The sequence below is a fragment of the Gorilla gorilla genome, chromosome 13 (genome assembly GCF_029281585.2).
Source record: "Gorilla gorilla gorilla isolate KB3781 chromosome 13, NHGRI_mGorGor1-v2.1_pri, whole genome shotgun sequence".
NCBI lineage: Eukaryota > Metazoa > Chordata > Mammalia > Primates > Hominidae > Gorilla > Gorilla gorilla.
Genome location: NC_073237.2, coordinates 122,483,649 through 122,555,737, shown reverse-complemented (window position 1 = coordinate 122,555,737; position 72,089 = coordinate 122,483,649). Strand labels below are relative to the sequence as shown.

Genomic DNA, 72,089 nt, shown 5'->3' with positions numbered 1-72,089 from the left:
TTAGCCGGAGACTCACTCTGTCACCCAGGCTGGAGTGCAGTTGCGCAGTCTCCACTCGCTGCTACCTCCGCCTCTCAGGTTCAAGCGATTCTCCTGCCTCAGCCTCTTGAGTAGCTGGGATTACAGGCATGTGCCATGGCACCTGCCTAATTTTTTTTTATTTTTAGTAGAGATGGGGTTTCACCATGTTGGCCAGGCTGTTCTCGAACTCCTGACCTCAGGTGATCGGCCTGCCTCAGCCTCCCAAACTGCTGGGATTACACGCGTAAGCTACCGCACCTGGCCTCTGCCTCACATTTTTATATGCATAAACCATTGTGCTCACCTTGACCAATACACAGTCTTCTTTTAGATCATTAATTTATTTATAAAGTCATTGAATATGTTCTGAGCAAAGGCAGCGCCAGGCAGTGTTCTAGACACCAGGGCTATAGTGACAACCACAAGGGACACTGCCCCTGCCCTTGCAGAACTTACCTACCGTCTCATAGGGAAGAGACTTGGCCTTGTAACTGCAGTTTTTGGTAAGTGCTTAGAAGTCAAAGTTTTGGGTGCTTGGATGGGGAATGGGTCAAGGAAGGCTTCCTCAAGGAGGCAACTGAAGACTTTATGCTGAGACTTGAAGGATAAGTGGGAGCTGACCAGGCTGAGTTACATATGTGGAACTTATTTCATGCTGAGAAAAGAATTTGGGGTGGAAGTGAGTGCTTGGCCCTGGTTTTCTCTCTTCAAGCCCTCTGCACTAAAAACATTTTTAAAAATGAAAAACATTTCCATAAGTGGAAAGATGAAGGAAGGAAAGAAGGACGAAAGGTAGGAAAGGAAGGAAGGAAGGAAGGAAGAATGAGGGAGAGAAACACAAAACCAACGTCCTTCCTTCTCTAGTTGATGCAGTTCTTGCCACTGGAGTTAACTGTGTGCCTTTGGCTAGGTCACCAGATCCCCCAAGCCTCAGTTTCCTCCTTCAGATAAGAAGTTTATGTTAGCACCCTGTAGGCCTGCCATGAGCATGGAACTGAGAATGGGTCATGGGGTATTTTTTAATGGCTATTTACATTTGTTAATCCAATTTCCATGAAGAACTGTTTGGGAGCTGCAGTCAGAGGGTTAGTGACCTAAGGCTCCCTGAGGCCAGAATTTGAGGGACCCAGGTCCAAGAGGGAGACTGGCACCCTGGGCTCCCCATCCACCCCACCCCACCCCCAGCATTCGCAAGCTTTCTCTGCTCCTGTATATGAATGAGGTGATCTTTCAGCTGCCCTTTGTCTTGGAAAAAAATTAATTCTCATTTGCATTACCTCGTCTAAATGTCACCCACCGATATTTTGTTAGACATTAGCGGCGCTGGCAGGGAGGGCCGCGGGGTAATTGTGTTCTGCCTGGTGCTGGGATTTACATAATTTCAGACAGCAATTAAAGAATCCTGGGGAATTTTTTTCTCTCTCTTCCAACCTCTCCTACAAAGAAAGTGTTCGTTTACATTAAGCGCTCAGCTCCTCACTGTTCATTTGCATAAAATTAAAGGTTTTTGTGTTCCGGAACAGCAGGGTAACATTTAAAATTCTGTTTTAAAAAGCTCACCTTACAATAATAAAATGTTAATATCATTTCATAGGCAATGCAAGGTTGCCAGATGCCTTTCACTTCCAACTCGTATCCACTGCTAACTGCTTTTCCCTCTTTCTCTCTCTCCTCATCCCTCTTTCCTTCTCCCTTTGTCTTCGTCCATCTCTATTCTTCCCACCACATCTCCTCCTTAGCCTCACCCTGTGTTCTTATGTCCTTGCTCTCTCTCTGTTTCTCTTTCTCCTTTATTCTCTTTTTTTTTAGATGGAATCAAAGGTCCTCGACCCCCACCAGCCAGAGACCATGAAACAAAGTCAAGTTTCCATGATTGTCCGTGAATAATGACTCTAAGCTCCCAACTGCCAGGTCCCAGGGGTCCTGTTCCTACAAGGTCCCCACATCACTCCTCACCCAGCCCCGTATCCCATATGTCCTTTCCCCAATCCTGGTTACTCTCACCTCCCCTGTGAAGACCATATGCTGCCCCCATCACCACGGATATCCATGATGCCTCTGGAAGGTCACTCCCCAGCCATTGCTGCAGCTCCCCAAGGTGGCCTGGTCCCCAGTGTTCCTTCTGTTTATTCATTCACTCCCTCATTCTCTCTCATATCAAATAGCATTGAGATAATCATATTAGAAGATCCTGACAGCAAAGGTCCCTGACTAGAACCTCTCTCCTCTAGCTGCCCAGTCCTGGGGCTGAGTCCAGGCCAACCAGACAGGCTCCCTGACCCTATTCCCAGGATAAGTCTCCCTCAGACCCTCTAGGCCTTTCCTGCTATCTGGTCTCCCTCAGTCCACCCCAGTCCATCAGACATAGTTTAAGAACTCGAAACTCCAAGGGGAGAGGCAAAGGACTATCCTTGGTCCTGCTTTCCTGAGAGCATTCAGGAACCCCATGTCAATTTTGTTCACCTGGAGGGGCAATGGCCTTACTTTATTCACCAATAGCCTAACCCTACACATTCATTTCCAGGCACAGATATAAGGCATAGACAGAGAGTCTCGGCCAGAAATATGAAGAAAGAATCAGTTCGTTGATACAAAGAAGAGATTTCCAGCTATCAGGAGAGACAAGAGAGGAATAGAAGTTTTAGGGGCCAGAGTGGAAGGGGCTAGTCCTCATTGATGGTGAGGGGACAGAGTGAGTCCAGAGGAGACAGTCCTATGGGGCAACATGAGGTTTGCCACACTCCATGCATGATCCAGAAATGGGCAAAGGTGGGGGTAGAAACCACAGAAACATGTAATTCTCCCTTTCCTTCCATAGCCCATGGAGTGACAGCTCAAAAATGATTCAGAGATATAGAAAGATAAAGACAGTTTCATTTACTGCAGACCACAGTTTTCAAGCTAATATTCATACTTACAAGTAGATAATATTTTAATGTGAGGCTTTAGGAGATAAAAGGTACTAGTAAAGGGGTTGGGAGGGGGGCGGGTATGTGCAGTCATTCCAGGAAAAAGGATCAGCATGGACAAAGGTTCTGAAGAGGGAAGACATGTAGCTGAACAATGGAAAGAAGGCTTGGCATCCAGTGCACAGAAAGCAAAGGAAAGGGGGTGCAAAGAAACAAGAGCATATGGCTCACACATAGGGAGAAAAGCAATTAAGAGAAACTAAACTGCCCTTGCAGAAGCTCAGACTTGGACTTTCTAGATCAAGGCTTTGAACAAGCTATTTTAGATATCACCAAAGAGCTAAAGGAAACCAGGCAAATAATGTCTCTCCAAACTGAAAATACCAATAAAAAGACAGGAATTTTAAAAAGGCACCAAACAGAAATTCTGGAGTTAAAAAGTACAATAACTGTAATAAAAAATTAAATAGAGGGATCATACCATTTTCGAACAGGCAGAAGGAAGAATCATCAAATTTGAAGATAGGTCCATTGAAGTTATTCAGTCTGAGGAACTGAAAGAAAAAATAATGAAGATAAATGAACAGAACCCAAGAGATCTGTGGGACACCATCAGACATATCAACATATGCATAATAGGAATCCTAGAAGAGGAGAGAGAAAGGGGAATAAAGGACCTTTGAAGAAATAATGGTAATACACTTCCCAAATTTGATGAAAAACATGAATTTACACATTTAAGAAAATCAAAATATCCAAGTAGATAAACTTAAAGAGATCCACACAGACTGTTCAAATGAACTGTTCAAGCCAAAGACAGAGAGAGAATCCTGAAAGCGGCAAGAGAGAAGTGACTAGTCACATACAAGGGACCCTCAATAATATTAATAGCCAGTTTCTCATCGGAAACCATGGAGGTTAGAAAGAAATAGGATGCAATATTTAAAGTTCTGAGAGAAAAAAACTCTCAATCAAAAATTCTGTATTCAGCAAAATTATACTTCAAAAATGAAGGAGAAATCAAGACATCCCAAGATTTAAACAAACAAACAAACAAACGAACAAACAAACAAAAAAGCTGAGAGAGTTCATTGCTGGTAGACCTACCCTACAAGAAATATTAACAGGAGTCCTTTAAGCTGAAATGAAAGGACACTAGACAGTAACCCAAAGCTATACAAAGAAATTAAGAAAACTGGTAAAGACATAGATTTACATAGATAAATATAAAAGCCAGTACCATTGTTTTTTTCTCTGTAACTTCATTTTTCTATAAGATTTAGAAGACAAATGCATTAAATAATAATTATAAATGATTTGTTATGGCCATTATAAATCTTTGTTGATGGGCAAACATTGAAGAAAGATATAATTCATGACAACTATAACATAAAGCAAGGAGATGAAGCTATATTGGAGCAAAGTTTTTACATAATATTGAGAGAAAGTTGATATTAATCCAAGCCAGATTGTTATAAATTACCATGTCAATTATAACCCCCAGGACGAACACTTAGAAAATAATTCAAAAATATACATTAAAAGAAATGACAAGGGAATTAAAATGGTACTTTAGAACATCTCTATCCAACATAAAATAAAGCTGTAATGGCACAAAATGACAGAAGCAAGTGATTCCTTATCAGTAATTACATGAAATATAAATGGATTAAACCCTCCAATTGAACAGCACAATGGCTGAAAAAATGGCCCAATTATGTGTCATGTATAGGAGATTCACTTTAGATTAAAAGATACAAATATATTGAAAGTAGAAGGATGCAAAAAGATATTCTATACAAAAAGTAACCAGAGCTGGAGTGACTATACTAATATGAGACAAAATAGACTTTGAGACAAAAATTCTTACAACACAAGGAAGGACGTTATACAATCATAAAAGGTCCAATCCATGAAAAACGTATTGCAATTATAAACATATATGCATCTAACAACAGAGCCCCAAAATACATAAAGCAAATCAGTATCTGCTTCAGAATTGAAGGGAGAAAATAGATAGCTCACTAGTGGCAGCTGGAAACTTCACTATTTCACTGCCAATAATGTACAGAACAACTAGACAGAAGTTCAGCAAGGAAATAGGGGACCTGAACAATGTTATAAGCCAACTAGGTTTAACAGACATCCGTGGAACACTCCATCCAACAATAGCAGAATACACATTCTTATCAAGTACCCATGGAACAGTCTCCAGGATAAACCATGTTAGGCCACAAAACAAATTTTAATATATTTAAAATATATAAATCATACAAAGTATCTTCTTTAACCACATGGAATGAAATTAGAAACCAATAATAGAATGAAATTTGGAAAATTCACAAATATGTAGAAATTAAACAACATGGTCCTAAATAAACAAGGGGCCAAAGAAGTAATCGCAAGCAAAATCAGAAAACACTTTGAAATGAATGAGAATAAACATACAACATACCAAAGTTTAGGGGATGCAGTAAAAGAAATACTCAGAGGTACATTTATAGCTGCAAACACCTACATTTAAAAAGAAGAAAGACATGAAATTAACAAAATAAGCTTATGCTTTAAGAAAAGAAAAAGAAGAGCAAATTAAACCAAAGCAAGCAGAATGAGAAAAATATTACAGCAGACGTAAATAAAATAGAGAATAGAAAAACAATAGAGAAAATCAGAAGTTAGTCCTTTGAACAGATCAACAAAATTGGCAAATTCTTAGCTAGATTAGTCAAGAAAAAAAGAGAGAAGACTCAAGTTATTAAAATCAGGAATGAAGTGGGATATCATTACTGACCTTGTAGAAATAAAAAGGATTATAAGAGAATACTATGAACAGCTGTATGCCAACAAATTGGATAATCTAGATGAAACAAATTCCTAAAAACACAGAAACTATCAAAATTAACTGAATATGAACTAGAAACCTAAGCAAACCTATGAGAATAAAAGAGATTAAATCAGTAACCAAAAGACTTCTAACAAAGTCCAGGACCAGATGATGGCTTCCCTAATGAATTCTACCAAATGTTTAAAGAGGAATTAACACCAATATTTCTCAAACTTTTCCAAAAAACAGAAAAGAAGCAAACACTTTATAGCTTATCACATGAGATCACTATTACCCTGATCCTAAAGCTAGACAAAGACAACACAAGAAAACCACAGACCAATATCCTTTATGAATATAGATACAAAAATCCTTAATAAAATATTAGCAAATTGACTCCAGCAGCATACTACAAGGATTGTACATCATAACACCAAGTGAGGTTTATCCCTGTAATGCAAGGGTGGTTCAACATGCAAAAATTAATCAACATAATACACCACATTAGCAAGAATGAAAGACCCTATATGATCATCTCAATAGATTAAAAAAAAAATTTAGCGAAATCCAACACCCTTGCATGATAAAAGCACTCAACAACCTAGGAACAGAAGAAAAATTTCTCAACCTGATAAACAGCATTTATGAAAATCACACAACTAACAGCATGCTTAATGGAGAAAAACTGAAACTGTTCTCTCTAAGATCAGGAACAAGAAAGGATGTCCACTCTCACTACTTCCATTCAGCATTGTAGTGGAGGTTCTAGCCAGGGCAATTAGTCAAGAAAGAGAAGTAAAAGGCATCCAGATTAGAAGGAAGAAGTAAAACTATCCTATTTGTAAATGGCAGGTTCTTATATGTAAAACACCCTAAATAATTCTCAAACAAACCAAAAAACTTAAACCAAAACTTAGAACTTAACCAAAAAACTTAAAAAAACAAAAAAACTTAACCAAAACTTAGAACTATAAGCAAATTCTGCAAAGGTGCAGGATACATGATAAATATATACAAACTTATTGTATTTCTATGCACTAGTAGTGAATAATGCGAAAAAATGAAATTAAGAAAACAATTGTATTTGTAGTAGCATCAAAAATAATAAAATACTTAGGAATAAATTAAATCAAGAAAGTGAAGGACTTGTACACTGAAAACTACAAAACACAGCTGAAAAACTGAAGACAATCTTAATACATGGAAAGACATCTCACATTTATGGATCAGAAGACTTAATATTGTTAAGATGACAATGCTCTCAAAAATGATCTACAATTTCAATGCAATCTCTAACAAAATCCCAGCTACCTTATTTTTTTCAGAAGTGGACAAGTGGGTTCTAAAATTCACATGGAATTACAAGGATAGTCAAAACAACCTTTAAAAGGAAAAGCAAAGTTGGAGTACTCACACTTTCCTATTTCAAAACTTATGACAAAGCTACATGAATCAAAATCAGTGTTGTGCTGGCATAAGGACAAACATAGAGATCAATGCACTAGAATTGAATCCAGAAATAAATCCATACATTTATGATCAAATGATTTTTCAACAGGAATACTAAGGCCATTCAATGGGGGAGAGAAAAGCCCCTTCAATAAATGGTATGGGGACAACTGGATATCCATATGCAAAAGAATGAAACTGGATCCCTCTCTCACACCATATACAAAAATTAATTCAAAATGAATTAAAGGCCTTAATGTAAGAGCTAAAACTATAAAACTCTTGGAAGAAAATGTAGGTGTAAACCCTCATGACTTTGTGGATCAGGTAATGGTTTCTTAAATATTACACCAAAAGCATAAAGAAACAAAAGAAAAAACATATTATTTGTACTTCATCAAAATAAAAAACTTCCATGCATCAAAAAATATTATCAAGAAAGTAGATAAAAGCTTACAGAATGGGAGAAAGTACACGCAAACCATACATCTGAAAAAGGATCTTGTACCCAGAATATATGAAGAACTCTCATAACTCAACAACAAAAAGATAAACAATCCAATTTTAAGATGGGCAAAGGACTGAAATAGATACTTCTCCAAAGAAGATATACAAATGCAAATGATCAAAGGCACAGGAAAATATTATTAACATCTTTAGCCATTAGGGAAATGGAAATCAAAACCACAGTGAGATACCACCTCCCATTCACTAGGATGGCTGCTATAATTTTTCATAACAAGTGTTGTCATTATTTGGAAATAAGGAAAATAACATAGGAATAATACAGGAAAATAACTAGTGTTGGCGAGAATGTGGAGTAATTGGAACTCAATATATTGCCAGTAAGAATGTAGAAAGGGGCAGCTCCTGTGGAAAACAATTTGAAATTTTCTCAAAATATTAAATATAGAGTTACCATATGACCCAGCAGTTCCATTCTTAGACGTGTAACAAAGAGAACTAAAAACATGTTTACACACAAGCTTGTATACACATGCTCATAGCTGCAATATTCACAATAATCAAAAGTGGAAACAATCCAAATGCCCATCAACTGATGAATGGATAAACAAATTGTGGTATGCCCAGAAAACAGAATGTTATTCAGCCATAAAGAGGAATGAAGTTCTGATCCATACTACAACGTGGGTGAATCTGGAACACACTGTGGTAAATGGAAGAACCCAGGACCAAAAGGCCACATGTTATGAGATTCCATTTATATGAACTGTCCACAACAGGCAAATCCATAGAGGCAGAAAATAGATTATTAGTTGCCAGAATCTGGGAGGAGGGAAGAATGGGGAGTGATTGCTGAATGGATACTGGGTGATATGGTTTGGCTGTGTCCCCACCCAAATCTCATCTTGAATTGTAGCTCCCATAATTCCTAGTGTCATGGGATGGACCTAACGAGAGGTAATTGAATCATGGGGGTGGGTCTTTCCTGTGCTGTTCTCATGATAGTGAATAAGTTTTACAAGGTCTGACGGTTTTATAAAGAGAAGCTCCCCTGGACAGGCCCTCTTTGCCTGTCACCATGTAAGACGTGCCTTTGTTTCTCCTTCACCTTCTGCCATGATTATAAGGCCTCCCAGCCATGTGGAACTGTGAGTCCATTAAACCTCTTTTTCTTTATAAATTACCCAGTCTCAGGTATTTCTTTATTAGCAGCATGAGAATGGACTAATTAACAATGGGTTTCTTTTTGGGGTGATGAAAATGTTCTGGAATGAGAGAGAGGTGATGACTATATAACATTGTAAATACACTAAAAACCACTGAGTTGTACATTTAGAAATGGTTAATATCTCCATTTTAATTTTTACTTAAAATTTAAGTAAATAAAATAGCTGTAATGGCATTATAGGAATGTAATTCCTCCTCCCATTATTGGGATAAATTTGAATAAGAACTATGGAATAAATAAGAGTATTATAATCCTACAGTTCACGCTCTTGATAAATACACTTTATCTCAGAGAAAGTCCTTGTCTTACGAAATAGACCCTGAATATTTGTAGGCAAAGGGACATCATGTTATTTGCAAATAACTCTCAAAGTATTTAGGAGAAAAAATATATATGCATATATATGCATGTATGTGTGTGTATATATAGACACATGTGTGTACTTATATACACATGCACACACACATACATATATTCATATTTACACATAGATGTACGTTCATATATATGGATATATGCCGAGAGAGAGCAAGAGATAGAGATCACAATGATAAAACCAGTGAGGTAAAATAAGACTTGGTAAATCGGAATAAAAAGTATATAGGTATTCTCTGTACTATTCTTGCAATTTTTCTATAAATGTGAAAATATATTTTAAAATGAAGGCTTAAGATGATAAATAAATGTATAACTCAATCAATAAAGTGACTATCGAGAGGAACATGGGGCCTGGAGAAACATGGAGCTCTGTACCTGGACAGAAAGAAATTTGGATGAAGAGGAGAAGAGAACAAGGTGGGTGAGGCCAGAAGCACTGTGTAAACCTGGGCCGGTGTACTCCTCCATAAAACGGGTACAGTAGCATGTCCATCCTGGAGTTCATGTGAGGATTCAGTAAGATACAGCAGGTACAATGCTAGGCTTAGTGCCTGGCATGTGGTTAAGCGCTCAGTAAATTATTTTAGTGGAACAGTTATGCAAATAAATTTATGACAGTTACAGAACACTTGCACAGTACTTAGACACTCCCAGCACTATTCTAGGTATTATACAGGTATTAATTCCTGTACTTCTCACGAAAACACCCTATGAGGAAGGAGCTACTATATCATCATCCCCATTTGAGGATGAGGAAACTGAGGCACAGAGCAGTTAGCAACGTGTCTAAGTCGTGGAGCCAGGATTTGAGCCCAGGCTGAGTGGCTCCAGCAGCCTCTCTGCAATGTAATGACACTTCTTTAAAGGCCAGTACAACCTTTAAAGAAGTGAAGGGAAGGGCAGGGAAGGATTTTACGACTCCTGGGTGAGGACCACTGGGCAGCAGATAGAGGCTGCTGGGATGAGAACAAAGTGAAACTGTTGGGAAATCCACAGAATTGCAGCCCTGGGTCTTCTGGGCTGCATTTGGAGGAATAGATGGAGGATAGCACCACTATCCTTGAAGGTAACCTCGCACACTAGCAGCGGGTCTCATAGGCAGGCTCCAAGCCAGAGACTTGGCCAACAGGACCCGAAGTGGGGCCTGGAAGTGCCCAGCGCTCTGTAGGATGAATGCCCCACCTGGAGCAGCACAGAGATCCATTACTGGGGGCATGAAGGCTCTTGACCTCGGCCTTGGGCTGGCGTGACTGACCCCCAAAGGCAGGGGTACCAGGGGCTGTGCCTGGTCACTCAGATCTCCTGACCTCAGCCCAGGGCTCTCCCCTTGAAGTCCCCATTGAGACTGGCAAGGCCTGAAGGTGACAGGGAAGCCAGGGGACCCTGCCGAAGCTGTCCTTTCTCTCTGGCACGCTGGCCCCATGGCAAGATGGAGGGGAGACAGGTGCCCCACTCAGGCACCCCAGGAGTTAACAGCTGTGGGGCTGGCTGGGACCTGCCCCTAATCAGTGCCTTGGTGCCTGCTCCTGGGGGTTCCTCCTGCCGTCTGGGTCAGAACAAACAGGCATCTCATTAGCTCCATTAAGCAGTCATTTTAGCTGCATGGTTCTGAGGAGCAAGTGTGTGCTTGGAAGGCACAGGGGTTTATTACATTTGCAGAAATAACACTTACACAGACAAAAGGAGTGAGCAGCCAGGGAGGAGGCCTGAAGGCACAGCGAGGGCGGTGGGCAGCCAAGCCTAGCTCCTCCCCTTCTCTAAGCTTTTGCCCAGGGCATGGCCTCTGCAGGAAAGCTCTTCTCGCTCCCTATTCTAGCCACTCCCTGCCTTTGCTGGCCTGTATGACACAGCTCCTGGTACTCCTGCCCCGAGGGGCCAGCCACACCAGCCCAAGGCCAAGGTCAAGAGCCTTCATGTCCCTAATAATGGGTCAACCGCACCACTCCAGTTGGGGCATTCAGCCTACAGTGTGCTGGGCACCCCCAGGCCCCACTTCAGGTCCTGTTGGCCAAGTCTCTGGCTTGGTGCCTGCCTGTGAGACCTGCTGTCCGCATGCAGAGTCACCTCCAAGGATAGCAGATCCAGGGCTGCAGTTCTGTGGATTTCCCAACAGTTTCACTTTGTTCTCATCCCAGCAGCCTCTATCTGCTGCCCAACGGTCCTCACCCAGCAGCCATGAAATCCTTCCCTGCCCTTTCCCAGCAAGACCCTAGAACCAAGGCATGAAAAACACATTGACTTGGGGTCCAGTTTCACAAGTGCCCATTCAGAACTGGCTCTCGGATCCATGAGGGGTGCTCCCAGTGGCCAAAGCTGGAGCAATCTGAGGAGCAAAATAAATGAAGGAGCTGGGGATTATAGCCCAAAGTATAAAACAAAACCCACAAGCCCATTCTGATACAATCGATGATTGAATTAATGAATACATGGAAACAGAGAAATTAAGTGACTTGCCTAAGCTCACAGTGCCAGAAAATGGTGGAGTTGGGATTTCAACGCAGATCTGTCTGACTCATGTATAAATAAATGAAAAGAGACAAATTTTCCATAGAGAAGAACTCCAAATAATTTCTGGAGATGTTCTGCCCACAAGGAGGAAAAGCAAAACTCCCACCCTTTAGGTGTGGGCTGTGCAGTGACTTCTTCCAAAGAACACTGTGGGCCGGGCGTGGTGGCTCACGCCTGTAATCCCAGCACTTTGGGAGGCCGAGGCGGGCGGATCACAAGGTCAAGAGATCAAGACCATCCTGGCCAATATGGTGAAACCCTGCCTTTAGTAAAAATAGAAAAATTAGCTGGGCATGGTGGCACGCGCCTGTAGTCCCAACTACTCGGGAGGCTGAGGCAGGAGAATCGCTTGAACCCGGGAGGTGGAAGTTGCAGTGAGCCGAGATTGCGCCACTGCACTCCAGCCTGGCGACAGAGCCAGATTCCAACTCAAAAAAAATAAAAGAAGAAAAGAAAAGCACCGTATGGAAATGGGGGAAAGAGTAGCTTTCCAGGAGAAGGCTGACACACACCACAGTCCAGTGATCAAGGTCAACATCAGCAGTGGTAAGTCGTACTGACAGGGACAGCATGTGGCCATGAGACGATGGGACGAAATGGCGGCTTAGCTCTGTGGTCCTCCCCAAAATCCATACCTCCAGTCTAATCATGAGCAAAGCAAAACATCAGACAAATTCCAATAGGGGGACATGCCACAAAATACCTGACTGATAATCCTCAAAACTGTCAAAATCACCAAAAGAAGAAGGGAAGTCTGAGAAACTGTCCCAGTCAAAAGGAACGTAAGAAGACATGAGGACTGAACGCAGTGTGGTCTCGTGGGTGGGACCCAGAAACAGAAGAAACAGAAACAGACAACCCAGATCTGTCTGACTCATGTATAAATAAATGAAAAGAGACATTTATTTAGGGAAAAACTGAGGAAATGTGAATAAAGTATGCACTCCATTAACAATTACAGATCAATATTGGTTTGTTAATTGCAACGAACATACTCTATTAATGTAAGATGCTAATAATAGGGGAAACTGGATATGGGGTATATGGGAACTCTCTGTACTACCTTACATTTTTCTGTAAATCTAAAATTATTCCAAAATAAAATATTTATTTAAATCAATCGGGCCAGGTGCACCGGCTCACACCTGTTATCCCAGTGCTTTGGGAAGCTGAGGCATGAGGATCGCTTGAGCCCAGGAGTCAGAGACCAGCTTGGGCTACATAGGGACACCCTGTCTCTACCAAAAAGAAAAAAAAAAAAATTAGCCAGATAAGGCCAGGTGCAGTGGCTCACTTCTGTAATCCCAGCACTTTGGGAGGCCGAAGCAGGCAGACCTCTTGAGCTGAGGAGTTCAACACCAGCCTGGGCAACATGGCAAAACCCCATCTCCAGAAAAAATTTTAAAAAATTAGCCAGGCATGGTGGCCTGTGCCTGTAGTCCCAGCTACTCAGGAGGCTGAAGCAGAAGGATTGCTTCAACCCAGGAGGTGAAGGCTGCAATGAGCTGAGATCATGCCACTGCACTCCAGCCTAGGTGACAGAGTGAGTGACAGACAGATTGAGACTCTGTCTCAATTTAGAAAAAAAAAAAAAAAAAAAAGGGGCCGGGTGTAGTGGCTCATGCCTGTAATCCCAGCATTTTGGGAGGCCAAGGTGGGCAGATCACCTGAGGTCAAGGGTTCGAGACCAGCCTGACCAACATGGTGAAACCCCATCTCTACTAAAAATACAAAATTAGCCAGGGGTGCTGGCATATGCCTGTAATCCTAGCTACTTGGGAGGCTAAGGCAGGATAATTACTTGAACCCGGGAGGGGAAGGCTGCAGTGAGCCAAGATCGCACCATTGCACTCCAGCCTGGGCAACAAGAGCAGAACTCCGTCTCAAAAAAAAGAAAAAAAAAAAGTAGCCAGGGGAGGTGGTGCACACCTGTGGTCCCAGTTCCTTGGGGGGTTGAGAAGGGAGGATCATTTGAATCCAGGAGATGGAGTTTACAGTGAGCCATGATCATGCTTCTGTACTCCAGCCTGGTCCACAGAGCAAGATTCTGTCTCTAAAAATAATAAATAATAAATACATAAACACATTTGGTTTCTGGGCCCCTGTGAGCTGGCTGCCCCCACCCTACCATGTGCCATCCCAGCTCCCACCTCCACTGAATGTGGTCATGTTAACTGCCCATTGGTACCCTTGTTGCCAATCCGTGGAGCCCTTCTGCTTGTCTCCTGTGTCTCTGTTTGACTGTTTGACTCTGTCCCCAACTCACTTCCTCCCACCCTCTCCTTCCTGGGATGCTGCCATGTCAAGAAGCCCTCTGGTTCCTCCTGTTGCGGCTCTGACAGTCACTCCTGGGCATCTCCGCTGGCCTCCATGCCATGCCTGTCCCACAGTGCTCCCAGGACGACCTCCTGGCCCTTCTTTCCACACGACGCTGGTGTCCTGGGAGTGCCTCTCCGGCACACAGGGTGTTGTGGTGGCTCAGAGCCAAGGGTCTCTCTGCTTGCTCTGGGCCATCTCTGGAGGCCAGATTCACTTCTCATCAACTGTCCAGAATCACTTCTCATCAACTGTCCAGAATCAACATGTCCCACCTTCCCCTAAGCCTGTTCTTCCTGTTCTCCACCATCCTCCCTGGGGCCTGGGGCTGAGTTCCGTGTGTTGCCCTGGGCTCTTTCCATCCCATCTACAGCATCCCATCTGCCCCTGGTCCTTGGAGCTGGCTCCTTAACACTGGCTTCAGGCATTTCATCCTTCCTGTGTCACCTCCCTGTGCAGTCACTTCCACTGGGTGTCCGCACTGGCCTCCTCGCTGTCTCCCTGACTCCAGCTTCCTCCATTCAATCCACTCTCTACCCAGCAGCCAGGGCAGTGATTGTAAACTGCCCATCCGACCCTGCAGCCCTCTGCCTGCCATGCTAGTAGACCACAGATGACTAACTGGGTACCCACAATCCTTTGCTCTCCCCTTTCTCTCCGTCCTCACCTCCCGCCCCTACCTCAACATCATCAATACACCCATGCAGCTGGCTCGCTTCTCACTTGCCCAAGCTGTTCCTGCAGCCTGGAACACTCCTCTTTCTCATTTTCTGATGGTTCTTCAAGACTAAGGAGACAGGGCAAACCTTCTCTTACCTGCTGGTGAGGCCAGGTTCCTCCTCTGTCCCCAGAACACATGTGCTTCCCCTGCTGGAGAACCTATCACATAAGGCAGGTATCAACGGCTCACAGAAGGCTTCATCTCCTCATTCCCTCCCAGCCTGTAAGCACCTCCAAGGATTGTGTCCCACACATCTCTGTACCCTCAGGGGCACTGGAGGTGCTCGGTAAATGCTGTGGTAACAGCGAACATTTACAGAGCACCTACTATGTGCCGGATACAATGCCAAGTACTTTGCATGCATTTTCTCATATTCATCCTTCTCAAGAACAAATGAGAATAAGTGCTTTTATTATTGCTGTTTTGGCCATGAGGAAATTGAGGCACAGAGAGCCTAAGTAACTTGCTTTAGGTCACACAGCTTACTAGTAATCATGGAGCCGAAATGTGAATCCAAGCTCTGACTCCTTCATTTGTCTTTTGAACTATATTGTCAATTTTGTTTTCTGTTCCCTTTTCCACTGAGCAATTTCATGACCCATGCCAATAAATATCATTCATAACATCATTTTTGTGGGTCCACGGCATTCCATCATATTGATGCAACATAATTTGCTTAACCAATCCTGTTATTAGCATATGTCCGATTGTGTGACTTTTTTTTTTCCTTTTGAGATGGAGTCTTGCTCTGTCACCCAGGCTGGAGTGCAGGGATGCGATCTCAGCTCACTGCAACCTCCGCCTCTGGGGTTCAAGTGATTCTCATGCCTCAGCCTCCCCAGTAGCTGGGATAACAGGTGCCCGCCACCATGCCCAGCTAATTTTTGTATTTTTGGTAGAGAAGGGGTTTCACCATGTTGGCCAGGCTGGTTTCAAACTCCTGACCTCGGGTGATCTGCCTGCCTCCACCTCCCAAAGTGCTGGGATTACAGGCATAAGCCACCGCACCCTGCCTGACTTTATTATTTTTTAAATGGTTAGCCAATTACCCCAACACTATTTTTTAAGTAACTCATGTTTTTTCCTACTGATTTGAAATGCCACGTTTATCATATATTAGTTATATAGACTCATGTTTTTTATATCATTTGTTTAATTGTACCAATTCAAAGTGTATTGAACTATAATATCCTTGTGATACATTTTTTTTCATTCATTCACTCAGTAACTTGCTTATTCAATGAATATGTATCGAGTAGTTCTGTGGACCAGGTACTGTTCTAGAAACCAAGATTCCACCATGGGCAATGGAGCAGTGACAACACCGCACCACCCTCTTGCTTCTTGCATTTTAATATCTGACCTTAGAAGTTGCTTTTGCCTCTGCCGGGTGTGGTAGCTTATGCCTGTAATCCCAGCACTTTGAGAGGCCCAGGCAGGCAGATCACTTGAGCTCAGGAGTTTGAGACCATCCTGGCCAACATGGCAAAACCGTGTCTTTATTTAAAAAATACCAAAAAAAAAAAAAAAAAAAAAAAATTTAGCTGGGCATGGTGGCACACACCTGTATTTCCAGCTACTCAGGAGGCTGAGGCAGGAGAATTGCTTGAATCCAGGAGGCAAAGGTTGCAGTGAGCCGAGATCACACCACTGCACTCCAGCCTGGGCAACAGAGCAATACTCTGTCTCAAAAAAAAAAAAAAAAAAAAAAAAAAGTTGCTTTTGCCCCAATCAATTGCATTTATCAAGATGTTCTTAGGCATTCTTGACTATTTATAATTCCCAGTGAGCTAACATTGCAAGTAAGAAAATACATTTGGGATTTAATTGGAATGGAATTAAATGTATGGATTAATCTTAATGGAATTGACAAATTTTCATCTTCTTTCCCATGAACACAGCAGGTGTTTCCATATAGTCAATTCCCATCTTTATGTTAAGTTGAGCTTCACACATTTATTGCTAAGTTTGTTGCTGGATATTTTCTATTTTTGTTGTTATGGTGAATGTCATCTTTTTTCCATCATATATTCTAGGTGATTAATGCTAGTACATAGGAAAGGCATCGATTTTTGAATAAATCTTTTAAGTCAGCATCTTACTGAATTCTCTGATTAATTGTAATAGTCCCTAGTTGATCTTTTGAATTTTCTAGGTAAATAATCATATAATATGTGAAAAATGATTTTGAGCCTTTCTTTTTTATAGTTTTACCACTTATTGTTTTTCTTTCCTTTTGCATTGACCAGTGCAAGATATCTGAGGTGCAATGGTAAATGTTTAACAACCAGCTGTCCAGGAGAAATAACCCTGATTTGTAGCACTTGCCCATTTCTGTGGTGTAAACACTGCTACCATGGCTGATGTCAAGCCACACCGATGTCCCTGGACAAGAAATGAAAAACAGATGCATACCTTTGCTCTCATGAGCCAGCTCGAGCACACCACTGAATAGAACACTAGACCATGAGATGGTCTGTGAGGAAAAAATACTGTGGTCAAAAATAAAATTGGACCTGCCAATTCTGCAGGTTACAACATACATGAGCATATCAAAGTCTCTGAGAAATCCAACATTTCATCATATTGATGCAACATAGTTGGCTTAACCAATCTTGTTATTAGTATAACATATTATACCAATATGTTATATGGGAAATACAACATATTTCCCAAATTTATTTGACTAATACAAAAAGTTGGAATATAGAACATCACAAAGGATTGGCTAAACAGTTGATGCCGTGATAACTTCATGGATCCCCAGCCTCTAACGGTTCCCATCGTTGCCTAGCAGTTCTTCCCCTGGTCAGCTCTCTGTCCTGGCCTCCATTCTTGCCAACCTTCCCTGCTCTCCTCAAACCTCCCCCACTCACCATCCTCTCCCTGTCTCTTAGAGGATGATGCCATAGCACTCCCTCCCCATTGAACGTGCAGGCTCATCTCCATCAGCACTCCCCATCACTTCATTCCCTCTTGGTTAGTGGAGGGGACTGGGACTTCTATAGAATGAATCCTGCATCAGTACCAGTATTCCAGCTGGGGGCTGCCTCCATCTCTGGGGACCAAGGCCAACTAGCCATCCCTTCCCTCTCTGCTGGAGACTTCTCATCAACATCTAAACATGCTCGAGTCTCTCTCTACCCCGAAAACAAGCAAACAAAACCAATTCCTCACCTTCAGCCTCTCTGTATGTCTGTATGGGACCTCACAGTCAGGATTCCCCAAAGAATTGTCTGCTCTGTTCTCTTTTCTCCCATGGATTCCTTGACCTGCTTAAATCTGGCTTCTTTTTCCAATTCTTTACTGAAACAACGTCCAACAAGATCAACAATGATGCACCTGTCACTAAATGCGGTCACTGCTTCGTAGCCCTCACCTTCCCAACGTGGCAGCTCCTGACCCAGTTCCCAGCCCTCTCCAGTGAGACGTCCTCTGCCTTCCTGACTCCACGTCCTTGGACTTTCTCCACCTTCCCTGCCACTGAGCCTCCTCTTCTGGCCTCTTCCAGCCCATCTCAGTGTCCCTCAGAATCCCTCCCCAGTGTCCCTCTCCCCTAGACTCACGCTCAAGGGAGTCACCACCTCCCTGGTGTCAAGCTTCCCCTCTGCACTATGGACTCCCAGGTCTCTCCAAGCCCAGAGCAGATATTTGAAATGGCATTCCATGGACCTTTGGGGAGAAATAATGGTGATGAACGATGGTGACCTGGGATTTTCATTCAAGCCAGAGCAATGAGATTACGGCTCTGGAATAAGAAGCAAGACCACTTGCCTTCCACACCGAGTTGCTTGGCCTCTGCCCTAAGTTTATGGGTTGGTGGAAGGAGGTTCTTCGAGGCGTGAACCAAGGACGAATCGTTCCATTGTTCTCTAACTCATCAGCCAGAAAACTCACCCCAAACTCATCACCGCTGCCCACAGGCCATGTTTTAGGGGGCTGATAGAGGAGTCCTCTTCCCACCACATCAGTGACAGCAGCCAACAGAAGGACAATAAAGAGAGGGCACCGGAGGCAGGGTTAGAGCTGGCGGCAGCAGCTGGCTGTTTGCAAACCACATGGCAACTGGGTGCCCTGGGCCGGGCTCCCCCAGCACACTGCACTGTGGTTACAGGTGGATGCTGAGCTTAAACTCCCTCCTTTGCAAGTTTTGATGAGGACCCTCTCGGGGGCATGGGGTGTCCAGCGTTTCCACTGGGTGGGTGCTCAGAGACAAAAATATTTCATATTTGTCACTACCGATGTCCCCAATTATTAACTGATGGTCTTAAGTAAGCTAGCTAACCTCTCTGAAGCTGCATTCTCTAGCCTGTGAAATGCGAATACTATCAGTTGTTATTGTGGGGCCAGAGGCTCCCTGCACAGCACTCAGTACATGGTCGCCAGCAATGCCTGCAGCTGTGGGCCCCACTGAAGCCATCCTGTCCTCTGACTGGGGGAGGGAAGGTCTCCATACCCATGCAGAGGAGATGAAAAGCCCCCTGCCCAGCAGGGGACTCTGTGCCCGCTTCCCTCTGTCACCAAGGCCTATATTAAGAACATTAAATGTCAGCGCAGACGCTTTAACTGCTCATGTGCGGGTGAGAGGCAGGTGGGGCACAGGTGTGTCGGGGGAAGAGAAAGTCGGGAGGTAGAAAAAGCAAGGAGGCGGCGGTGCGGGGCGGGTAGAAGAGCAAGATTGAATTCATTAGGACCTGCAGGAACAGGAGGAAGTCGGAAGCCGGAGGAACGAGCAGGCCCTGTGTATGGGACGTTGGTGAATAGTCCAGGAAGGCTGTAGGGTCCAGGGGCAGCCTGACGCCCCACAGGTCAGGAAGGGCCTGCTTTGAGCCTCTGCTTGAAGCCCCTGCAAAAATTTCCACTGGAAGAGAGGATGGGGTTGGTGGAAAGAGCCTCCCGGAAAGCAGACTGTCTGCGAAGGCGGCTGTCAAAGCAAGGCCCTGTTGCTAAGGGAACCGCCCGGGAAGATCCAGAGTGTGGAGATGAAGTCACCCCACCTCCCCGGCAGCCGTGGGGTTCAGGAGGGGTCCAGGGCTTCATCTGAGTCTGGATTGCTGCCTCCCCAGACAGACGTTGGTCCCTGGAGGGCAGAGACCCTTTCTCCTCTGACTGTACCCAGATGGGGTTACTCATTAGCAGGCTGGGCTGTGTTGATGACTGTTACAATGATGGCAAAAGAAAGCCCTTTTCCAAACGGGCTTGGAAAAGGCCTGTTGAAGGACGGTCTAGTGCCAGGGAGTTCTAGAACCTCAGGCCATCTCCCCACAGCACGACATTTTGATTCCACATGAGGGTTTAAGGGACTCACCAAGGGTCTTCAATTAAATTGCGATGAGAATGGCTTTAAGCTAACCTGAGAACTGAAGCCATCAGGGTACGCAAGAAAGACACACACAGGCCAGGCGCGGTGGCTCACGCCTGCAATCCCAGCACTTTGGGAGGCTGAGGCAGACAGATCACCTGAGGTCAGGAGTTCGAACCCAGTCTGGCCAACATGGTAAAACCCCATCTCTACTAAAAATACAAAAATTAGCCAGGCATGGTGGCGGGAGCCTGTAGTCCCAGCTACTCGGGAGGCTGAGGCAAGAGAATTGCTTGAACCCAGGAGGCGGAGGTTGCAGTGAGCCGGATTGTGCCACTGCACTCCAGTCTGGACAATAGAGTGAGACTCTGTCTCAAAAAAAAAAAAAAAAAAAAAAGACGAATGCAGCTTAGACACGTCGGACTTCAGTTTCCGGCCCCAGCTGCCCACAGGGACCACTCAAGAGCTTTGAAACACACCATGCTGGGCCACACCCCCCAGGGAGTCTGACGTCACTGGTTGGGGGTGAGGCCGGGGCTTCAGAGCTTTTTAACACTCCCACGTGACGCCCATGGGCAGCCAAGGGTAAGAACCACTAAGGTGTGGTCACTTCTTCTAAAGGTCATTCTGAAGATCTTGCACATTACACTTTTTGTTACTTTGTGAAACGTTTTATAGACAGGGAAAATAAATGACTTTCTCAGTCTTGGGTGGTGGCAGTGAGTGGCATCAGTCTCCTATCTCGGTTGGGGGGGACTCCATTCAACAGCTTGGAGAGGGGGCTGCACTGAAAAGAAGGAATATCCGCAGTGCTGGAGCCAGACTGATCTTGGGCAAGTCCCAGCTCTGCCTTTGGTGACCTTAAGTGAGTTGCTCACCTTCCCTGAGCCTCGGTGTCTTTGTCTGAAAATGGAAATCATACGGAAGTTTCTAGAAGGAGGCATGAGGGCAAAGCTCCACTTATGGTGCCTGGCACAGAGTAAGGACTCAATAGGTAGGAGTTGTTATTATTGTGACCTCAAATTCATCCCACTTGGAAAAAGAGCTGGGTCCCTGCCCAACGCAGACGCCAGCTCTGAATTCCCTGCAGAGTGTCCCTGATCCCCTCAGCTAAAGCCACAAACACTCAGCGCCAGGATGTGGTACCCTCCAAGCTGATGAATGGATTCCCCCTCAACCGAGATAGGACAGTGACACCACTCATTGCCAACACCCAAGACTGAGCAAGTCATTGATTTTCCTTTGGGTGCTGGGGCACTGAGACAGAGCAGACCAGGCTCTGCCTGGGGGAACCTCCAGTCTTGAGAGGACAGGAGAAGAAAATGATGAACCTGATGCTGGCTGGTGAGGGCCACGCTGGTCTCCTGTCACCCTGGGGGGTTCAGGGTCCCCGCGCCTGAGGGCCCCTTCAGCTCCTATCTGTCTTGTCCCTAGAGCCCATCTCCTTGGCCCTGGCCCTCCCCGTCCTGGCCCCAGCACTCCACCCTCGGCGCTGCAGCTTCTGGAAAGGGAGGAGCGTAGCTAGATGCATTCGCTGAGGGTTGACCATGCACCAGGCTTCGTGCTCAGCACCCACATGCATCGCCTCAGTTCGTGCTAACAACCATGGGAGGCGAGGGTCTCCCCAGCACCCTCCACACAGCTGAGGAGGCTGAGGCTCAGAGGTGGAGTCATGAGCTCGAGGTCACACAGCTGCAGCGTACAGCCAGGATGACCCCCCAGCTGCAGAACCTGTGCCCTTGACCACTGTGCCTCCCTTCAGTGGAGCCTCTCCCATGCTCCCCGCCAGCTTCTAATCACTGGGGCTGGTTCCTCTTACCTGGCAGGGAGGGCTGAAGCCAGTGCGGGGGGTCGCTCCAGCCAGGAGCTTACCAGCCAAAGCCTGCATAGCATGACCTTCACACAGATAGAGCCTAGCAGCCCCCTCTGGGAGGGAAACAGAGCCAAGGGTCACACAGAGCCCCAGGCACGTGCTCCCTGTGGCCCAAAGCAGCTGGTGGTGGGCGAGACTGGGAAGGACCCTATGACACAGCTGGCTCAGAAGCTGGGGCCACCACAGGCGGGGACACCCGGGCTCTGGGGCCAGTCTGAGACCTGGGATGGTTCTGTGAGGAGGAAAAGGGGAGAAGCAGCTGAAAGAGGTGGTTACTTCATGACACCTCACATCTGTGTGACGGGGATGATAACAGCCCCTGTCTGGGCCCAGGCCCTGGCTTAGAAACGGTGCCTGGTCAACATTCTGGCTCCCGCCCTTCCAGACCTTGCGGACTCCACCCACCCCAGGCTCCTCCTCAGCCCAGACCTCCTCCTCCCCAGGAACCACATCTCTCCCACCTCAGTCAGACAGTCCAAACCTGGAAAGCCCACGCCATCCTCTCACCCACCTCTCCCCAGATGCAGGCCCTGAGGTAGCAGTTCTAAGCCCATTGGGTGGACTTGGAAGCCGAGGCCCAGAGAGGTGAAGAGATTTTCCTGGCTGGGTGCGGTGGGTCACACCTGTAATCCCAGCATTTTGGGAGGCCGAGGTGGGCAGATCACCTGAGCTCAGGAGTTCAAGACCAGCATGGTGAAACTCCATCTCTACTAAAAATACAAAAAATTAGCCGGGCGTGGCAGCACGTGCCTGTAATCCCAGCTACCGCGGAGGCTGAGGTACAAAAATAACTTGTACCTGGGAGGTGGAGGTTGCAGTGAGCCGAGATTGCACCACTGCACTCCAGCCTGGGTGACAAGAGCAAGACTCCGTCACAAAAAAAAAAAGAGAGAGATTTTTCCCAAGGGAGTGATAGGATCAGAATCCAGCATTCCTGGTTGCTTTCAAGGTTGGGACCCCCTGAAGATTGGGAAGTGCCCCCCTGGTCAGACCGGGGGCTCTAGACCATGCCTCTGACACATGGAGGCTCAGGGTCTGAGAAATGCTGCCTCGAAAAGATGCAGGACTGGAGCTTCTATGACCCAGATTCAGAGAAGATCCCAGGACTTAGAAGGAGGTTTTCAGCCTATAAGAGGTCAGGCAGACAAAAGTACAGGCCTGGATTCCATCCCACCTCCACCACATGCTGTTTAGGGGACACATTACTGAGCCTCAGCACCTTGATCTATAAAATGGGAAGTAATAAGACTGTGATGGGGATGCAGTGAGACGTGCAAAGAAAATGCTGCGCACAGGCTGCCCGCGGTGACTCACGCCTGTAATCCCAGCACTTTGGGAGGCCGAGGTGGGCAAATCGCTTGAGCCCAAGAGTTCCAAATTAGCCTGGACAACATGGCAAATCGCCATCTATACAAAAAAAAAAAAAAAGAAAAGAAAAGAAAAGAAAATACAAAAATTAGCTGGGCAAGGTGTCAGGCACCTGTAGTCCCAACATCTCGGGAGGCTGAGGTGGGAGGACCACTTGAGCCTAGGAGGTCAAGGCTGCAGTGAGCCAAAATCACACCACTGCACTCCAGACTGGTGACAGAACAAGACTCTGTCTCAAGAAAAAAAAGAAAGAAAAAGAAAGAAAGAAGAAAGAGAAAGAAAGAAGAGAGAGAAGAAAGAAAAGAAAGGAGAAGAAAAAAGAGAAGAAAGAAGAGAAAGAAGAAAGAGAAAGAAAGAGAAGAAAGAAAGAGAAAGAAAAGAAAGAAAGAAAAGAAAGAATGAGTGAAAAAGAAAGAAGAAAGAAAGAAAGAGGGAAGGGGAGGGAGGGAGGGAAGGAAGGAAGGAAATGCTGGGTACAAAACACAGCACATAGTAGGTGATCATTAAATGACCCTATCATTTTGTTGGCATTAAGGATTCTAATGGAAAAGGCTGACAAGTTTAAGGACAGTAGCAGGATGAAGCAGTCAGGGGAAGTGCCAGAGCCTGAGGGCGGCAAGCCTGTATCTTTGTCACATGCACCAAGCAGTGGGAACAGCAACCACATCCACCCTCCACCCCCTCGTATCAGTTACCGCAGAGCAGGCACAAAGTAAATATGCAATGTGGGCCTGGGGGACCGAGGGAGAAAATCCGGGAGCCTGATCCCAGGTCCTCGGACTCGTCGGTGGTTGTATCAGCTGTTGTATGACTTTATGGTCATTTATAGCCACTTAAAACAATAAGACTTTATCTTTGTTCACATTTCTATTGACCGGCTGGGTGGTTCTTCTGGTCTCAGCTGGGGTCATTCACACATTTATGTTCAGTTGAGGGTTGGCTCCACAGCTCTGCTCTCTTGACTGGGCTCTCTCACATGTCTGAGGATTGGGTGACAGGATGTCCCCAGCTAAGACAACTGAGCTCTGCGCCAGTGGTCTCTTGCCCACTGCAGGCTGGCCTGAGCTTGTCCACACAGCAACTGGGCAGAATAATGAGAGAGAGAGAGCACAAATGTGTGCAAGACATTTTTGAGGCCTAAGCTTGCACCTAGCACACAGCTCTTCCCCCACATTCTACTGCCCAAAGCCAACCCAGGATCCAGGGATAGGGAACTAGACTCTCCACTCTGGGGATGCAAGGAGAGGTGAGAATTACAGCCATTTTTGCAATAATCTCCCACAGTGATGGTTAAGAACATGAGCTGGACTCTAATTCCGACTCGCTAACCGCTTGCTGGGAGAGCTTGGGCAATGTCTTCTCTTCTCTGAGTCTGTTTCCTCATCTATAACACGGTCAAAGCAATTCCAACTCCCCGAGAGTTTTGTGGCAATTCGGAGCAATCAGGCATTTGAAGTGCCTAGCGTGGTGCCTGGGCCTGGTGAGTACCAGAACATGTGGGTTCCCTCCCTATTCCCCAGGAAACCGAGCTGTGGATGGCGATCCGATGTTCACACTTCGCAGGAAAGGGCTGGGGGCCCGGTTGGGGGTCTGTTGCACCCCCACTCCCTCCCTACCTTTCATCTTGCCCCCTCTGGAGCTCTCCTGCTGGGGCCTCACAGCACCCAGGGTCTTAAGGATAGTTAAGTAGCAAACTATGTGTTCATAATAAAATTTGCCGGCTTCTCACAGACATCCAATTTGCTTACCATCCAAAGAGAAGGATTGGGTGCCTGCTTCTGAAATTGTTTTAATCTCTGCCACAGAATGCTTCTGGCAGGGTTTTTCAACTGGAAAATAGGAAATGAGTTAGAAACAATGGAGGAACGTGAATAATCTCACTTAAGATGTTTGATCTTGAGATGAGATGAAGTTGAAATCGATTTCCCGGTTCACAGCCAGACAGCGGCGGGTGGGAGGGAGAGAGCTGGGGGAGATGGGACATCCAGGCCTGTCTGGGCTTCAGCTCTGCTGGGACAAGGACCCCCCAGCTCCTGCAAAACTCCGACAAACTGCACAGTGGGTGAGAGGTTGCCCCAGCCCCATCACCCCAAAGGCAGGCATGACCGAAGCTCTTCGGTTTTTCCAAGTCTATGTTAATGGTCGACAAACCAGCCCACACATCTGTTTAACAGATATTCACTGTGTGCCTGCTACGTGCCATGGCCTGTCCTCAGGGAACTCACAGGAGGTGACTGTGAACAGGATGGAGAGTGAGGAGCTAATGTTTGTGGAGGACCGTCTATGTCCAGGCATGGGTTAAGAAGGCTGCATCCATGATGCTACACAGAACCGGGAGTCAGGGATTCTTGTGCCCTCTTTTCAGATGAGGAAATGGCCTCAGAGCTATGCGTGTCTGACTTTTCGGAGGACAGGATCCAGATGTGACTGCAGAGTTTGTGTGCTTTGCATGGAGGGGTATTCTGTCCAGGCAGGTGGCTTGGGCAGAAGCCAGGCAGGAGGGTACAATAGGGAGAGCTCAGGGAGCCATGAGGAGGCATGGGTGGACTGGACCTTGGCACTGCCAGGGTCTCTTCCCTGCTGCCCCCTGCCCAATTCAACTTGGAGAAGTAGCCTGGCCTTAGGTCTAGGAAGGGACATGTTCTCAAGGCCCAGCCAGGCAGAGTGAGGGGCCACTCACACCCTGATCTTCACACAGACACACTCACACATCACCTGAGCACACGGACCTAGACAGACACACACGTTTATAAATACAGACACACAACACATACCGTATGGACAGAGACAGTTAGACGCACGTGTGTGTGTGTGTGTGTGTGCGCGCACATCAGCGCATACACGCATGCTCACACTCTCTAAGAGGTCGTAGTCTCCTTGGGGGCAGCGACTATGTCTGTCTTGCTCACCACTCTGTCACCAGCACAGATCCTGGCTCATAACAGGGCCTCTCTAAATAATGATGAAGTTGAACTCAATTCCCACACGGAAACACAGACACATGCACACGTGGTTTGTGTGCATGGCGGCTGATGCTGGCGGAGAGGTGGTTTCGTCTCTGCAGTCCCCAGTGGGGGTTTCAGGGGACTTTCACGGGTGGAGACAGAAGCTGCCAAGGTGGAACCTAGAGGGTGAGCTAGGTCTGGGGGAGGTTCACGGCTCTCGGTCTCTGCTCCTGCAGCCTGGCTGGGCTTAGGGACCTAGCCTATCTGAAAGCCTCTGTCTAGCTTTCCTGCCATTAAGCCTCCATGGAGAGACCCCAAACCTCCCCCTATAACAGCCTCCACCAGGGTCTGGCCTCTTGGGGCCCTGGGTTGGGGGTTTAATGCATTATTGATTTCCCCAAGAAGGGAAAGTGCTGCAGCCATGGGTCCAGGTAGCTTATTTTGTGCGTTGATGACATTCAGGTACTAGTGAAAAATTATACCAATTATTAAATCAGCCATTATTACTTCAAAGTGCAATCAGTTGTCACAGCGGAGAGAGTTTGCACAGCGCGTTATTAGTCGGGCTGTGTGCACAGGGAAAGTGCTGAGAGGGGAGACTTTAACCAAAGGGCAAATGCATGAAATTTACTTAGAAATAGCGATTTATCACCCCTGGGTTTCCTACTGCTCAAATCCAGGCAGACACTTCACTGGCAGGAGACAGGCTCCGCGGCCGTCCCTGCCTCCTGCAGCTCCCGCCCTGACAGGAAATGAAAAATTGAGAAGTCGTTGTAACAGCTTAAAGATGCATTATCCTTTTTGATGTGCAATTTGAGCTTCATATCCAAAGGCAGATGAAATCACCGCACCCACGCCAGGCAGAGCGGAAAGAGCCACCTTTCCATGTGCTGGGAGGGGGCGGTGGTGGGGGCGCCAGCCGGCCTGGCCCCACCTGGCCCTGGCTGCTCTCCAAGCCCAGGGGACACCAGGGGGCCAGCACTGGGGTCAAGGAGACAGAGCGATCTCAGGCAGAGTGGGAGGCAGGGAAGGAAGAAAGAGATGTAGCGTGAAGAGAGAAAGACATAAAGAAAAAGAGACATGCAAATGCAAAGAGGGAGAAAGAAACAGAAGAGAGGGTGAAAGGGAACGAAAGAGTGGGAAATAAAGAAAAGTAGAAAGATGAGGCATCGTGAGCCACAGAGACAGAAAGTGGGAGGAGAGGGACAGAAAGGTAGACAGAAAACGCCCACCAGAAACCAAATGTGGGCAATGGCCGCGCGCCTAGGGAAGATGTGTGTGCACGTGTGAGTGTATGGGTGCACACGCGTGTGCATGGGTGTGAGCCAGTGTCAGTGGAGAAGAGTATGCACATGTTCACACGAGTGTGTGTGCATGTGTGAGGGTGTTGTGAGTGTCTGCACACAAGCGCATAGGTGTGAGTATGTGTATGTGAGGGTGAGGTTGGTCCTTTCCCTGTCGGGAGGCTCATCAGCCTTTGTTATTTTTCTTCCCTTAGATTGGAAGATTGATGAGGGCAGGGGCCGTAGCTGTATGTAGTTCTCCCCACTGCTCCTCCAGGGCTTGACACAGTGTCTTGCACATGGCAAGGACATAATGACTATTGGATGAGTGTGTGAGTGTGTGCAAGTGTGAATCGGTGAGATCAGAATCACAGCTGCTGTCAGAGGAGGACCACGTCAAGAAGCTTTCAGCCCAGACGTGTGCAGGAGAAAGTAGATGCTATATCTATCAATCACTGTCTTTGATTTTTATCATTGTTATGACCCCACCTCCATTAGCCACACACCATAGTGAGGCCCCAGAACCACCTTCGCTCCCACCATCTGCCAACTGTCCCTGTTCTTATGGCATTGTGCCTGGCACGGCCCACTCCCTGCAGGACATCCCTGGATCGTGGGCCACTGACAGCTGAGGGTGAATGGAAGCCCTCACTCTAGAAGCCAATGGAAGGTCAGGGACACAGGTGGATGACTCAGAAAGACCAGGGTGACTCTTAACCTCCACGGCCCTGTGACCTTGAGCAAGCGATGGCATCTCCCTGAGCCTCTTTCCTTATTTGGCAGATGGGCCCTAGGGCTGTGAGGGGCTCTGACGAGGGGCTCTGACACCCTGTGTGGGCCCCGCACTGGGAAGAATGAGCCTGTCATGATGTCACAGAGTTTCAGCCAACCTTAGAGGGCCGGTTGCAAGGTGGCCACTGCCCATAGGGACCCCAAAATGAACCTCTGTGTCTCCATATGCCTGGGGCCCACAGTTGAAGATCTGAGACCCATTCACCTGATGGGCTGCCCTGGGGCCTTAAAATCAACCCTGTTGTTTGAGGGTGGTACGGGCAGGGCTCACAGGAGAGCATCGAGGGGACAACACATACAAGTCCCCACTTTGCACACATCCCTAAGAAAGCCGGGTGGGGTACCTCAGAGGTAGAGGGAGAGGTGAGGAGCACTGGGGCTGGGCAGATAGGTCCACCTCCATCACCCGAATGGAAACCCCACCAGCACACCGGCCCTGTCCATCTTGCCGTCACTCAAGTTAGCTGAGCGCATAAATCATTTGTCACTCTCAAGTGGAGTGACCTTGGCAAAGCACTTCACCTCTCTGATCCTTCACTTTGTCATTAGCAAAAGGGTTCCCACTGCATGGGCCACCGAGGCCTGGCTGAGTGAGGCGTGTGCAGTCAGCCACAGACGGGAAGGAAACCATAGCAGCAATATTTAATATTATTCACAAAAAAAGGAAAGAAAAGAAGGATATATGTAAGGGTGGGTATCTCTAGGTGATAGAATTAAGGATGTTTTTTATTTTCTTCTTGTTCTTCTTTGTATTTGTTAGGTCCTTACTGGCTTTATAACCAGGAGAACATAATACATTTACTTTACAATAAATAAAAAAGTCTTTTATAAAATTCCCAGGAGGGGGCCAGGTGCAGTGGCTCATGCCTATAACTCCAGCACTTTGGGAGGCCAAGGCGGGCAGATCACCTGAGGTCAGGAGTTCAAGACCAGTCTGGCCAACATGGGGAACCCCTGTCTCTACTAAAAATACAAAAAATTAGCCAGATATGGTGGTGCACGCCTATAGCTCCAGGTACTCAGGAGGCTGAGGCAGGAGAATTGCTTGAACCCAGGAGGCGGAGGTTGTGGTGAGCTGAGATCATGCCATTGCACTCCAGCCTGGGTGACAAGAGCAAAACTCTACCTCAAAATGAAATAAAATAAAATAAAATAAAAAAGTTTCCAGGAGGGGGCAGGTTTTCCCAGGACCCTCCTCGCTGCTGCTGAACCTGAGGATGATGGCACCTCACTCCTCCAGCCTGGGGGCATTTGTGCCCCAGGGCTCAGGGCTGTGCAGGGATACCTTTGGGGCCCCAAAGCCCCCAATCCCATTTCCTCCAGCAGTTGGGGGGCCTGGCGTGTGTGCAGAAGAGGTCCATTCCCTTTCAGGCTCACCTTCCTGCTGAGCAGTCTCACAAAACCTCTGAACCTGAGTCTGAGGCTCTTCCTAGGGGCACTGCCACCACCATGGGGCCAAATGTCATGGGTCCTTTCGCTGTCTTCCCAGGAGACTGGAAGTTCATTGTCAAAACACACACACACACAGACATGCCTCTGCCAGGACCCACGAGCCCTTGCTGTACCTACCCTCCTTGTTCTTCCAATCCCTGTGCCAGGCATTCACAAATTCTCAAAGCAAACTCATCAGTATTATCCCCATTTCCAAGGCAGGGAAGCTGAGGCCCAGAGATGGGATGTGATTTGCTGCAAGAGTGCTGGGGGCGAGGCAGAATTCACCCCAGCCTGCCCGACTCCAGGCCTGTGCCCTTTCCGTGACACTGTCTTACTGGTAACAGATGGCAGGGAGAGCGCAGAACTAATCAACTGCTCTATTGATTCCGACTTCTCCATTGAGGAGATCGATCTTGCCATTAGAAAGGGGCAGACAGACATCGTTAGTGGAAATTGGAGACCCAGCTCAGGGAGGCAGTTGGCAGTGCAGTGGATGCTGCTCCGTCTGAGCTCTGGTTGCCTGACAGGCCCGGTATGGGTCATGCCTAGTGGGCACCAGACAGGAAAGGGTGGCCAAGGCTCTGAGACCCATAGACCATGCAGCACCTGAGAGGTGCCCTGTGGCTGGCTAGGGATGGAGGTGGGCTCTGAACACCAGTTTCCAGTTCACTACAGTCATGGCAAGCCTTCTAGCCTCAGTCATGTTGTTCATCTGTCTGTCTTTCCATCCATCCCTCCTTCATCCATCCATCCTTCCACCTCTCTACTCATCTAACCTTTCCTGAATTCCTCCTCTGAACCAAGCACTGTGTAAGATGTTAGGATTCTGAAGGGGAACCTTGGCATGCCCATCTTCTAGTCAGGGGCTGGGGACTGATTGCAATTTATCCTGTTTCACGTTTTTCTCAGTGACCCAGATGACCCACCAAGGACTGGCAAATCACTGAAGTGACAAGCTAAACCTCAGGCCACAAAATAATCCAGATGTAAATTCTCCCTAGAAGTTGGTCCTTTTCCTGTTGTGAGGCTCATCAGCCTTTGTTATTTTTCTTCCCTTAGAATGGAAGATTGATGAGGGCAGGGACCATGGCTGTATGTAGTTCTCCCCACTGCTCCTCCAGGGCTTGACAGGGTGCCTCGCACATGGCAGAGGCCCAATGACTATTGGGTGAATGGATAGATGGATGGATGGATGAATTGTTGGGTGGATGGGTGGGTGGATGGATGGATGGATGAATTGTTGGGTGGATGAATTGGGTGGATGGATGGGTGGATGGACAGATGGATAAATGATTGGATGAATGTATGGATGGATGCATGGATAGATGGGTGGATGGATGGATAATTGTTGGATGGATGGATGGATGGATGGACGGATGGATGGATAGATGAATTGTTAAATGGATAGATAACTTGGATGGATGAATTGTATGTATGTATGGGTGGGTGGAAGGATACATGAGTGGTTGGATGGGGGGGTGAGTAGATGAGTGGATGGGTGAACGGATACATGTATGGGTGGATAACTGAAACTGTTGTGGCTCAGAGAGGCTCCCAGACGCAAATCTGAAAGAGTTTAGGAGCTTATCCCTTCCATACAGTTGTTTCTGCAGCTTGAATATCCCATTTTGATTTGCTTAGTTCTGGTTGAAGGGATCTCACTATGCAGCCAGCAGCCTACTCCATGGCTGGATGGCTCTCACGGGAGACTGCCCACCTGGGCCAAGCCAGGACTAGGAAGCTAACTCCCACCATTAAGTTTAACCCTTCATCAAATAAGTTAAATCATGTCATTGAAGGCAACAATCCTTCTCATCCATGTGCAAAGTTCTCATAGCCTTCATCTGTAATCCTGATTACCTTTGCATCTGGGTGGCTCTCAGCTCACTCAGAAATGTCAAGTTATTTCTTAAAGTGAGACTCCCTGAGGAGAGGAAACTCCTTAAGGAGGCAACACTTTGGATAAATTTTCACTAGTTCGGAAATGATGGAGACTATCACCTCCTTTGTTCTAGACTCCATATCTCTATTAATACAGCCTGAGATCAGACATCAAATGATCTAACATATGTGGAGGTGCTTAGTACTGTGCCTGGCAGTGTTATGCAAGATTTTGCTGGGACTTTCCAGAACTGTTCAGACATAGACCAAACAAGATTCAAGGCCAAAACAAGCATGGATTACTATGCTGCAGGAACAACTGTCAATAAAATCAATGAAATCAAATGGGGTGAAAACGTAGGGCTGCCCAGCACAGGTTCTGGTATGCATTAGAAATGAGAGGTCTCTTTCGGGGTGTGTCATACTTTAAGAATTGGGATTCCACTTAAACACCCTGATCTTTGTCCCATGAACCAGCATCACAGACTCAATCTAATGCTACCCTCGTGAAATCATGAATGGAAGACGGTCGATTCAGATGGCCCTTCCATAGACAGAGCACTTACTGCATGCTCAGAATCTCAGTCAGTGCTTTGCCAAGTCATCTCTTGCTACATCTCATTATGGTGGTTGGGAAGCAGCACTTTTTGAGCACCCACTGTGTGCTGTGTGCTAAGGATGGGAAGATGACAGTGAGCGGGGCAGCCCTGGTTCCTTCCCTTAGCTCAGCTGCAGTTGGCAGGAAATCTTTGCCAAGCAGTGTGCAGGGGAGTTCACCTCCCACAGAGTTGGGCAGGGGGTCACTAGGGTGGGGTCCAGACTAGGGAGAAGCCAGTGAGGCACCTAACCTAAGGAGGCACTCACTCTCAAGGGTGTGCAAGTGTGCACAAGTGTGCAATTGGCACCATAGTGTAAGCACCTTGTTACATTTTGCACTGTGAGCACTTCACTTCTCTTACTTTAGTTCCAAGGGAATGCTGCCTAAGGAAGGAGAAACTGGGTCCCCGGAGGACAGCCCAGTGTGGGGAGTGGAGCCCTGGGAGCCAGGGGTATTTGTCTGGCTGCAGGGGAGAGGCAGAAATGAGAGGCCCAGGTGGAAAGGCAGCTCAGGGAGGCTGTGGGGCAGGGGGTCAGGGCAAACCCTTACACGATAAACAGACGAAAGTCACTCAGTTGCTCAGCAGCAAAAACTATTACTCACAATAATGAAGGACCAATTGTGCCTCCCCAGGAGGGAGGGATATTTCTCAAGGGCTCTCTGACACTCCCCCTACCTCCCAGCCCAGAACAGACAGCCCGAACGTTCCTCACAGCCTGTAAGGAGCTGTGAGGGAGGCCCAGAGCTAGTAAAGTCTGGGAGGCAGGGAAGGGGCGCCCTGACTCCCCGAGGTGCAGAGGGGTTGGTCCCACAAGGCCCCTGGGGCCAGGGGAAGGGGCTCCCCATCAGTCCTTGGAAGGCTGCTCTACAAAATGAGAGCCCGAGCAGGCAATTGCCTCTGGCACATGAAAAACTCCAGATCTATGACTTCCTGGAACATAATTAGCTGCTAACTTCAGAGATGCATTGGGGTTTGTGTAATAGGCACTGGGGCAGCTCAAGAACCGCGGAAACTGGGAGAAAAAATGGGGCCGTCTGGCTCGAAAATGGAATGAGACAAAAGGCTTGCAATGCAGAGCTTCCTGCAACTGAGACGCTGAGACCTGAGGAAAATCGTAATTATTATGATCGCTCCCTTCTATGGGTGCCAGGCACTCCGCCAAGTGCTTCACATTCGAGCTCTTTGAGTGTTTACATAACTCCATGGTGCAGGCATCATTATCGGAAATGACAAGCGACTGTCCAGAGGTCACGGACAGAACCGGGATTTGAACACACAACTGATTTCAGAGTCCAACTCCCATCCACTGTCTCTACCACTCCAGATAGAAACTCCAGGTCCTCAAGTCACTCCCACCTCCCCAGGAGAGGGTGGGCACGAGGAACAAATGTTAGAAAATGACCTCTTCCTCTTTCCTGGAAACCCACCCAGCCCATTCTGATCAAGGGTGGCAACAAGACAGAGACGCTGAAAGCAGAGAAATGATCAGACCTGGTTCCTCCTAGGGCATCCATCCCAAGGGATGTATTAGCTGGGACAAGTTACACCCGCCTCTGTAACAAATAACTCCCAAACCTCAGTAGCTTAACACAATAGAGGTTTATTTCCCACTTGGGAAAAGGGGTAAAGTCCACTGGAGTGGGGAGGGCTGAGCTCTGTTCCACACAGTCATTCAGCGGACCAGGCACCCTCCATCCGTGGCTCTGCTCTTCCCTGGGGCCTCAGAGTTCTCTGTAGAAGGGGCCACACAGATCAGCCCTAGAAGTACTTCACTTCCAGCAGCATTCAGTCACATGGGCCAGACTCAGCCACATGACTACATCTGCTTGCAGGGGAGACTGGGAATGAACGAGGAAAAGGAAATAGGCTTACTGAAGTGTCACAGAAGGGAAGCCTGTTTCATCCCTCCACCCCTCCCTCCATCCACCCATTATCCATTCACAATGTAATGAGATCTACTGTCTGCTGGGCACCATGCAGTGTTTTAGATAGCGCTGGGAGCAAAACAGACCGTGACCTTGACTCCATAGAGTTCAGCCTAGAGGAAAAGAGAAACATTTTTATAATGAACAAATTACAATTATTGTTAAATATTGTATTCTTTTAAAGTGTAGTGCATACATTACACTTTAAAAGAATATAATATTTAACAATAATTGTAATTTGGGCACACAGGGGCCCATAGCAGTGTGTGGCACTGGGGCCTGAGCAAGACTGAGAAATCCAGGAAGGCTTCCCTGAAGAAGTGTCTTTTATGCAGTCGTAAAAGACATGAAGGGGTTCGTTGAGTGGGCTGTATGAAGAGTTTTCCAGGCAGAGGAGACAGTTCAGGCAAAGGCCCTTGAGGAAACTTGTTCCTGCTCATTGTGGAGTCACTACCTATCCAGACCTGCCCAGATGTAAGTCTGCAAGAGGCCCCTCCCTGGACCCTCAGGGAGGGCTCTTGGAATGTCTGGGGCTCTCCCTGCAGCCTCCATACCTCACTCCTCCTGGCACTGCCCCCTCTCGACAGGCTTTCCCAGCTGAGTTCCCAAGAGGGCAGGACACTACCCTGGACCAGCTCCATTTCTATCTCCATCCAGACTGCAGGCCTGTGGAGCTTGAATGTAAGCCTATGTCCACTGGAGACACTCTTGGGCTATGGATCTCAGGTCACCATACCCTTCAACCCTGAAGGTTTAAATGCCCTCTGGAGAGGCCGGGCCCTGCTGACTTGCCTCAGACCAAGCCCTGGCCACAGCACCCCTGGGCAGAGTAACCCTCGCCTCCCAGTACCCCAACATGGTAGGGAAGGAGATTCTTTTTTTTTTTTTTTTTGAGACAGAGTTTTGCTCTTGTTGCCCAGGCTGGAGTGCGGTGGCGCATCTTGGCTCACTGCAACCTCCGCCTCCCTGGTTCAAGTGATTCTCCTGCCTCAGCCTCTCAAGTAGCTGGGATTACAGGTGTCTGCCACCACTCCCGGCTAATTTTTGTAGTTTTTTAGTAGAGACGGGGTTTCGCCATGTTGGCCGGGCTGATCTTGAACTCCTGACCTCAGGTGATCCACCTGCCTCAGCCTCCCAAAGTGCTGGGATTACAGCCACCACACCCGGGTGAGCCACAGCGCCCAGCCAGGAAAGGAGATTCTTGACTAATACTTCCATGGCCTTGGGGGCCCAGCTATCTGGCAAAGCACAGCCCTGCCATCTCCCTAGAATCCTCCATGTTGAATAGAACCACCTTGACAATCCACTTAGTGGTGGTGACATTCTAAAGGGCAGTTGCTAAGTTGCTTTCCAAGAGGCTGGGCCCTGCTGACCAGAGGGCCCCAGTCTTCTCTGAGCACATGGTAAGTGCGGAAATAGCAAGGCTGGAGACAGAAACTGAGTAGAGCTGAACTGCTCTATATCCTAGAGGGCTAAGAAGTTTGTGGTGGGGTGGAATTGAAGGAGACAAGCCCACCAGGCTGGCCACTGGGAGAGGCAGGGGAGAGCAAAGAATCCCTGGGCAGAGGAACAAGGGAGGAAGAGTTTCTCTATTGTCTCTAAAAATACTCAGCAAACATTATTCACTGGTCCTTCTACTTGGGAGTCCCCACGGAGATGCTGAATTCTGCAATCAGTCTGGCATGGGGCACAAAGCAGAGAAGTAGCCCATGGGCACAGGCGCTGGAAAATGAAGGCACAGCCACATCTGGGCCACCAGCACGATGGGAGATCCTTTCAAGGCTGCGGGTTACCTGAGTGGCAGGTTGTGTTTTCCCTGTGCTATTGGCTGGTAGGTGTGGCACAAGCTCAGGGCAAGCAGAGGTCTAGAGAATGCATTCCCCTAGAAGCAGACCTGGACAATGATGTACAGTGAGACATCAACCGGTAAACAGCCAAGTTGTCCTGTCCGGCAGCTGGGTTAACTCCGAGGCATGCCCTGCGTCTCCTGAAGCTCCCCAGCAGATTCTACTCCAGTTGCCCATGATGGCAGCTTGTCTGACAACTCATCTTCTATCCACTGTTTCTATTCCCTGTCTCCCTTCCCCACTCTCTGCTGGTGTTTCCTGGGATCACTTCTCAAATAGACGACTTGCTCTGATATCCTCTCAGGTTCTGCTTGTGAAGCAGCTCAAACCAACACAACAGGTCCAGTGCTTGGCAGGACCATGACTGGTGCACTGTCTTCTTGGTCATGCTCTGATTGGAGGATTATCCTTGGCCAGTGGTTCTCACCAGGAAAAGTGTGGTCTCCTGGGTCCCCTGCAAACCAACAAGGTGCCCGAAGATGGTGTAAAAACACAGATTTGTCCCACCTGGTTTCACCCCACTTTCCTCTCTGGTCCCAGACCTCAGGGTCTGGACATTTCTGCCAGGGAACATCTGTTCTGCAGAGCAGCCAGGACTCCCCCTGCCACCCCCCACCAAGGAGTGGTTCTAAGTTAGCTTTCTCATAAACGGTTCTCACATGGAAGAAAAGCAGCTGTCGCTGAAGCCACGTCAATCTGAGCGGTAAAAGGTTTGGGCAAAAACATATTTTATTGTTCTTGCTGTCAGAAACATAAAGATTGAAGGGGCATGTGACTCGGTAATTGCTGTGGACCTTTTTTTTCCCTTGACAATAAACATAAAACTTAAAACTGTATTAAAATCATTTGACAATTTTTATGCTCAAAGAGCCTGGAATGAATAATGGGTTTTTTTGCATCTAAAATGCACTCTCTCGTCAACCTATAAAACTGTCAGAAATAAATTCATCAAAAGCAGATTATATAATTAAAAGTCGCTATTTGTGTCTCTGCCCGGTTGGGATCAGAATTGTTTGTTTGTCTCTCTCTCCCTGTCTTTTAAAATTTTTAATTTTTTTAAAGCTCTAGAGGAGACACCCTAGAGCTAGTCTGCTTTGTCCGGGGGAGATGACAAAATGAGGGTTTCCTTGGGCAAATGCAGATTTCCTGCTGCAGCCAGCCCCCACTATGTCGATGCCAGTAGAGGACAGACCCCCTCCCAGCCAGTGCAACCTCCTGGTGAGCCCAAGAGGGCAACATCCTACGCTGGGGAAGAGTTCCTTTCCCTGACCCAGTAGCAGAGAAGAGAGAGTGAGACAGAGACATCGCGTGTGCACCCATCTCCCTCTCCCATTTTCTTCTCCTTCTGAGCACTCTGGGGAGTCACGCCTCCCAGTCAACTTGCTGTTGGTTGAGGTGAGGAGACTTGTTCTTCCCAATGAGTTGTGAGCATTGGTGGTATGTGTCATTTTGGGGCCAAAGCAGTGAAGTGCTGGTCCTAAATCCTCCAGTACTTTCATACTCTCCAAGGCAACCGGGGAGGTGTGTTCCCAAAGGTGCCACTACAGGAATGTGGAGCCTCCTCCAGCCTGGATCACTGAGTCACTGTGTGGAGGACTTTGTCCTGGAGAGTCACCTAGACCAACAGTAAGCTTTGTGTGTTAAGCCACCGAGACCGGTTTGTAACCTCAGCATAACTGAGCCTATCCTGTCTGTTTGCAAATGTAATCGGTTTTATTGCTATTCAGGGATGGTGAGGCTAACAGATCAGAACGTGATTACCTTGAAAGAGAAGCCACGCCATGCCATGGACGTGTCATACCAGGAAGCACCTGTCAGTTTGGAAGCAGAGTTGAGGGGAGGGCAGGGAAAATGTGTTTAAGAGCCCTTGTGGTGGTTTCCACAGGAAAGAGAGGGTAAGCAGGCTCAGCACTGACTAGCGTGAGTAACATCAGCAGGCTCTGGGGGTAGGTGCTGTCCCCAGGGTCGGGAAGCGGGCCCCGGAGTGATTAGGGCAGGTGGATAGTGCCTCCGGAGTGTCAGAGCCCCACAAAGGAGGTGGGTGGGTAGATGGCTCTGGATTGATTGGTCTGCATTTGAAAGGGGCTCACTCTGGGGCCGGTTGTTTGCTGTCTCTAAGGATTCACTAATCTCTCCCCGGGGAAGGGCAGTCCCTCTCCCTCTAGTGGCGGCAAGTCCCCAAGCTATTTTGAAACAAAAGGTGTGGTTAGTGTTTAGTACACCGACTGAGCCAGGGGATCTTGGTGGTGTCCCAGCAGGGAAAGGGCCAAATGCCCACTCTCATGAGTCACGGGATACCGAGTGTGAGGAGAGAAGCGGCAGAGCGCAGGTGGAAGCATGGAGGTGGTGGAGGTAGGAGCTAAATTTGGGGATGGTGAAGAAAGCAGAATGCCGGAGCTTCGGGGACCCACGGAAGAGATGGTGAGGTACAGGGACCTGAGGCTGAGGCTGGAGTCCAGGGTCTGGCTTTGGTCTTAGTCTGAGAAGCTGTGGGACTGTGATCCCAGACTTTAACCCAGAGGGAGGAAACCTGTAAGAAGTTGGCAAGAGGCTGGCACACCTAGAGGAGCACAGAATTTTTTTTTTTTTTTTTTTTTTTTGACGGAATCTTGCTCTGTCACCAGGCTGGAGTGCAGGGCACGATCTTGGCTCACTGCAACCTCCAACTCCCTGGTTCCAGCAATTCTCCTGCCTTAGCCTCCTGAGTAGAGGGAGTACAGGCAGGCGCCGCCACACCCAGCTAATTTTTGTATTTTTAGTAGAGATGGGGTTTCACCATGTTGGCCAGGATGATCTCGATTTCCTGACCTCTTGATCCACCCGCCTTGGCCTCCCAAAATGCTGGGACTACAGGCGTGAGCCTCCACGCCCGGCCGCACAGCCTGTTCTTAAACTTGGGTCTGCCCACCAGGAACCGCCCTTATTCCACCAAAGCACAGAAACCTCCCACAATGAGACCAGGTGCCCAGATGGACCTCCTGGCCTCCAGGACTCACTGACCAGGCTCTCTTGGGGGCAGGAAGCCCTGGGGAGAGCCTCCCAGGCCAGCCCCCAGTCAGGCCCCATGCAGCTACCTTAATGTCTTTGAATGCTAACTCAGGGCTCTGTAGTCCCCAAATTTCCCCACCGACTGGGCTTACTTGGGTAAGGAGACTGAGCTGGGCAGGCCTGGGGTCATGGAGGCATGAAAAAGGAAGGGAAACCCAGGCAAGATGAGAAGAGACAGAAGCAGAGATGGGGAAGGGGGGAAGTGCTAAGTGATTAATATTCTCTGAGCCTTTACTGTGTGCCGGGGACTTCACTTTCATGGCCCCAGGGAATAGAGAATCTTAGCCTCATTTCACAAATGAGAAAATTGGGGTTCAGAGAAGCTCAGCAAGTGGTGGCCGCTTGTCCAACATAACACAGCCACACTAGGCTGTCTGGGTCCAAAGTGTGTGTTTGGAAAGCAAAATATCCATCTGTGGCTCCTCGGGCTAAGTGGAATGTTTGGCTCCAACTGAGCCAGAGAAGTAGGAACACATGGATTTACTCTCAACTCGGGACAGAGGAGACGGGCCAGGCAGGCATGGAGGAGACCCTCAATGCAGAGGCTCTCAGGAGGTGCTGCCTTCTTCTTCGAGGACGGGATGTTTCTGTAAGCCTTTCTTATCAGGCTAAAGAAGAATCCTGCTATTTCTATTTTGCCAAGCAAGGTTTTCCTGCAAAATGGATGCTGAGTGTTAACAAGTGCCTTTTCATCATCCCTGGTTTTTCCCTTTTGGCCTATTAATATGATGAATTATATTAATAGAGTTCCTAAAATAGAACTGTCCTTGCCTTCCAATAATATACCCTACCTGGTCATTGTGGAATATTCATTTAGTATATTGCTAGATTCAATTTGCTAATATTTTATTTAAGATATTTGCATCTATATTCGTAAATGAGATTAGCCTGCAGCCTTCTTTTTTTTTGTGCTATCTTTTGTCAGGTTTATTTAGTTTTGTAAATGAGTTGGAAAGGCTTCTAGTTCTGAAAATAGTGTGGATGAGATATCCCCCAAATCTTCCTGCCACAAACGCCTAGAAATGCCCAATACAGTATAACAAATACTTGAGCCTACAGAAAAGTAGAGAAAATTTCCAGGACCAAGAAATAAACTAGGAACTGAAAACCAAAGAGATAAGCACATGACCTGTCACTGCAGCTGTCCAGAGAAAGGAGAGAGAGGATATTTATACCCACATAGGCACAGGAGACAAGGCTTTGAGTGTGAGTTAGATGAAAAGCTAGACCTGACATCCCTGTGGCTTGTGTTCTCAGTGAGGGGTAGACTTGGGAAAAAACCTATCTTTTGATATAGGAAGAGAAGAGAGAAAATACAGAGAATCAGAGAAACAACATTCAAGGAGAGAATAAGAATGATCCAGAATTGATTTAAAATAGTCATAATTCACCAATAAACACACAATTCACTCATCGTTAGGGAAATGCAAATCAAAACCACATTGAGATGCTGCTTCACACCCATTATGATGGCTACTATCAAAATACAGGAACTGGCGGGGTGCAGTGGCTCATGCCTGTAATCCCAGCAGACTTTGGGTGGCCTAGAGGGGTGGATCACTTCAGGCCAGGAGTTCAAGACCAGCCTAATCAACATGGTGAAACGCCTGTCTCTACAAAAAAAAAAAAATACAAAAATTAGCCGGGCATGGTGGCGGGCACCTGTAGTCCCAGCTACTTGGGAGGCTGAGGCAGGAGAATCGCTTGAACTTGGGAGACAGAGGTTGCAGTGAGCTGGGATCACACGACTTCACTCCAGCCTGGGCGACAGAGTAAGACTCTGTCTCAAAAAAAAAAAAAAAATTAACAAACACTGACAAGGTTGTGGAGGTTTAGCTGCTGTGGAAAACAGTATGCTGTTCTTCAGAAAATTCATAGAACCACCATATGATTCAGTAATCTCACTTTTGAGTACATGTCCAAAAGAACTGAAAACAGGATCTCCAAGAGATATTTGCATACTCTTTTTTTTTTTTTTTAATTTGAGATAGGGTCTCACTCTGTTGTCCAGGCTGGAGTCCGGTAGTACCATCTTGGCTACTGCAACCTCCACCTCCCGGGATTAAGCGATCCTCCTGCCTCAGCATCCCAAGTAGCTGGGATTACAGGCGTGCACCACCATGCCTGGCTAAACTTTGTATTTTTGATAGATACAGGGTTTTGCCATTTTGCTCAGGCTGGTGTTGAACTCCTGGGCTCAAGTGATCTGCCCGTCTCCGCCTCCCAAAGTGCTGGGATTACAGGCGTGAGCCACCGCGCCTGGCCTGCACACTCATCTTCATAGCAGCATTATTCACAACGGTCAAGAGGTGGAAGCAAACCAAATGTGCATCACCAAATGAATGAATAAACCAAATGTGGCATTTATATAGAATGGAATATTGTTCAGCTTTAAAAAGAAAAGCTTTTCAAAGCCTTAAATAGGAAGGAAATTATGACACATGGAACAACATGGGTGAATCTTGGGACATCATATTAAGTAAAATAAGCCAGTCACACAAAAAAAGATAATTACTGTATGATTCCACTTATATGAGGCATCAAAAGTAGTTGAATTCATAAAGACAGAAAATAAATCGTGATTTTCAGGGACGTCGGGAAGAGGAATGGGGAGTTTTTATTTAATAGGTACAGAGTTACAGTTTTGTAAGATGAAAAGAGTTCTGGAAGAGAGTTCTTCGGTGGTAGGGATGATTATACAACAGTGTGAATGTACTTAATGCCCCTGAGCTGTACACTTAGAAATGGTTAAGAGGGTGAATTTTACATTATGTGTATTTTTATCAGAATTTAAAATAATAATACATTTAAAAAATATTCACAACTTAAGAAGCCCAGTGCATCCTGAAAAGAATAACTAAAAATAAATTCATATCTTGATGCTCCATAATGAAATTGTAGGACAACCAAACAAAGCAAAGAACTTTAAAAATAATAAGCGAGAAAAGAAAGATCAATAGAGAATGGAAATTGGACTGACAGCAGACTTCTGGCAACAAGAAAAGCCAGAAGACAATGGAATGATATTTTCAAAGTGATAAGAGAGGAATGACTGTCAACTTAGAATCTCATCTAGCTAAACTATCGCTCAATGATAAGGGAGAAACAAATGTAATTCTCAGACTGCTCCTACTACAGAACTACTACAGGGTTTATTTCAAGTAGAATGAAATTGAACACAGAAGGAAAGAGGGAGATACAAGAGTGATGGAGAAGAAAGAAATGTTAAAATAAGATTTGGGCTGTATAGGTCAATAATAATGATGAATTTTGGAGGTATAAAAATAAGATAGGACTAAAACACCATGTAAGAATACCATGTAAGCCAAAAAAGGGTATTCTGAATTTTACATGTTTATAGTTTTAAAGGAGGAGGGTCGTTATTATTGGCTAACATTAATATTTGTTAAGTCAAGTATTAATGTTACAATTTTTAATGTAAGTTTTTAATACATGCAGTTCTCCAATAAAAGAGGCTTCTCAGAGAAATGATGGATTCTAGTAGTAGGGATAGAAATATATAAAATGAACCTGAGCATCTTGTAGTGCCAGAAAGTTGAAACAATTTAAGCAAGAAAATAAATAAAGGAGTAGTGGATTATAACCCAAAGTTTAAGATATTCATAAGCCCATTCTGATATGAATAAATAATTGAATTAATAAACAAATTGGGATACTTGGGGGTGATAGATACTTTATCTACCCTGGTGTGACTATTTCACATTGCATGCCTGTATTAAAATGTCTGCTATAACCCATAACTATATAGACCTACTATGTACCCACAAAAATTAAAAATTAAATTAAATTAAATAAACAAATGGGAGAGAAGAATTAAATCTCCCACGCAGAAGAATTCCAAATAATTTGTGTAAATAATCTGCCCTCAAGGAGGTGAAGTGTGACTCCCCATGCCTTAAATGTGGTGTGCATGTAGAAACTTCCTTCCAAAAAGCAGAGTATGAAAAAGGGGGGAAAGGAGTAACTTCACAGGGAGCAAGATGACAAAATTCCTTCATACAGGTGATCAACATCAACAGAGTTGTCATGTTGATAGTACTTATCCTTGATATGACGTGATGCAAAAATGACATATTACCTCTGTGGTTTCCCCTTCAAAATCCATAACTTCAGTTTAATCATGAAAAAACCCAACTGAGGGATATTCTACAAAACAATTGACCTTTACCCCTCAAAACTGCCATCAAAAATGAAAAAAAAAATGAGAAACTATCACAGTAAAGAGGCGCCTAAGGAAACATAAATGGTATCCTGAGTGGGATCCTGGAACAGAAAAAAATTACATAAATTTTAAGGACATATGAATAAAAATATATTTTAGGTAAAAATAACAATGGATCAATATTGGCTCATTAATTGTGACAAGTGAATTATACTAACCTAAGATGCGAAAAATAGAGAAAACAGTGTGAGGTTTCTGAGAACCTCTATTCTGTCTTCATAATTTTTCTATAAATCTGAAATTATTCTAAAATTAAAGGTTTATTCAAAAAAATCTTAAAGGTAAGCACTATAAGACTAGAAATGAAACGCAGAGGAATGAAAGGGAGTATAAATTCAACTACTTCAAAAGAAGAAAAGAAATGAAGCAAATGAAAACTATGGTAAACAAGAAAGTGCAAAGTAGTGTAATAGACTAAATATAGGCATATCAGCTTACAATAAACATAAATGGACTAAACTTTATGCATTTAAAATCAGATGTTCAGATTGAATTTTAAAAATCAAAATCCAGTTATTTGAAGACAAAAATATAGAAAGTAAAAAAGAAAAGTTATACAAAGAAAATACTATCCAAATAAAAGTTGAGGGAAAAAACAGACTCTAAGGCAAAATTATCATTAGAGACACATCATAAATGACAATGATAAAAGGAACATCTCACTTATAATATATAGCAGTTGTGTTATATTACTATGTACGCACCTAACGCCAGTCTCACAAAATATATGAAACAAAAATGTACTAGATTATTTTTAAAATTGACAAATCCATTACCATAGTGGAAAATTTTAAATAAAATTAATCAATAATTTATAGATCAAGGAAACAAAAATTTGGCAAGAGTATAGAAGATTTAAATAAGACAACACACTTGATATAATGAACAAACATAGAATCCTGCAACAATTATAGAAAACCCATTCTATATTTCGAGTACATACGAAATGTTTGCAAAAACTGATGGATACAAGGTCAGAAAGCAAATCTCAACAAATTTCCAAGAACTGTTAGCACACAGATCATTTCTTCTGACCATAATGCAGTAAAATTAGAATTAATAAAAGATAAGCTGTTAAACCCTATGTTACAGCATAGTTGTAAATAATTTATGGGTCAAAGAAAGAATAATTATGGATAATACAAATAGTACATATCAAAATGTATGGGATGCAGCTAAAGTAGTACTCGGAGGGCATTTACATTCGACAAGAAAAGAGATTAAAAAATAATAAGCTATGCACCCAACTCAAGAAATTAGAAAAAGAACAACAGAGTAACCCAACGAAAGAAAAATGAAGAAAACAATAAATATAAGAGCAGAAAATAATTAAACTTAAAACCAAACAATGATAAAATCAGCAAAACCAAAGGTTAGTTAAGAAAAAGAGAAAGCACAAATGAATGATATTAGGAACTGACAAATGAAAGAAATACAGCAAAAAGTAATTTTTAAAATCACAAAAGAACATTTTGAAGAACTTTATGCCAATAAAATTGAAAATGGCCAGTTTGCTTGGAAAATGTGACGTATCAAAACTGTCTCAGGAAGAACTAAAAACTCAGAAAAAACCTGTAATCATCAAAAAATTGAATCATTAATGTAAAATCTAACCTATCTACCATGCAAAAGAAACCCCACCAGGCCCAGAGTCAACTTTGACCAAATATTTAATTAACAGATAATCCCAGTTGCACCACTCAGGGTTCTCCAGATAAACTGAACCAATAGAATGTGTGTGTATATATTCTCTCTCTCTCTCTCTCTCTCTCTCTCTCTATCTCTCTCTCTCTGTCTGTCTCATACACACACAGAGAGAGAGGGGGAGAGAGAGAGAGAGAGAGAGAGAGAGAGAGAGAGAGAGAGAGAGAGAGAGAGAGAGAGAGAGGGAGAGAGAGAGAGCATGCCAGAGATGGAGACAGAGATTGAGAGATTTGTTATAAATAATTGGCTCATGAAATTATGGAGGCTGACAAGTCCCAAGATCTGAAGTCACCAAGCTGGAGGAGACACAGGAGAACTGCTAGTGTAGTTTCAGTCTGAATGCCAGCAACTTAAGACCCAGGAAGAATCAATGTTTCCATCAGAGACCAAAGGCAGGAAAAAATTGATGTCCCATCTCCAGGCAGTTCAGGCAGGGAGTGTGCCCTCTTATTTGTGGGAGAGTCAGCCTTTTTGTTCTATTTGGCCATTCAACTGGTTGGATGAGGGCCACCCACATTAGGGAGGGCAATCTGCTTCACTCAGTCTAGTAATTCAAATGTTAATCTCATCCAAAACACTCCCACAAACCCACCCAGAATAATGTTTGACGAAATATCTTGGCACCCATGGCCCAGTCAAGTTAACACATAAAACTAATCATTATATAAGTCTTAAATTATCTCAAAGAATAGAAGAAGAGGTCATGTTTCCCAACTTTTTCTAGGAGTCTGGTAATACCTTCATTCAAAAATCAGACAAAGACAGTAAGATAAAGGAAAATAGAACTTATCTCATAAACATAAAAGCAAAAATCATGGATGAAATATTAATAAACAAACTCCAGTATTGTAAAAAAAATGGTGAAGTTGGATTTATGCAAGGAATACAAAGATAACTGAATGTAAAGAAATTATGGAATTCACTTCATTAACAAATTAGCAAAGAAAAAACATAAAGCTATTTCAATATATCTAGAAAGACATGTGATAAAGTTCAACATTCATTCATGGCAGGGAATACTCTTAACAAAAAAGGAATAGAGAAGATATAGAGAATCTATGAAAAACTTATAGCAAGCATTCTATTTGATGGTAAAATTGTTAGAAGCATTCTCTTTAAAATCAGAAGTAAGACAAAGATATCCTTTATAACTACTTTATTTAACAGTGTACTAGAAGTTGTGGACCACACGATAAGACAAGAAAAAGAAATATAAAATATAAAAGTCAAAATATAAAAATATAAAAATTGAAAAAAACACAAATTTTAGTATGTGCAGATGATATGCTTGTCTACATAAAAAAATCCAACAAAATCATCACACAAACTATTAGTCTACACAGAAGAGCTTGAGCAAGTTTGCTTGATATAAGACCAATACACTAAAGTGAACTTAACTATATTTAATTTTATGCTCCAGTAAAAACAGTTCACATTTTTTCTATCATTAATTTTTTAATTGTGGCAAAAACATATAAAATGAACCACCTGAGCCCTTTTTAAATGTACAGTTCACTCTCTTAAGTACATTCACATTACTGTGCAATAGATCACCAGAACTTTTTCATCTTGCAAAACTGAAACTCTATGCTCATTAAACATGTTCCCCATTTCCCCCTTCTCCCAACCTCTGGGAACCACCATTCTACTTTCTGTCTTTGCAAATTTGACTTTTGATACTTCATTTAAGTAGAATCATACAGTATTTGTCTTTGCATGACTGACTTGTTTTACTTAGCGTAATGTCCTCAAGGTTCATTTATGTTGTGGCGTTTGTCCAAATTTTCTTCCTTTTTAAGACTGACTGATATTCCACTGTATGTACACACCACATTCTGTTTATCCATTCATCTGTCAAACATTTAAGTGGCTTACCCCTCTTGGCAATTTCATCTAGTGCTACTATGAACATAGGTAGGCAAATAACTCTTCAAGATCCTGTTTTCAGTTATTTTTCATATGCACTCAGAAGTGGGTTTGCTGGATTATATGATAATTCTGTTACTTTTTTGAGTATCCACCATACTGTTTTCCATAGTGGCTACACCATTTTACATTCCCACCAACAGGGCACAAGGGTTCAATGTTCCCCACATCCTTGTCAGTGCTTGCTACTTTCTGACCTTTTGATAGTAGCTATCCTAATGGGTGTGAAGTGTTGTCTCATTGTGGTTTCAATTTCTCTAATGATTAGCGATATTGAACATCTTTTCATGTATCTACTGGCCACCAAATTTTTAATTTAAAAAACATTATTGAAACAAAACCTATAAGGTACCTAAGAATAAATCTAACAAGAGCTGTGTTTGAATTATATAGGAGCCAGGCATGATGGCACATGTCCCTAGTCCCAGTTATAGGAGGCTGAGGTGGGAGAATCCCTTGAGTCCAGAAGTTCAAGGCTGTGATGAGCTGTAATCACACCATTGCACTCCAGCCTGGATGACAGAGCAAGACCCTATCTCTAAAATACATTTTTAAAAATTATAGGGAAAGTTACAAAGATTGTTGAAAGACTCAAAACACCCTACATAAATAAAAAAGATGTATCATTTCATAACTGGAGAAGCTCAACATCATACAATTCTCCCTAAATAAGTTCAATATAATTCCCCTCAAAACCCCAACAGAGATTTTCATGGAATTCATACACTGATTACTATCCAGAATATCTAAGGAACTCATACACACCCATAAAAAAATAGGGAGGCTTTCTGTCTCTTTTATACTCTGGTACAAATTAAATGGTTCAGAAAATATCTTTTTGCTTGGTTCTGAAAGATGCATTGGGCCAAGTGATTTTTTATCCATATTCTAAACTTCTATCTTAGTTATTATTTGTATATTTACATTTTCTGTTTTATAACTTTATATTTTCCTAGGAAATTCTTCATTTTGAGATTTTCAAATTTATTCATGTAATATTCTTTTATAATTTGAAAATAACCTCTTCATCTATGGTCTCAACTGCTTTCTCATTTATGATAGTACCTTCTTTTTTATATTCTTCTTGATTCATCTTACCAGAAAACTGTTTTCTTTTGTAGATGATTCTAAAGAAGTAGCATTTGGGTTTTAAATCACATCTGCCTTTAAAATTTTCCGTATCATTAATTTCAGATATTGCAAAGGTTTGAATGTGACCCCCACTTAATCCCCAGTGATGAGAAGGTGGGACCTTTGAGAGGTGATTAGCTAATGCCATTGTCATGAGAGTAGGTTAGTTATCACTGGAGAGGGTTCCTGATAAAAGGATGAGTTTGGTTTCCTTCCCTTCTCTTTCTCTCATGTGCTTTCTTGCCCTTCCACCTTCTGCCATGGGATGACCAGCAAGAATGCCCTCACCGGCCTTAGACTTGCCAGCCTCTAGAACTGTAAGAAATAAATCTCTGTCCTTTATAAATTACCCAGGTCTCAGGTATTCTGTTACAGCAGCACAAGATGGACTGTATTAGTCAGGATTCTCTAGAGGGATAGAACTAATGGAATATATATATATATGAGTTTATTAAGTATTAACTTACACTATCACAAGGTCCCACAATAGGCTGTCTGCAGGCTGAGAAGCAAGGGGAGCCAGTCGGAGTTCCAAAACTGAAAAACTTGGAGTCCTATGTTTGAGGGCAGGAAGCATCCAGCACAGGAGAAAGACGCAGTTTGGGAGGCTAGGCTAGTCTCTCTTTTCACATTTTTCTGCCTGCTTAGATTCTAGCCGCTCTGGCAGCTGATTAGACCCACCCAGATTAAGGATGGGTCTGCCTTTCCCAGCCCCCTGACTCAAATGTTAATCTCCTTTGACAACACCCTCACAGACACACCCAGGATCAATGGTTTGTATCCTTCAATCCAATCAAGTTGACATTCTGTATTAACCATCACAAGTCCACCCCTTGTCAACTTGAACCCATACACATGGACTAAAGTAGCTATTATCTTCATTAATTTCTTTCTTCTGTTTTCGATTTTGCTCTTTTTTTTTTAAAATTTCTTGCATTAGATACTTAGCTCATTTATTTTCATTCTTGCTCACTTAATAATAAAAGCAATTAAAGCTGTGAATGATCCTATGAGTACAGGAATAGCTGCATCCCCTGTGTGTTAATGTGTCATTTTGTCATTGTCTTTTTTCTAAATATTCTGCAACTGCCGTGTGGTTTCCTGTCTCACAAAATAACTGTTTAGCAGAGTGATTTTTCATTTTCACAAAGATGTTTGTCTTACGCTCTTTGTAATTAATTTCTAGTTTCATTGCACTGAGGTCAGGAAAATGTGGCCTGTATAATTTCTTCATTTGGTGGAAGTATTGCATGTCTTCTTTCTGGCTTAGTTAACAATCAATTTTAAAAATATTTCATGGACATCTGAAAGCAATGTACATTTCTTGTTGAGGCAAAAACCTCAAATATATAGTTACCAAAAATAAGCTTATAGATAATATTAATTGGATCACTCATGTTTTTATATATTGGCTATCTATTGCAGAAGTGAAATACTGCGAGAAGTTTGATGATGCCCCCCACTATTGCTCTGGTTTATACTCTGGTACAAATTAAATAGTTATACTGGTTTAATCATTATAATATCGAACATTTCTCTGCCACACATTTCTACTTAAGGTGGCACTTTTAACTTATACTAAAGTTCTGCACATATGTGGCTCTAAATCTTGGCTTTGTTTTCTCATCTACTGGCCTGTCTCTTATCTGGTACCTATTAGACTTGAATGACTATAGGGTTAGTATCTCTCATGACAATTTTTTTTTTGGTAATTTCTGGTTACTCTTATTTTTATGTATTTCATGTAGATTTTAGAATCAATTTGTCTAGTTTTTCTTTAAAAAAAGCATATAGACACTTTCATTGGAATTGCATTAAATTTATCAGTTAACTTGGGGAGAAATTACCCTTCATGACAGCACGTCTTCCTACCCCAGAACACTGAATGTATTCCCATTTGTTCAAACGTTCTTTAGAACTTTCAGAAGTGTTCTAAATTTCTTCTTACAAGTTACGCAAATTTTCTGATAAATTTATTCCTGAATTTTTTCTGCTATTATAAATGAGGTATTTTATTCCGCTCTACCTTGTAACTGCTTGCTTTTGTACACAAGAACTGTTCGCATTCACATATCAATTTGCACACTACTACCTTGTTGAATTCTCCTGCTGTTTATAGTAGTTTTAAATGTGATTCTCTTGTGTTTTCTGTATATATGACCATATTATCTGCAAATAATGTTGTTTGAGTTCCATTTCTAATTTCTTACCACTTTAATTTCTTTCTTTTGGCAAGTACCTTCAGCTCAATGTTTAACAACAGTGTCATAGCAGATATTCTTGTCTTGCTCCTGATTTCAGTGAGGAAACTTTAGTGGGGATACTTCTGGTGCCTTCTCATTAAACATGATACTGACTTTTGTGCAGAGACAGATGTGCTCCATCTTATTAGGGAAAAATCCACCCATCCCTATTTTATTAAATGTTTATATCAAAAATGAACGTCAGAATTTTGTCAATGGCTTTTTGGTGTCTATGAAGATGTTAATGTAAGTTTTCTCCCTACGTCTATTACTATAATAAATTGTATTATATGTTGCCTAATATTACACAATTTGTACATTCACGAAATAAACATCATTTGGTCATAATGTATTTTTCTTTTAATGTGCTGTAGATCTGGTTTACCTCAGCTTTATTTAGGATTATTTGCATTGTTTTTCATAAGTGACTGTGGTTTCTCTTTTTTGTGCAATCTTTCTTGCATTTGGGTGTCAATGTTCCATTTGCTTTATTGAAATAAGTAAAAATATTTCCCCCCTTTTTAACGCTCTGATAGTTTAAATAATATTGTAATTATCTGCTTATTAGAGGCTTGGTAGAATTTCCCTGTGAGATAATCTGGGCGTGGTATTTTTGGGGAGAGAGCTCTTCAGCTACTTGAACAATTTCCAAATGGAAATGAGTAGATTTTTCCTCCTTTTGAAATCAGGTTTGGTCATTCACACTTTGAAAAAAAAATGTCAAATTATTTTATGTTTTTTAATGTATTTGCATAAAGTCAAGCAAAGCAGTTTCATGATTCTTCACTTTCTTCTCTTTCTGTGGTTATTTTTCTTTTATAATTTTCTATTTTGTGTATTTGGGCTTCCTTGTCCATTTTCTTTATTAGGTTATCTTGCAGTTTATTTTATTGTTTTCCTCATGTCATTAGTTCTATTTTTCTGCTTATTTACTCATAATTTCTTCTATTATCTTTATCAATTTCTTGCTTCTGTCCTGTTTTGTTGTTCTTTGTCTAACTTCTCAGATCAGATGTTTAATTTTCTTGTTTTCATCTTTGTTGTGTATTGATAACATTTAAGGCTTTTCCTCTGAGCATTACTTTATTTCTCATAGGTTCTGATACGTAGTTTTCTATCTTTATCTTCTAGATTTCCTGCAGTTTCTATTTATATTTCCTCTTTGACCCAAGTACAAGTTTATAGATAATTTAAGAAATTTCTAGTGGTAGAGAATTGTTGACTTTTTTTGTTTTTGCTTTTTTCTCATTTCATCTTTCATTTCAAGTTTTAGTGCATTGGGTAAGAGTTTTCCAGTAAGCATTCTCTTCTTCTCTCTAAAATAGCAGAACCTTAATTTTGAGCTTGGCACATAGCTTCTCAGCTTGGCACATAGTTTCCCAGCCTCCCTTGCAGCTAGGGGTGGTCATGTGACTAAGTTCTGACCAATGGGACGTGGATGGTGATGTGTGGCAACTCTGGGTGGGGATTTGAAAGGGGAAAGGGATGTGCTCTTCTTTTATTATTACTCCATTTTGCTGCTTATAACAAATATCTTTGCAAACAAATCTAACATCTAAGACTGGCATAGCAACAAGATAGAAGGAGTCTATGCTCTCAATATTTTCCCAGAGCCCTGGGAAACTTCATGGAGCAGAGCAAACTTTGAATCACATGCTTTTGACTATTACATGACACAGAAATATTTTTCTATTGTTTTAGCCATTGTTATTTTGGCCCTCTGCACACATAGCCAAATTATTCTATAATGAATACTATTGCCAACAGTTTCTTTTCGTGTCTGAATACTTACAGGATTTTCTCCCTGAATCCTTGAAATTCAGTTTCACCTGGCCATAGGTCTCTTCATTAACTTCAGCTAATGTTCAAAGAGCAATTTGATTTAATGACTCCTTTGGCTATTTTATTTCTTGGATCTTTCCTCGAGGTTATCTTTTCACTAAGCACATTCATCTTTTATTCTTTTCTTATGAATTATGGGGGGTTTCTTGGTACCCATCTTTTAAAGGACTCCACTCCATTTTTCTGCATCTTCAATCTGTTATTTCCTGCTTCCATTGCCTTTTGAAATGTAACAGTTGCACTTTTCAGCTGAAAATCATCTTTTTCAATCTCAGAGGATGCCTTTTTCAGATATACGATAAATACCCCCTCGAATCTTAATGGGCACACAAATTGGAGATTTTTCTAAAGATTTCTGTTGATTCTGGTAGGAAGTTTGTCTCAAGGGAAACATTTGTGTTGATTCCTTTATGAGAACTGCTGAGTCTTTTCATAGGGCCCATGGCTTTCCTCCCTTCTCTTATTCTATATTTGTCCATCCCTGAGGGTTGAGATGGGAGCCCTGTTCTAATCTTCCAGGCCCAGATGATGGGAGTAGGAGAGGAGGAAAACATTGGAGTTCTTGCTCTTTGTGAGTTTCAATGTCTAAGGGGAGTAAGAAGGTGAGATGCTAAGGCGCCCATGCCATGGGAACATCAGTGCTTCGCGAGTGAACCTGGCTTCTGAAGCTGGGGCAATGTCTAGTGTCTGGAGTGTGGCCCTGCCTCTGTCTCAGGCATGGCCATGCCAGGACCCTGCTGAGGTTGCACCTCCCTCTACTGAGCCAGCTCCAATGCAAGCCGCAAGCTGGCACCTTGTCTCACTGCATGAGGTGCTTCCAGAAATGGCTCCCACCTCCTGCCCTGCAGCCCACCTCATCTGCCTCCCTGTGCTGTGGCAGGTTATGCAGTTCTGAGGGGATCCCTCATGCCTAGGGAAGCCACCTAGCCTGGCAATTAACATGGTCCAGGAGTTAGACGGCCGTAGCTTCAAGTCCCATCTCTGCCACTTATCAGCTGAGTAACTGTGCGTAGTTACTCAGGGATGGCCTCCTGGGCCTCAGCTTCCTCTTGTGCAAAACCTGGTCAGTGACAGCACCTGGTCCCAGTGCTGAGAGGAGGGTTCACTCTGAGACGATGCGTGCCACCTTCTCAGCATGGGACCTGGCACGTGGTAGCTGTGAAATCAGTGGAAGCTCTAATTACTCCCCTCTGATGGCCCCTCCCTCTCACACAATGTGTCCCACCAAGGCCCAGCCTTCCCCCAGGCAGCTTCCTCCAGCTTCTAATGCATCAGTATCATCCTCACCTGTGTTCCCGGTGGCAAGGGTCCTCGCTCCTCCCCTACTTTAACAGGAGGAGGGAGGAAGCACTTAAACAAAAATGCTCAATTCACCATTGTTTTCCACAGCCTGACCCGTCCATGCCTCTTTCAGCTCCCTCAGGCTGTCAAGCTTCCTGAGCCACACGCTTGGCTTCCCATCTACCCCAGACACCATGGTCTCCCCAGGTTTGAGACCACTCAGCTTAGGGGAGAGAGAGCATCCGTCTTGCAGCCCCTGGCCCTACAGAACCCCACCTGCTGGGTTCCCCCCGCCCTCCTTCCCCGCTGAGCCAAGCTGGCATCAGCTGGAGAGTACACACTCACTCAAGAGGATTTTGCTTCACAGACCAGGAAGATATTTTGGAGAGAGGCTAAGCAAAGAGATGATTGGCAAAGATTTAATCCACCCCTTCCCTTGGTAGCAGTAGTGGGTAAGAGCTTAAAGGTAGGGAGAGATGAGACCCAGGGCACATCACAGAGAAGGAAAACAGCAGCAGCAACAACAAACAACCAGTATTTGCTGGGCGTGCACCGTGTGCTAAACGCATGCAATCCACCCTTTCATCCTTAGAACAGTCCTGTGAAGTAGGAGCTTTTATTATACCCATTTCACAGATGAAGGACCTGGCTTATCCAAGATCACACAGACAGTGAGTGGCTTGTCTGGGACTCTCTCCCCTGCATTTGTTGGATTCCCGAGTTCATGCACATAACCACTGCTGTAGACTGACTTCCATTCTAATCACAAAACTTTGGCCAATAGTGTCATATTTGCCACAGTGATCTGTGGGTCATTGAGAGACCCAGGCCCCCATAGAGTGGATGGGTGTCCATCACCCTCTAGCCCATTTCCTCTTCCAGCTCCCTCCCTCCAAAGTCAAAGCTGGAATGACCAGCCGGGACCACCCACATCCACTTCTGGCCCCTTCCTCTCCAGCCATAACCGAGAGGACTGCATTCCCAGAGTGCGTGCACACACTGGGGACTCTTCCGATAACATCTGACTTGGCTTTTAATTATTGGGAAATGATTGTTGGTTTACAGAGCAATATTTATCCAGCAAATTGCTAATTAATGCACTGAAAAATGCCAAGTGGTATCAAATATTTGCTTTGATTTGCACTACCAAAATATTTTTATTTTTGGTGAGGCCCAGAATGGATGAGAAGGTGCTGAAATGTTTAAACAGGGTGTGTAAAGTTTAAGCTGAATATTGAACAGGGAGGAGGGCTAGGCTTTGTGGCTGGGGCTCTGGGGGTGTTCTGTGGACTGGAGGATGCTCAGAGTTGGCCCTGAGAGCAGTGTGCAACCTTTGAGATATTAATAAGTTAGGGGACCAGCAAGGCACAGATGAGGACCTGTGAGGGGCACAGAGCATCCTCACTGGAGTCCTCACCACCTTCTCCTCCTCTTCAGCTTCATCCTACCCCTCCGTCCTTCCCTCTCCTGCCACCACCACCACTGCCACCATTCCCTCCCTCACCGTCCATTTACTCATTACATGCTGTATTCTATATTCTATATTGGATGTGCACCACAGGCTGGACATTTCCCTGCTGCTGGGGAGACAAGTCCCCTTTGCTCATGGAGCACGCACTGGATTTTGACACCTATGAAGCAGTAAATACATGAATAAGAAAATGTCATTCAATTTCAGAAGTTATTAAGAAAATAAATCTGGGAAAACAATAAGCAGTCGTCACTTCAAATGAGTTGGTCAGGGCAGGTCTTTGTTGGAGGGAAAATGTCATTTTAGCGGAATGACACTGAGGAGCCAGCCACTAAAGGCAATGGGGACAGAACTTTCCCAGCAGCATGAACAGAAAGTGCAGAGGCCCTGAGTCAGACGGAGTAGAGTGGCTGGGAGCAGGGCAGGAGGTGGTGTTGCCAGGGTGGGGGCATTTCATTCTATTTCGCCGTGGGGAGCAATTGCAGCCCTGAGGGGAGAGTATCCCCCAGTAATGGGCTTTGTTTACTTTGGAAAAGCTCCCTCTGGCTGTGGGGTAGAGAACTGGGCAGGGGACCAGGGTGGAAAGAGCATGCCCCTTGCAGCTGTGACTCTTTATGCTGCAGGGACCACATGAGACGTGGAATGATTGGACCAGGGTGAGCACTTGGAGATGCAGCAAGGGAGGCTTGGTGGGGGGTGTGGGGGTTGTAGGTGGGATCTACAGCCTTTCTAATGACTGGGACGCAGAGGTTCTAGGTGCCAGGAAGAGGACTGGAGGTCTCATCGTCACCTCCACGGCCCCCTAGCAGCCATTTCATCCTTGTCCTAAAACACAGCGGCTACCATGGTTGAGGACGTACATGCACGTATTTGCTTTATGAACTGGTCTCACTCAAAATGGCCAACAATGCCATGAGGGAGGTATATTATGCCTGTGTCTCTCACCTGGCCTTGCTAAGCCACTGAAAAGACGGAATGGTGACCAGCAGATGGCTGTTATTCACTTGCTCAATCAACGAGCATGAGCTCACAGGGCTCCAGGTGCATGAGACAGTGGTACGCAGGCTGGGAGCCTTCTGCCTGCACCTGCGTCTCTGAGGGCCCCACTCCGGCCTGGAGCACCTGCTCTTGTCCACCCTTTATTTAGGAATCACCACACCAGATGTTCTACAGAGTTTCCCCCTCTGTCTGGCCCCTCGGTAATGCAGGTATTATTATCTCATTTTACAGATAGGGAAACCCATTTCCTTACCTTTAATCTTGACTTGTCCAATCCTCTCACTCACCTGCTGAATGATCTTTCTAAAGTGTGTACCCAAAGACACCCTGCCTCGCCCTCAGAACCTGGCTCTGCCACTGTATTAGTCTGTTTTCACACTGCTATAAAGACACTACCTGAGACTGGGTAATTTATAAAGAAAGGAGGGTTTAATTGACTCATAGTTCTGTATGGGAGGGAGGCCTCAGGAAACTTACAATCATGGAAGAAGGGGAAGCAAGGCACGTCTTACATAGCAGCAAGAGAGTGAGAAGGGGATTGCCAAACACTTTTAAACCATTAGATCTCCTGAGAACTCACTCATTATCATGAGAACGGCATGGGGGAAACTGCCCTCATGATCCAATCACCTCTCACCTGGTCCCTCCCTCAACATGTGGGGATTACAATTCTAGATGAGATTTGGGTGAGAACACAGAGCCAAAACACATCAGCCACCAACTCCCACTCCCACCCCTTTCCCCACCACTCCCTCTTCTTTCAGTGCCCAGAGCTGCCAAGCACTTTCTCCAGAACCCTGCCTGGAAGTTTCTCTCCATCCCTTCTTGCCTCACTCCTCCTTCTCCTGCTGGCTCCCATCCCTCCTGCAGGTCTCACGGCTTCCTTGTGTGGGTGGGGTGTATCTGCCTCACCTCTACGTGGCACAGCCCTTCTTTGTGAACTCATGGGCACTTGTACTTAACCGGCCATGCTGCACTGGGGTGTAATGTCCACGATCACTGGGAAGAAGATCAAGGCTCAGGTGTGCGGCCCTCCTCCCCACCAGGGGAGCTTTTGGAGGCAGGAGGGCTTCGTCAGAGGACCACACATCTGCATTGTGGCTTCTCTTTCTTCTTCCATTAGTCAAATGTGCCCTTAGACCCTGGGACAGCTCCAGTCCCCGCAAAAACCAGGTCCAAGGGGTGGCGGGGGGTGGGGAGAAGAATGTGAGCATTTTGGAGTTTTGAGCTTCGACCTGGTAGGTGCTGGATGTTGGATGTCCAGTAAGACCTGGATGCTGAAGATCATCAAATACCCCATAACAAGGGGCCCACCCCAGACACAAGTCAGAGGTAAGAGGCCACAAGTCCTCCTGCTGACGGTCCCTCTCTCCTTCTTCCTTTATCAGGGAAGGCACAGCTTCAGCATCAGAAAAAAACTGGAAAGTCACTGTGATTTTGGAAAGGATAAGATTGTAATAAGGGCCTCCCTCCACTGCCCCAGGCCCCTGGACCAGACGGCACCCCGTGGCCAAGACATCTCCTGGGAGCCACTGTCCAAAGAGATGCTGCCTCCACTTCTATCACTCCAGACCCCAAGGGCCCCTGAGAGATGGTAAGCACCACGGAGGCAGAGACCCCCTCTGCCCTATTCCCTGCTGATGCCCCACTGCCCAGCACTGTGCTTGGCACAAAAATGAATGAATAAATGAATGAGCCCCAGAGAAACTGAGGGGCTTTTCCCATGTTGCTGAGCTCAGGGTGGGTGGAGCCGTGTGCTCATAGAGGGTGAAGGACCCCCCAGCTGAAGCTGGCTCAGAGCCAGCAGCTGAATGGTGAGTTGGGAGTCGGGGGACAGGTTTTAGACCCAAGCACAGTGTCCAGGGAGAGGGCAGGCAGGCCCAGTGATGACCAGGGGTCAGGACTGGGTTGCCCAAATGAAATGGGGAATGGAGCTTCCCAACACCTCCTGCAGGCATCACTGCTTCTCCTTCCTGGCACTCTGTGTGTTTGCATCTTTCTCTGACTCTGTCTTCCCTCCCCATCTCTTATGCTCTATATGTGGGGTTCTCTCTCTTTTTTCCTGTCTCTCTGCCTGTCTCTTACTGTGTCTCTTACTTGACCTTGATTTTCCTACTTTCTCTCTCTCTCTCTCTCCTTAACACAAAGTCCAAGTCTGACTCTTTCAGGGAAAAATTATAAACTGCAGCCCTGACGCAGCAGAAAATTGTCCAGAGACACAGAGCCCCTGACAAGCAGAGGAAGGAGCCAGCCTTAGGTATAGGGACCCAGGGATACAGAAAGAGTGTCTTCTACAAAGAGCCAGATTCGAGGTCAAAGAGCAAGCAAGGCAGGCCAGGGAAGAGGAGTGGGCAGAGCTTCAGGCACTGGGATCCTGTGCATGTGGGCCCCCGAGGGTCCTGGAAGAAGTCCCTGGTTCCGGGCAGCAGCAGCCCCCCTCCCTCAGTGCCTGTGACTCCCACCCCACCACCACCCTCTTCCCTGCCCCTGCCCAGACAGTAGTATTCCAGGAAACTCACCAGCCAAGGCCTCTGGCAGCCTTTCTCCAGAAGCTGGGAGCTGGGCTGACCCCTGGGGACCTCCCCAGCAAACCTGATTGAGGATCTGGAGCCAGCCTGACCTGCCCGGCCCTAATTCACTTACTTCCAGGCTCCAGTTCTGATGGATGGAAAGGCTGGGGTGGGACTGCCCTCAGAGACCCCATCACCAGCTCACAGCTCTGTATCAGCCCTGGGAGGGGGGTTGTTGGGGGATGGAAGAGTTCCTGAGTCTGAGAAGGCAGGGGCTGTGTTCTCCCCAAAGAGGCATGATCCTGGAAAAACCCTGCCCCATGCCCAGGTCATCAAATGCAGGGGTGCCACGGGCAGATACAGGCAAAGGCTCTCCCCAAATCTGTTCCTCTCGGGTCTTCCTCCATCTCCAATGACCAAGCCAGAGATCCAGGTCATCCGGACACTCCCCTCCCTCACCCCTCCCTCACCACACACCCTTTTCATCACAAAGTGCTGTTCAGTCCCTTCCGCTTCCCTCTGGCATCTGCCCAAATATTCCTGCTGCCACTCCCATCTCTTCAGTCCTGCCACCCATTTTCCTCTAAGTAAACATATTGAGCTTTTATTTTTAAAAATTTAATTTGGAAATAATTTTAAGTTTACAGAAGAGTTGCAAGAACGACAGAGAGTTCCCGTATACCCCTCCCCTATCGCCAGCACCTTACATTACCACCGTATATTTGTAAACTGAGAAACCAACATTGGTTTGCCACTAGCAGCTGAACTCCAGATTTTATTTGGATTCCATTCATATTTCCATTCTTGTTCTTGGTCTGTGTTGGATCCAATTCAGGACACCAGTGGCGTCTCCTTAGTCTCCGGGCTGTGACCTTCACAGTTTTGAAGAGCACTGGACAGGCTTGTCACCTGGGTTTCTCATGGTTAAACTGGGTTATGGGTTTAACTCATTTATGCTTGAGGTTGCAATTTTTTGAATTTTTGCAATCAGACCTTGGCGATGACCTTGAGCAGTAGGATGTAAATAACTCCCACATGCTTAGCGTTCCAATAATGGAACACTAGGCATAAATGGGTCAAGGGAGGAACCACAGAGTGGAAGTGCTCTTCCCACCACTCCACAGCACGGCTATACGAGAGCCACACCACGTCGCTGATGATGGCAGAATTAACCTTGACCAGTTGATTAGGGTGATGTCTGCCAGGGTTCCTTACTAAAAGTTACAATTTTTCCCTTTCCCAGCCTTTGGAAACAGAGCTTTTTAACACACAAAGAACACATCACTGTCCTGCTCAACAGCCCTCAATGACTGCCATCCACTTGGGAAAAATCTGAACTTCTTGGTCTCCAAGACTTCAGCTGGCCTTACCCAGACTCTGTTTGCCCCAGGTCAAAACAAAGGTCTTGCCACAGGGCCTTTGCACAAACCATTCCTTCTCTGCTAAATGTTCTCACCCCAACTGTCCCCTGGATACGAGTCACAAGTCGGGGATGCTTTCTCTGCTGTCCTAATCCAAAAGGAGTCTCCCCCATCATTCTCCCTTGGAGCCTGTTTCTTCCTTTGCACTCACAGTTACAATTACACCTTCATTTCATCATTTATTTGCCAGATGTCTCCCCGTGAGGGTAGAGGCCAAACCTGTTTCATTCACTGCTGCAGCCTCTGTTCCTAGTTTAGTGCCAGACACTCAGGAGGATGTGTGCACACAGAAAATATATGGTGTTATTTTGCCACTGTTTAGACAGAGGGGACAACTTCAGAATCAGGGGGGCCCTCTGATTCTCCTGCAGATGCAGTGGGAGCAGCTGGGAGCCACCCAGACTGTAAGCTCATCTTCTCTGCCATGACCCCAACACCTCTCTCTGTGCCAAACATCAGTAAATATACATCGTATGATTGGATAAAGAGGTGATGGGGGGTGGTCACCACAAAGCCCCTTTGGACCAGACTGTAAGTTCATTGTCATCCAGGCCTTCAGCAGTCCTCCTGGGCGGGGGGGTCCCACTGAGGCCTCTGCCCCTTTAACCTTATCTAAAACCTCCCAGCTCAGCTCGCTTTGCTCCAAGCCCCAGCCCTCCTCACTGTTTTTGAGCAAGCCACCACACCGCCACCTCAGGACTTTGCACTCACTGTTTCTTCTTCCAGAAATGTTCATTCCTGCAGATGCCTGCATGCTTTGCTCCTTTGTCTTTCCAATTCTGCTCACACTCTCACCAGAGCCCTTCCCCACTAATCTAAACAAAATGGTCCCCTTTATCACTCATTTTTTCTTTAGTGCACTCATCTGCATGCATCCATTTCTTTTATCCATTTATTGCTTGTCTCTTTCGCCTGAAAGGTCAGCTCCACAAGGGCAGCAATCCGGGTCTGATTCTTCACCATTGAATCTCTAGCACTTAGAATGGAGCCTGGTGCATAGTAGGTGTTCAATAAATATGTGTTTAATAGATGGATGAACCTGCACGACTGGGGTGGGGAGCCCACCAACAGCCTCAGCTGCCACGATGATTCCTTTTTGCCCATGTCTGGAGAGTGATTTTGCCTGGATGCATGTGGGATCCTTGCAGCCTCCAAGCCACAGACGTCTCCTCTCTTATGCTGTGTGGGTTCCTCCCACAGGACTGAGCCCCTGCCTTCACCCACTCACTGGTTATGCTGCTTCATATCCTAATTGCCTGCTGCCCAGGGGCTCTGACCCCCGTCCAGCTCCTGCCAATCCCCTCTCTTTGTGGCTGTGGGTCTGTTATATTCCCCAACTCCCAGCTGCTGGCCAAGGACCTTCTGTCAGAGACAAGGGGCCCATAAACCTTGGTGCTCGTGTGTCAGCCACTGCCTGCTGCCTGTGCTGGAGCCATCAGGCACACCTTCCAGACCACACCTCCTTAACCTCTGTGTTCTGTCCCTCTAGCCTCCATACATTGGATCTTTGGCTGTCCCCAAAAGGACTGCCCTGTAGCCTCCTGGAGAGGGCTTCAGCCCCATCTCCACTTCACCTAGCCCTGTGCCCTACTTCCCAGGCTGGGGCCACAGCAGACCCCAGAAACCAGAGTGATGGAGGCTTTTGGCTTATGCTTAAAGAGTCCTACACATGGACTGGGGAAAGGACCAATAGCCTTGTGGCAGGCGTGGACCTGTTCTGTGTGTCTGTGCTTACAGCAGAAAGAGGTGTCCCTCCCCACCTGTGCCTTTAACCCAGCTCTCCCACTTTCAGGCTGCAGGCGGACCAGGACATAGCAGCATCCGTGACTGTCCTGCCCAGCACAGGCTTCAGGTTGTCCTTGTTACATGAGTGGGTTTCCAGGTGTCTTACCTACTTCTGGCCCTGTGGATTTCATGCTAACTTTGGCTTCCTGAGAATTGATTCTTGGCACCCCTGGAATTTGGTTTAAACTTTCCCTCGGGTCCCTCCTCCAAACTTTAGCATGGCTCAATAGGCAATAAACTCTCTGAAACTTTGCTGGAGGCTCTGAAAGGGCTTTGGCAAAAGGTATTAAAGTGTAAAGTGACACTAGAGAGGCTAAAATTAAAAGACCAACAATATTAAGTGTTGACGAGGATGTGGAACAACTGAAACTTTCATATACGGCTGGTGGGATGGGAAATGGTACAACCCCATTGAAGAACTGCCTGCCAGTATCTACTAAAGTTACACATGTATCTACCTTGTGACCCATCAACTGCACCCCTAAGGATTCATGTAGGAGAAATGAGTTGCACATCCACAAAAAGACATGTACAAGAATGTTCACTGCAACCTTATTCATAATGGCCAAAATCTGGAAATGATTCCCATACCCATTAACAGTAGAATGGATAAATAAAATGTACTATCTTCACGCAATGCAAGAGCACACGGCCATGAAAAAGTGAATTACCAGTACACACAGCAATATGGCTGGAGCTCACAGACAGAATGAAGTGTGAAAGAAGCCAGCTACAAAAGAGTGCAGGCTATATGAGTGCACTTACAGAAAGTTCAAGAATGGGCAAAACTAACCTACTTCATATGGAATCCAGGAAAGGAGTGCTGGGGCGCTGGCCAGAGGGAAACTTCTGGATGTTGTAGATGCTGTGCTTTTTTATGGGTGAGAAGGGTGCTTGTTGGGCTGAACACTTAAGATTGTGCACTTTGCTGAAAGTTTTACCACCATAAACAATAATATTGGCCAGGCGTAGTGGCTCACACCTGTAATCCCAGCACTTTGGGATACCAAGACAGGTGGATCTCTTGAGCTTAGGAGTTCAAGACCAGCCTGGGCAACATGGCAAAACCCCATCTCTACAAAATAATAATAATAATAATAAAATTAGCCTGGCGTAGTGGTGTGCAGCTGTAGTTCCAGCTACTTAGGAGGCTGAGGTGAGAGGATTGCTTGAGCCCAGGAGGCGGAGGTCGCAGTGAACTATGATTGTGCCAATGCACTCCAGCCTGGGTGACAGAGCCACACCCTGTCTCAAACAAATAAAGATAAAAAATATTTAAGGCGAGTTGACAAAGTGCTTAACCATGGCCTGATGAAAATCAAAGTGAAGTAAAGCAGGAATTCTTAGAAGTTAAAGAATTCATGAGAACCCTTATCAACAGCTCCTCGTAAGAGATTATACCTGGGAGATTAGATTGACTTAAATGTTTTTCTAACTCTTTAAAAATAGAAGAGTAATAGTGGGTAAACGGATTAGGTGTTAATATGTATTTAAATTTTTATAATATTTAATCATTCAAAAAATAATTTGCAGGTGTTTTACCCTTAATTTTTATTTACTGACCAAATATTATTAAAACAAAAAAAAATCTCCTTGAGCATTTTGTTACCCTCATGGTTCTTGACCCCAGGCAAATATTTTACTTAGTCATCACATGATTGTATATTTTATATTCTATATCACTCATTTTATTGTCCCTTTAAAATTAGTATTTCAAGATCTAATAAAAACCCAAATTCATTCTCAGCTAGCTTTTCCAGTATTTGGTTCTTATCTGAACTTTATTTTTTATGCAACTGGAGTTGTTTTGCTTTGAAGTCTAAGGTGTATCTAAATTATAAACTATTTTTTCAAATTGCTAATCAGTTTTTCAACAGCATTTGCTAAATAACTCATCACCCACTTATTTTGTGGTGGTTTATCATATTTTATTTTTACATGTGATTGCATCTATTTCTAGCATTCTATTCAAATCCATTAAAATCTATTTCTCTTTTTTCATCAATATTTTCCCTGTTCCAACTATTGCTCTTTATGATATCTTTTAATATTCAGTAAGGTTATATATCAGTGCTCTCCTTTTCCAGAATATTCTTTGATGCTCTGATCAATGTTACTTCCAGATGAATTTTAGAATCATTTTATCAAGTTCCTTTTGCGGGGTTGTTTGGTATTGCATTAAATCTGCAAATTAACATGGAGGTGGTTTGACGTTTTTGCAATACTCGGTCTTCCCATGCAGAAAGGCAGTATGCCTCTCCATTTATTCTGGTCTCCTTTTATTTCACCAATAAAATTTTGTAGTTGTCTTTATATAGGTCACACGCATTTCTCATTAAGTTTATTCCTAAGTATTTTTCCATTGCTTCTGGGAATGGCATCTCTTTTTTCATTACAGTTTCTGGTGGAGTATGGCTAAGAACACAGGAACGCGTTGATTAGGGTAAATAGGTCTTGTCTCTGGCCTCTTTACTAAATGATTATTTGTTTGTACACATTTGAGTTTCTTCCTTTGGATGTTTGGTTCCAGATCACATTGACTGAGAATACTTTTTGTCATGGTGGTATTGGACGGGGTTCCAAGGCTGTTGTCTGATAGGCCTGGGGAAGCCTTACCTCAGCTGGGATGACATCTGCCCTGTGTCTCAAGCCTTTGTCAAAAGCCTTGGCACCCTCCTGTTCTCCCTTCTTCTCGTCTAGCCCCCTACCTGGCACTCCCAGCCCCTGGCAGAGGTCTCCCTTCAACTGTAATGGACTCCCAAGATTCTGCTGCTGTATTAATCAAAGCAATCATCACCAATTGCCCAGGATGTGTCTGGCCTTTGGCCAAGCCTTTTACATCATATCTTTAATTTTTAAATCCCTGAAGGGTATGTATGATTAACCAGAGAGGCCAAAGGACTGGCTGGGATCACACAGCTCATAAATGGCAGACCTGGAATTTACATGTGTGTTTCTTCTATCCTGCCACATTGCTCCCCTCTGCAGTGTCCCAGTCACTGTCCCTACCCACCAAGTGGGTCCCTGGAGTAGCAATGCCTTGCCAGCCTGGACACCTCAGGGTTCAGCATGCCACCCAGGGCATTGTAGTGGCAATACCGGGGTCCCGGCTAGTTCTGTCACCTTAACCTCGTCCCACCTACTCCAGAATTGGGACCCGTACATTTTCACCTAAGCCCCTTGTGTTCTGAGAGTTTGGTGACCACATGGCAACATTCCTTATGAAAGATGTGATCATTACCGGTACCCAAGTCCCAGGTTCCTTTGAGCAAATGCTCTACCTGAATATTTACCATGGCAAAGGGCAGTTTTAGAAGCAGTAGTAGGAACAATAGCAGCTAACGTTTACTTGGTTCTTACCGCAGACACTGTGTCTATTGCGTTACCCACAGGTCCTCATTTCTCTTCAATCACATCCTGTGAATTAGACACGGTCTATCATTTTACACATGAGGAAACTGAGGTTCGGGGAGATGAAGTTACTTGTCCAAGGACATTCAGCTTGTAAGTAGCAGAGCCAGAATCTGTAACTTGAAAGCTTGCTCAGAGGTCTGGTAGCTATTCAGATGCTTCATGATGAACCCAGGACTTTCTATATTGTTCAGACAAATAGTGTCCTAAAGCAGAGGTCCCCCAAAGCTGCTCCCCAAACTGGTGTGTCTTCAGTACAAGCAGAGGGACTCTATAAAAATGCAGAGGCCCGGCTGGGCATGGTGGCTCATGCCTGTAATCCCAGCATTTTGGGAGGCTGAGGCTCGAGGATCACTTGAGCCCAGGAGTTTGAGGCTGCAGTGAGCTATGACTGCACCACTGCACTCCAGCCTTGGCAACAAAGGAAGACCCCCCCAGCCCCCCCAAAAATGCAGAGGCCCAGGCCCCAATGTACTGAGGAATCAACACCTCCAAGGGGCAGCCCAGAACCTGTGTTTTTTGTAACTGCCTCACTGGGTCTGGTGATTAGCCAGGCTTGAGAATGATTATTCCAAAAAGAGGCTCCTTTGCCATCTGATGATGTGGACATTGGTCTATTTTGGAATGAATCCTACTGCTAATAAATATTAGTGCAAAAAAAAAAAAAAGCAAATAACCCAAGCATTCAAGCATTCATCACTGGGGTATTTTTGTATGTTTGGCAAATGGGAAGGAATTTCTAAATGAAGATGCCAAACACATATTCACTGTTCAGAAAGCAGTAAAGATCTGTACTATTTAAAGAGTCAGCACAAATTGATGAGAACCACATCAAGTCCCAGTAGGTTTGCCAAAGATCCTGCACCGAGGCCAGGTACCTGAACAGGTAACTCCCCAAGAAGGCACAACCTTAGTACACCAGAGCATGAGACCTGCTCAACTTCATACATGATTTTTTCAAAGATAAAAATAAAGAGTTGCTTTTGAAACCTACTAAATTATAAAACAAGCATTTTGTTTGTTTATTTATTTTTTATTTATGACAGAGTCTCACTCTGTCACCCAGGCTGGAGTGCAGTGATATGATCTCAGCTCACTGCAACCTCCACTTCCCGGGTTCAAGTGCTTCTCATGCCTCAGCCTCCCAAGTAGCTGGGATTACAGGTGCATGTCACCATGCCTGGCTAATTTTTGTATTTTTAATAGAGACGGGGTTTCACCCTGTTGGCCAGGCTGGTCTCGAACTCCTCACCTCAAGTGATCTGCCCATCTCGGCCTCCCAAACTGCTGGGATTACAGGCATGAGCCACCACGCCCAGCCAAAATAAACATTTTAAACATCACCCAGCAGTTAAGATCATGGTCTTTGGAATTAGCCCCACCTAGGTTTGATACTGACTTCCTCTGCCCCCTGGCCGTATGGCCTCAGGCAGGTGGTGTGACCCCTCTGAGTTCTAGCGTCCTCACCTGAAAGCTGAGCATCACGGTCACAGTGATCTTGCGGGGCCGCTGTGTTAACTGAGATAGCGAATGAGATGTGATAGCCTGAGCCATGGCCCACAGTGGGTGCTCAGTAAGTCTGCTGTTGCCAGCCACCGTTATTGTGGGTGGTAACTGTTATGCATCTATATTGCCTGTCTTTTACTAGAGACCAGTGCCACAATCCAATGGAGAACTTGCACTCAGAACCCTGGGCTCAAGCCCCACACAGTCTCACGTCAGGCCAGCCCTAGCCGGTGGCCATCCCTCTTCCCGCCCCTCCTCACCTCTGTCCCCCGTGCTGCCTCTCCCTGGATCCCATTTCCAGCCCCGGGTGCATCCCTCGGAACAGGACTCCTAAACCTAAACGGGGATGTTGACTTGATCTAAGTGAAATTTAGCATCTTCTTCCATCGGGAATGTGGCATCGGCAACATCCGTGACTGTCACTGGTAGAAAGCACGGGTGTTCCCACATCACCTTACAGTTGCCGCGGGTTTCTTAGAACATGCCTTATGCTTGGTACCAACTTGAAAGCACGGCAGCTATTCGACTTGACACCAAATCTTGCCATGTACTGTGTTAATAAAGAAGGATCTGTGTGGGCCTATCGCAAATTTTTATACTTTGATAGTTATATTTTAATAAATTGGTTTTCTTCATAATCTTGTGTGTATTACCTTACACATTTAAAAACCAGTGCTCTGGGAAGGGGCCCACAGGCTTCCCCAGGCTGCCAAGGGACCCCGCGGTACACTAACAGCCCTGCCTTTGAACTTCTGCAGTGGATTCCAGCGTTCTCTCCATTTCGCACATGAGAAAACTGAGCCTCAGAGAGGTCTAGTCACTTGTCCAAGGGTGCCCAACTAAAGAATGATGAAGTGCCAGCCTGCCCCTGGCAGTCCCAAGAGCCAGTGCCTAGCCCCTGCTCCTCCTGCTTCTGGCGGCTGAGAATACAGACATGGCTCTGACATGTCCCCTGCTCCCCAGGAGGGCCCGGAGCAGCTGGCAGACAGATCACTCTATAACCCTAACGCAGAGTCTTAAGCCTGAAGCCTTTCTAAAGGGAAAACCTTTTCAGGCTGTAGGAGGTACCCTGATTTGATTCTCCTTTGGGGAGTGGGGTAACAAAAATGTGCCGGGGGGTAGGGTTGGGATGGACCCGAGGGCTCGGTTGGGGTACACTGACTGGTGACTAACAGCGGACGGAGCTGGGGGTGAGTCCCTGGAGTCCCTAGAAGAGTGTCCTGAGACCCCAGCCAAAGAGAACAAGGCTGTGTCCGTGGTGGAGGACCAAGAGGCCCGAGAGAGAATGGGAGTGACAAAGCCTAGCCCAGCACTGCGAGCCACCTCACGCTGCTCTTAGGAACTCCGTACTCTTAGGCATTCGAGGTTTGTCAAATGAATGAACAAGTAGGTTTAGCCAAATGAATGAACAAGTAGGTTTAGCCAAATGAACAAGTAGGTTTAGCCTGGAGCAAGCAAAGGCTGGATTGGCCAGCGGTGTCCCATGAAAGCAGAAAAGCTGCTTCTCTTGCCCTCATAACGCCTGGCCTCAGACACTCACCTTGATGGTCGGGAAACCAGAGCTGGAGGGCCCAAGCCCCTCAGGTGGGGGCAGCAAGGGTGAGGAAAGAACTGTGAGCCCCTTAAACCCCAAGAGCTGACTCCTTGACCCTCAACAGAACATTCTGTGGGAGCCAGTCCTCAGCGTCTGACCTCTAGCCTGCTCACAACCCCCATTAGCCATGCATTCATTCATCCATTCATTCATTCCACAAATATTTAAGAGCCTACTACTTGCCAGAGAGTGTTCTGTCACTGTAGGTATAGCAGGGAACAAAATGGACATGGTCCTCATTCTCATGAGTTTTGGGGGGGTCTGGGCGACAGGATGGGACCACAGATTCAAAGGACAGATAATGGCTGGGCACAGTGGCTCACGCCTGTAATCCCAGCACTTCGGGAGGCTGAGGTGGGAGGATCACTTGAAGCCAGAAGTTCGAGACCACCCTATGCAACATAATGAGACCCCTGTATCTACAAAAATAAAGAAAATTTGCTGGGTGTGGTGGCACGCATCTGTAGTTCCAGCTACTCAGGAGGCTGAGGCAAGAGGATTGCTTGAGCCCAGGGGTTCAAGACTGCAATGAGCTATGACTGCACTACTGCACTTCAGCCTGGACAGCAGAGTGAAACCCAGTCTCAAAAAAAAAAGAATGACAAATAAACTCATGAAGAGAAAGTTGTTTAGAGTTCTCAAAAGCCAATTCACACAGGGTGGTGAGATAGCGTGATCCCCACGCTACTGTTCACTTCTCTATTACAAAGTACACAGCTTTGCAAAGCACTTAAATCCCACATAAGGCTGTTTCTCTCAAAGTTTGCAGAGATTAATCGCATTAAATCCATCACCTTTCACTAATGCAAACAACCATTCTCCGCCTGGATAATCTTAGGCAAGAAGGAAACCAAAAATGATATCCAGGTCAGACCCAAAAAAGGAAAGACCTCGAATTGCACTGCTCTTAAAAGCACTTAAAAGGAATTGAATTAGAACTGAGACAAAAAAAAAAAAAAAAAATTGGCCCCCAAATCCAACTCCCGCTGACACCAAGTTAGAAAAATAACTGAAGAAAAAGGATGTAGCACGTCAGTCAAGATATGATCATTTTATTTTTAAAAAAATGAGAAGCCTTTTGTTTTAAGAGGAGCAGGCTGGTAATTTGGAGGCAACGCAGAGCGAGGAGCTTTCATATTTCCAGACAGAAAAGATTTGGCTGCTGATGGAGAAGTTGAGGGTTGCATAATGAGATCCCGCTCTGCTGAGGTCCCTGTTCCCAAAGAGGAGAGGGGATCGCAGCCGTCTGGCTGATTGATAGAAGTCCAGGTTGGCCATGCCGAGACAGGTACATACAATCTCTCCTTTGTTGGTAATCAAAGTCGGCTGAATGAGGACTCCATCCTTTCTTTCTTACTCCTATGTACCAATTTGAGGAGCTCAGATGAAATGTGTTGCATTACACCAGCACCAATAAGTCACACTATCTATGTTGTGACACACCGAATATTACTAATTGTCAATCACAAACCACAAGTCTTGTCAAGACGCTCCTTTCTCGACGGGCTGGTTCAAACCTGAAGTGATTTTTAATCAAGTGTTAATAATACAGCATCTGTCAGTGGACGGTGGGTATCAGACAATCAGGAAAAGTGAACGGATGACATGGCAAATTTTAATGTTTTCATTTTCCATTCTTCCCAATTATCGGTGGGATTTCTGTCAGCCTGAAGAGTGCACTGACATTATTGCAGGTGAGCTTCTCTGTGACGAAGGAGGAAGGTGGCTGTCAGGGCTCCCAGGGCAAGGGTGCCTCACCCCGCCCTGCCAGAGATGAAATCCCCACCCTCAGGAAGCCTGGGGGAGAGGGAGGCTTTGGGTCTTGCACGGAACCCCCCAGTGCAAGCCCACCTGTATTAGGAGAGCTAATGCTTGGCCCCAGCCGGGTAGGAGATGGCTAGAGGCTGTGCCAAGGCCAACGGCGGCCCCTCTGTGGCCTTTTCTACTGCCCCATCGGGGAGCCTCTCACTCCCATGCCCATGCACATCCTGGACTGTGGGACTCCCACTTGAGCAAGAACTGACCAGAGCTCCCATTTGCTTTTCCTTATTCCTTTTTTCCAACGTTGCCCACAACCTGTGCTGGGGCCGTGATTCCAAAGAACACAGAAGGAAGAAAAGAAGGGGCAGGGGAAGAGGGGAGGGCCTGAGAGGCAGCTGAAGCCTCAACGTTGGGGGTGGGGGCAGAGGGGGCATGACCTTCTCCTTTTCTCCTAAAGCTGCCCTGCCCAGGACCCCTGGGAGCTCAGTAGCAGAGGTCCGAGGGGTTCCACTCTTTGGGAACTGGCTCTTGGCCTCCCTTTTCTCACTCCAGAGCTCAGAGCCAGAAGGGATGTTGGTGGGAGTCTAATCCATTTCCAACTCACCACCCCCAACTCGATATTGCCTAGCCAACTTCTTGCATGCTCCCAGCCACAGGGCACTCATCACCACTTCAGATGGCTCATTCCACTGCCGGCCAGCTCTCGTTGTTAGGACCTTCTTCGCAACTTCTGCCCAGCTCCAAGAGGGCTGTGTGCGGCAGTGCTCTGGTGTCCTGGGTTGGGGAGGTGACCCCTGAGGGTGGGCTGAGCACGCCCACCCAGCAGGCACCCCCACCGCCCACCATTGCTGAGTTTCTCCCCAGCATCTGGCAGTGAGAGCCACAGGTCCGTCTTGAAGCTTCCTCCTCGCCTTGCCTCCTCCATGCCATGTGCTCCTCATTCTTCTCCCTTCTCCCTGGCTGCCTCATCTCCATCTCCATTTCTGCCCAGCTCTTCAAACTGGGCTTCTCAAGGCCTGGACCACGGCTCTCCTGATGGCACAAGCCCATGAATTCTCTCTTTTCAACATCAATAAGTTGACGACTGAGTCCAGATTTCTCCTCTGTGCCCCATCCAGGACCGTAATTGTCATATCACCCAGACATCTCCACCTGGATGATCCATGAGCACCTGAAATTCAATTTGTTCCCCAGGAGAATTTTTTACCCCCGGTTCCCAAGAGAGCTCCTATTTAGGGCCTCCCAGCTTGGTGCAAAGCATCACCATCGTCCCCCAACTCCCACATCAGAAAACTGTGAGTGTCACCCTGGAGGCCACCCTTTCCCCAGCCCCATGTCCAGACCAATCACCACTCTGCCTGCTGCCACCTTTCTCACCCCTTCTCTCTCCATCCCACAGAGCTCCTGACTCAGCTCAGGCCTCTGGGCTGGGCTTTTCCCATGAGCCCCAGGAGCCCCTGTCTCCCGACACTTCCTTCTAGTTCATCCTCTGCCCTGATGGAGTCATCTTTCCAAACCCAGCTCCATACATTCCCCTGGAGGGCATCCCTAGTGTCTATGGGGCAGCAGTCAAGCTCATGGGTCTCAGTATTCCCATCTAAACAATGGCACCATGAGCAGCCAGCTCTTAGGGTCATGGCTATGCAGCACCTGGAGGGAACGAGATGATCACTTGTTGCCTTCCTTCACCATCCAGGCGATATCTCCTCCATTCTGAATAGAATCTATTCAATTCCCTACTGACATTGCAAACAGAGGGTGAGAACTTGTCATTGCTGTGCATCCTGGCCTAGCCCGGGATGGGCTCAAGAACCTGATCCCACATCCACTTCTCAAACAGAGAAGGGGAAACCCTCAGCTTCCACCTGTGGCTTTTCTAAATAATTTGGCCATGGTACACTTCCCCCAAAATCTTACTGCTCTGGGGAACCTGAGATTGACCTAAACCTCCAGCCTCATTTTATCAAAACAAAAACAAAACCAAAAAGACACCAGCATGTTAGTTATCTACTGCTGTGTAACAAAAGACTCCAAAACTGAAAACAACAAACATTTGCTATCTTGCAGTTGCTGAGGATCAGGAATCTGGCAGTGGCTGAGCTGGGTGGTCCTGGTGCAGGGAATCTTGGCTGGGGTTGCGGTCAG

The 72,089-nt window shown here is 45.7% G+C and overlaps 1 long non-coding RNA gene across 1 annotated transcript; it reads left to right on the top strand.

The window, feature by feature from the left end:
- The first annotated feature begins 35,324 nt into the window (after positions 1-35,324).
- On the top strand, positions 35,325-66,842 carry LOC129524799 (uncharacterized). Its single transcript, XR_008668732.2, has 4 exons — positions 35,325-35,624; positions 57,345-57,550; positions 65,065-65,176; positions 66,732-66,842. It is a non-coding gene; the product is annotated as an uncharacterized lncRNA (long non-coding RNA).
- Positions 66,843-72,089: the final 5,247 nt, after the last annotated feature.